We start from the raw sequence: 64,885 nt of genomic DNA on the forward strand, positions 1-64,885 counted from the left end.
ATTTTTTTACTCAGTAGTTTTATACAGATACGGACGGAAAGTTATTACTCTTCAAACCAGTTAAAAAATAAGTTGGTAGCGCTCTTTACAAGTAGGAGTCATATTGACATCAAAATCAAATTTCTCATGTCAAAAAACTCCGAGACACCAATTTTCAACCAAATATTGACGTTACTTCAGAAATTATTTGGAAAAAATCGAAATAAAAATAAAACTTCTACACCATGTATCTCCGAAACTAAGCATTTTAGGACATACATTTATATGAACTTTTTTACTTATTTTTATCTGGAGAATATGCCGTCAAAGTTTCCGGAATACAATTCTGACCACCCTGTACATACAAACTTCTAATTCAACCTTAGCCAGAAACACCCTTTACACATAATAGATAGATATGTATACTTGTAATTAGCAAAACGACTTAGCCCTAACCTCATCCCTCGTTCTCGTGCACAACCCCCAAACATTCCTAATTATAATCTCCAACTCTATTTAAGCGCCAGATTTAAACTATCCATACAGCCGCCGGGCCCGAGCAGCCATAATGAGTTTATTCAACCTCATTTAACCCGGAAATATGGTTACCCAGAACATTCCGGCTAGATAAAGCGAATAATACAGCCGTAAGCGACCCACCCGGATCGGGTAACAAAGGATGAGCAGCGGGGGTGTGTCCTGACTATCGTCCCACCCCCGCTGCGGTCGGAGCGCGGCCGGGGGCAGGGTAAAACGATGCCACCACCGCTAAATGATGATGGTACAAAACAAGAGCGTTTTCTGTCGGTAATGTTATTAGACGAGATAAGGGAGTCTTTTTAAAAAGTTCTATGGCTCTATTTGTGCTAATTCAGTGCGAAGAGATTGGTTCCGGTGGGCGGTAGCGTGTCCAGATCACGATTAGTTTGGATCGGTAGATTCTCTCGGTGACATTGGTTGTAGGTGAATGGTGAACTTGTTTTGTTTTGTGCGATTTGGTGAAATTGTTGTAGGTAAGTTTTAATTTTTATACGGACTTAATGCAGGTTGATAATAATTTATTGAACAAAGTATTTTTTTATGAATATAGATCCGTTTTATTAGCTGAACCAAAGTATATTATAGAGTTTTGATACTCTTTGGTTAAAGTAAATAATTATTGTCCCTGCTATCTGTGATATCCATGACTACTACAATAGAAATATAAAAAGTCCAGAAGTGCATTAAAACGTACAAAATACAGGGTGAGTCTTAAAAAAGATTGCTTGAAATATACTACCCTTAAAAATATTTGCACATATTTAAAGCTCAACCTCTATAACAAAATTTGACAAATCATAATTCGAATAAAATTTTAAGGGCAAAAGTTACTGTAAGTGCGACATTGTGCCTATGGGTTATCACTTGAATATTTAAAAAAAACATGTGCGCCACTGACTTTTTCTCTTGTTAGCATAGTTGTTAGCCATTTAATGCCGATTAAAAGTTATCTCTTGATATTTTGTTGATTTCAATCTCCTTGATGAGATAAACAGAATTTCATCAAAAACTATGAAAGAAAGTTCTTATAGGTAAACATGGGTGTGGAAATGTTTAGTTTTAAAGATAGAGGGATGGTTAAAACTTAAAAAAATACGTTTTTTGTAATTATCTTAAATACCATTATTTTTTCTTGAATTTGCTGTGGGCAGCATTGAAGATCAGTGTTATAAATTTTAATAAAATTTTACTATAAAATATATTAAATAAATAATTTATTAATTTTATTTCTATTTTATTAATTGTGGTTTATTAAAATTGCATTTATATCATCAAGTAGATCAAAATTGACAAAATATCCAGATACAACGTTTAATCGGCACTAAACGACCTATATAATTTTGCTTCAATCAGGAGAAAAAAGAGTCAGTGGCGTACATGTTTTTTTTAGATAAAATATTTTAGTGATTTATGCACGACCCTGGTAACTCTGTCGACACTTTTTACTACCAAAAAATGTAACACTTATAGTAACTTTTATCCTCAAAATTTCATTCGAGTCGCTAAAGGCACTTGGAAGAAAATTATAATAAATAGAAAAAAAATAAGACTTTAACCCCCTGTAGATACCAAACAAAGCAGAATCGGACCTATGCTGATATAAAAATAAATCTTATTTTTACTCAAGAAATCTCTCCACGAGTATTTTAATACAAGTAAATAATTTTGTAGGTCAATGCTATATCTAAACATAATACACGAAAAACCCTTTTTACTTTTCACAAAGGAATAACCTCCTAGAAGAATGTAGAATGAGTGGGAGGGTGGTTAATCACTGCGACCTTACAGATCTATTCTGTTCAAAATCAGTTGTACCTAAGTTTATGGCACGAATAGTTGTCGTCTCGGCGCATTCAGTGATAAGGTGTTCTGGTGTTTCCCCATTTTCTCCACACAATCTGCATTCGCCGTTTTTTCTTACCGTCAATCTACTGAGGTGTTCATTGAGGAGACAGTGTTCTGTTAAAAATCCCGTGACAATCCGAAGATTGTTTTTACTTCAATCGAGGTAAGTCTTTGATTTTTCTTGGTCTTAAGTCACTTTGTCGTCCGTTGGAGGATTTCCATTCCAGGTTACGGATGTCTTTAAGTTGGTCTCCGCTTCGAAAGCAGAACGGTTCCGATCCAGTTAATGGAGTGTTCACTCCTTTTCTAGCTAGATCACTTGCTTTCTCATTACCTTCTATACCTTGGTGAGCTGGCACCCAGAGTAGGAGGATTTGGTGTTCTTTGTCTAATTTGTTCAGCTTCTCTATGCATTCTTTGACCAACTTCGAATGGATTGATACTGAGTTGATGACTATCAGATCAGATGGCTATCAGACAATGATGACTATCAGATCAGATGACTATTGCTTGTTTCTGATAGTTCCTATCTAAGATAAGTTGTACGCATCTTTCGATAGCGTAGTTCTGGGCCCAAATACTCCGATTCCTGTCCTTGCCTGTAGGATGCTACGGTAGGCATTTATACATTCCGTACATGTATACGGCACCTAGCAATCTCATTGGTCAGATTTGAATTTTAAACCAATTAAACTCCGAGTGCCATATGCGAGTATGGAATGTAAAACAGTGCCATTATGCACTTACGGAATGTACCTTAGACATTACTGTTAACGCTTTCTTATAGAGCATTCCAACCAAAACCAAACCAACACCACCAAATAGCAAACCTAACCAACGCAATCAACCCCACCAAATAACCATCTTAACCAACGCAACTAACTCCACCAAATAATCAATCTAACCCCACCAAAAAGGGTGAAACCAACGCAATCCGTATTTTAATCGCTATTAAATATTTACAGCTTTTTTTAAAAAATAAAAACAGTTGTAAAAAAAATAAAAAAGGTATGGTCCGGCGTGAGATTTGAACCACGGACCTCTCGTTCACGAAACGATGGCCTCAGTCACAGAGCCACAGCTACTTTTGCAAGATTAGCTATAGCCAGGCGTTATTTTCTGCTGCAAGCATAATTACCAGGTACATTCCGTAAGTGCTCATCAACATTCCATACTCGCGTATGGCACTCGGAGTTTAATTGGTTTAAAATTCAAATCTGATTAATGGGATTGTGCTAGGTGCCGAATACATGTACGGAATGTATAAATGCCTACGGTAGGTGCCCATTGGTTTGGAGTATTTAGTTCTCGACCCAAATACTCCGATTCCTGTCCTTGCAGTAACCTCCTAATTTTTTGCACTTATTTATTTATAATCTGTATGTTATCTAAGAGCTAACTTAAAATTCTTATTTTGATATTTTCTGCGGATTTTTAATTTTTACTTATTTTCAGGGTATTAAAACTGTAAGTTCTAATTTCTAATTCCAGGTTATAATGTAAGACAAACGAGCTTTAATCATTCGTCTTGCCCAATACGAAGTAAATGTATGATATGCTCCACCATTATAACTATTCCAACACGCTGAACAGATTCTTGTCCGGTTACCATCACCAGCTCGACGATCCCAATGGAAATGACCATGAAAATCCTCTTTCGGGACTTTGCGACGATTCGACAGCAGAAGAAGAACCGAGATGTACCAGCAACTCTTCAGCTACAAGCAAGTCCTTCACGATAGCAGCGATTTTGGGACTGAACAACAATGAAAATAGTAATTTGTGTAAGTATTTTATACAGCTAAAACGGATTTTCTAGCAGTTAAACCTAAAATCTGGCGTCGAAATATTAACGATTCCTTCATAATCTTGTATGAAGAACAGATAGAGAGTTGGATTCCTTTCTCAGTTATCACTCAAAATTACTCTAGCATATTTACTATTGAGAAAGGGAAATACTAACATCTTCACGTCAGCAAATAAAATGCTGTCAAGTTCATTATTCGTTCTGTAATACTGAATCAGCCACACCGTTTCGGTCAGACTGACAGGTGAGAACCCGCCTTACAAAAAACCATAGATAGAAAAACACGAAAATTTAAAGAGGCCGCTTTTATTTGAAACAATATAATTATATTCTAATAGCTAGCTAGCATAAAAGCGTTGGTTAAAAGAATTGAGAAGATACGAAAAATCTTGGGAAGATACGCATAATGTGTGAATTCGTGACAAGGCTCATTTGATTTCCCCTAACGTCTTAAGTGTTGTAGGGTAGAGCCACCACTCATTCTGCGGCCAACGCATAAAACACTAATTTCCTCTAATTCGGCCAGCGAAGGCATATTAAAGACAGTGTTGAACTAAAAGCGACAATGTTGCCATATTAAAATGTGTAATATCTTTAGATGAAAAATCAGCGTTTATGTATTGAAAATTTATTCGTGTTAAACATAGAATAAACATTAAAAATATATTTTTTATAGGTACTGAATATATGATCGAAAACAGTCGTTTAGTTGGCTTGGAAATCAGAATTATTGACATTTACCATATTTTACATATGAAATAACAGCGATCTTCATTTCCAAACCAACTTTGTCGCCGTTCTTTGTTTTATCATATAATATTGTTTTAAATTATATATAAATTCCGTATCATTAACGTACTGTACCCAAAATCCTTAAATCTACGGATTAATTGGTAGTTCTTGCTACACTGTATCCAGCAACCATCCACTCTATCGAGTGAACGCAGAACCGCGGTACAGTATTTTTTATCCGCTGCGCTGTAAACAACCGGCGCGCAACGGCGCAGACCTAAACTAAATCTCGTACACCCTGACGGTGGGCCAGCTACATCTCGGACACCTTTTGTGCCACGAAATCGCCCATAAGGTTGCGCATCTTCTTATTTCTTCAATCAACGATAAAAATACCAAGAGCTTGGAATTTTTTTCTAAAATATAAACAATGTAATACTATATTAGAAGAACGATTGGTAATTTTATTTGAATTTCTTTTGAAACGTAATTAAATACACCTGTATTAAAAAGTAGAATATAGTTGAATTATTCTCATTTTATTGCAGGTAGCTCCTCAACAGATCTCAACGTTGTAAATTTAAGTGTACATCAAGGCAATCCTGATCGCCCGTTTGTGTCAAATAGACTTCAATTATCAGTGAATCAGCATAACTCCTTCGTCCCGTCAAGCCACTATCCAGTGTCTGGACATGGAATACCTTCATCAAAAGCTAGCAGTAAGTTTTTAGTAATCTTAATGACGAATAACATTAATTTTAAGTCCCCCTAAAAATCGATAGATTTTCTTTTTATTTTTATTTCTTGTATGCAAATATTTTTACTGGAAAGTTTTTAAGATAAGATTAAAATTGTGCTTTTGAACTGAGATGGTCTTGGTTTTCAAGATAGTGATAAAAGTGTTAATGTTTTTGAAAATGCTATTATAGTATTTTAAAATTCAATATTTGATGAGAATATCCGACTGAAAACCCTATGCTAAAATTGAGCAAATTCAAAAGGCCAAGAAGCACTATGGAGAATCTTTGTCTTCATATCTCCGAGAGGTACTTAGGTACCCAATATGCATTTGTTCTGCGCTGCCACGTTGTAAGATGAAATATAGTTACCGGGTCCCGCAGACCGCGCATTAACGGTTAGCACATTTACAGTGCCTTCTATGTGACACCGATTGCTCGTTTCTACCAGTTAGGAATTGCACTGCAGCAAAATGCACTCCAATCCCTATCGGGCAAGGCGATCACGTGTGCCTTAAAGCTGAGTACATATACGTACAGTGCAAAAAGAGTATATGAAAATACGTTTCTGTTTTTCAATCTAGAAGTTTTTCTAAACGTAGACACGTAAAAAAACTTTTTGCGGAAGTGTACCATTTTCATTTATTGATAACATATTGTAAAATATAGCAAGACTAGCGTGTAGCCGTATCCGCGACTTTGTTCGCGTCGAATTAATCATTTGTAATGGTGATGATAAAGCAAAGCAAGAATTTCCATTAACATACAAACTGGATAAAATTTTCTCACATTTATGTCAGCATGAGAAAAAACAACATGGCGATATTATTATATAACTTGGTAATATTTGAGGGGTAGTTTCATCTCGTTGGAATTTGACCTCGAATTTGACTGTCGAAAAATCCGCTTTTTACGTCAAGCAGTTTAAGCAGAATCGTGGTTAATCAATTACCCAACTTTTTGGAACTCCCTGTATAATTTTTTAAAACAATTCAAAATATGTAAAAAAACAAAATAAATTATGCGTGTCCAAGCGTTTTTGGTTTGGTTTGGGGCGTTTTTCACCCTCTTGGAATTTGAGATTCGAGAAACCCCTCCTTATCGAACCTCTACACCCCACAGTTAATCCTTTTGCCAAAAATCAGCTTTAAGCGTCAAGCAGTTTAAGCAGAATCGTGATTACTCAATGGTCATATTTTATGAAACACCCTGTATAAATTTTTAAAAAATCTTAAAATATGTATAACAACGAAATAAAATATACTTGTTTAAGAGTTTTTCCGAAAAACTCACCGGTTTTTAAATAAAAAATATTCTAATATTTAAAGGGTGGTTTCACCCCCTTATAATTCGAGTATCGAAAAATCTCTTCTTATCGAAAATCTACACCCTAAAGGCAATCCGTTTTCCAAAAATCAGCTTTTTACGTCAAGCGCTTTAAGCAGGATCGTGATTAATCAATGACAAGATTTTTCGAAACACCCTGTATACATATTTAAAAAATTTTATAATATGTAAAAAAACAAAATAAAATATACTTGTTTAAGCGTATTTTCGGAAACTTGACCGTTTCAATAAAAATTATTGTAATATTGAGGGGTGGTTTCAACCTCTTGAAACTGGAATTTCGAAAAATAGGATTTTATACAGGGTGGTCCGAACTGTATTCCGGAAACTTCGGCAACATATTTTACTGATAAAAATAAGTAAAAAAGTTCATATAAATGTAGGTATGTCCTAAAATGTTTAGTTTCGGAGATACAGGGTGTAGAAGTTTCATTTTTATTTCGATTTTTTCCAAATAATTTATGAAGTAACATCAATATTTGGATGAAAATTGGTGTTTGGGAGTTTTTTGACATGAGAAATTTGATTTTAATGTCAAAATGGCTCCTATTTGTAGGAGGCGCCACCTACATGTATTTTAACTGTTTGGAGAGTAATAATTTTTTGTCCGTACCTGTATAAAACTACTGAGTGAAAAAATAGACATTTCCGTGATTTTTTACGTAAAAAATGTCTCTTGGTAAAAATCATGTCAAAAAACTCCCAGACACCAATTTTCGTCCAAATATTGACGTTATTTCAGAAATTATTTGGAAAAAATTGAGATAAAAATAAAACTTCTACACCCTGTATCTCCGAAATTAAGCATTTTACGACGTACATTTATAAGAACTTTTTTACTTATTTTTATATGCAGAATATGTTGCCGAAGTTTCAGGAATACAGTTCGGACCACCCTGTATATTAGTATAGATTTGAAAAGTACTCGGCAATTGGAATTCGTAAACACACGCGTTTTAGCTTACCGCGTGTTTTGATTGTTTTGGTTAGGTATGTTTTAGTTTGGTTTTGTTTCGTTTTTGTTTATTTTCGTTTCTTTTTCGGTACGGTATTAACTACAGTCTAAATTACAGTATCTACTAGGTTAAGTTCATACCTACACAAGAAAAGTGTTTTTCCACGTTTAGCAAGGTTTCCTGCGGCGCACTTCGGCACCTTTTTCGTTCCGCCCGATGAGGGATTGGCGTGCACTTTGATCCAGTGTAATTCCTAACTGGTAGAGACGAGCAATCGGTGTCATATAGGAGGCATTGCAAATGTGCTAACGGTTAAAGGTTAAGCTTATTGTGGTAGATATGCGTCCTTCTGTTATAAATGAAATGGTGCTCGCAGGTTTAGGACCAGGAATTAAACAACGTTTTATTTAAAAAATTGCTGAAGTTTCGACGTGTATTTTTGTAGCTTTTATTAGCGGAAAATAGCCTTGATAAAGACGAAAATACACGTTGAAACGTTGATAATTTTTGAAATAAAAGGTTGTTTAATTCCTGATCGTAAACCAGCAAATTCCATTTCATTAAGCTTATCGTTGAATAAAAATGCATTTTAAATCTGTCTAAAACGTTTAATTTATGTTTGCATTTTGCGTATTAGACACTTTTTCTTTCGCTACAATAGATGTCCTTAAATTTAAAATCGAGCTCACATCCGAACTATCGTCGAAAAATATGCCTTCCGCATCCACGTAGCTCCTCCATTTTTTACATTGGGCCCTTCTATTTGCTCTGGTCGCTTGTGTTTCCCGGTAAAAACACGGTTCTTCTGGCAACGTATCGGAATATTTCCATTTTCTAAATCGTTTCAATATTTCAATTAATAATAATTATAAATACTTACTAGTTGAAACTCGTCTAATTTCAACGGCCGATGTATTGGAATTGGTCATAGGTATGTAAAATTGCATTAGAAAAGCAAACTACCAACTTAAGCTAAATTAAAATCTCTATACATGACTAAATGCTATACAAGGTGCTACAAATTCGGGGTACGAGCATTGGTATCTCGGTAACCATAATAAATATGAAGATGGTTATATTGGGCCAAAGTTGCGCTTTGGGATGTTCACCAAGATGATGCCATCAAAAAAGTTTCAAGGATTGCTGAGTTTTTTGGAAAAAACGGATTTTTTTGAAAATTAATTTTATTTTTATATATAACTCGGTTTTTAGAAAATCAATTGCACATTCTCATAGCCACTTTATTAGGGCTATCTGATAGTATTTTTAGATTTTCAAATTAGCTGATAATTTGTGAGATACAGAGGCCAATTTATTTTTTTTAAATACGGAATTGCATTTTTTATTTCAGATTTTGAAAGAACTCGGTCTCCTAAGTAAAACGATATGCCACACTTAATATTTTTTTGTTTCAGACATTTGAACACAATTTATTTACACTAAGTAGTCAAGTTCGGCTGTGTTTTTTTAATATTTAATCTATTCATCGTTACAATGTTGATTAGCATTCAAACTTAACAATGACGTGTGGTAAAACATTGAATACGGAAAATCAAATGCAGTAAAATAATAAAAAATAATATAATATAAAAAATCAAATCATTTCCCTGGAAGATGAATTGGAAATTGTAGAGCAGTATAATGACCAGCGAGGTTCCTGGACCTGTCGCCAAGGGGCGGGGGGCATTACTTGATGCCATTTGTAAAAGTGAAATCAATACATTTCAACATTTACAATAAAGAGTACAAAATGCATTCAGAAGTAAAAGAAGAAAATGTGTTCAAAGAGCTATAAATAAAATTGAATGAAAAATAAATTTGTGCAACAAGGAGAGTGGTAACCATTTCGAACATGTAGATCGTTAGAAACTAGTTGTAGTTGATTTTTTTTCACAGCTATTATGTCTGGTTGACAAGTGATCTCGGGAAACTAGTTTCCAAGAGGTTCACTGTGCGGGCTAACATTGTAAAACTTTACGGACTATTCGGCAAGTTCCCAATATTGCAGACTTCTGACATTCAAGTAGATAGGATGGGTTGTTAAGATGGAGAATTTTGAGATTTTTAGAAAAGCTCTTATGGAATAAACCGTTAGCTGAAATAATGAATGGAATTATATGTACTTTATTTAGGTTATAAACCAGTTTCAATTGGTAATTCAATTCACTGTACTTAGCAATCTTTTCTAAATAAGTTCTCTGCACATTTTCATCAAGTGGCACACCAATATCTATAATCCATCCATGCTTATTCTTTTTGTCAATAACCACTATATCCGGTCTATTGTGGGGCACCGCAGTGACAGTTATAATCGGAGTATCCCAGTATATGACAGTATCACCATTCTCCGCCTTCCATGCAGGTATGTATTTGTGAGTGGGTTTGAGATCTTTTACTAACTCAAAGTTTTTACACAATCCCTGATGAATCACCTTACACACCATATTATGTCTAGCCAAGTACTCTCCGGGGGCCAGCGGGGAGCACCCCCCTATAATGTGCTGTATGGACTCAACTTCTTTCCCGCACATTCTACATTTATCTGATTCAATATTAGTGCCTTGAATATTTTTAATGTATGCTCTGGTAGGGACGACTTGGTCTTGTATAGCGTGAAGAAATCCTTCCGTCTCAGGAAAGAGATAACCTGATTTTAGGTAAGTGCAGGAAGCTGGAGCGTCTTATTATAAATAGCAATTATTTATAAAAATTATGATTAATATGATGCATATGATTAGATCGTAAAATTCACAATAAAAAAAATAAAAATAATATCTTTAAATTGCCGACCTGGATATCATTTATTTGAATCTCTTAATTGGCTCGATTTTCCTTATTCATTGTTAATTAGCCCTGATTATTATTGTTGTGATAATTATAATCAGACTAAATAATTTAAAAAACCAGAGTCGGACTTGAAATTATTTTAAATAATAATTAAATAGTTTCGTTGTTAAGGTACCCAAAACAAAAAAAAAGGTATAAAGTGTGGCATATCATTGTACTCGGGAGATCGAGTTCTTACAAAATCTGAAATAAAAAATGCAGGTCCGTATTTAAAAAAATTAAATTGGCTTCTGTATCTCAAAAACTATTGCTAATTTGAAAATCTAAAAATACTATCAGGTGACTCTAATAAAGGGACAATAAGAATGTGCAATTAGTTTTTTGATTTTCTAAAAAGTAACGACAGGAAAAAATAAAATTGATTTTCAAAAAAATCCGTTTTTTTCCAAAAAACTCAGCGATCTTGGAAATTTTTAAAACTTTTTTGATGGCATCTTGGTGAACATCCCAAGACGCAACTTTGCCCCAATTTAACCATCTTCGTATCTATTACGGTTTCCGAGATACCAGTGCTTGTACCTCGAATTTGTAGCACCCTGTATATAGGGTGGTCTAAATTGTATTCGGAAAAATTCGCCAGAATTTTCTGCAGATAAAAATACATAAAAAGTTCGTCTAAATGTATGCCCTAAAAAGCTTCATTTCTGAGATACAGGCTGTAGAAGTTTCGATTTTTTCCAAATAATTTTTGAACTAACTATTTAAAAATTAAAAAAGTATATATTTTCGACATTCATATAGTGACAATCATAACAGTGACAATCATAAACACTATTTGACTGGGACCAAAAGCAAAGGCATGGTTTAATGTAAATATTACTTTTAATGTAAATATTACTAATTAAAATGTTAGTGTCTTCTTCAAAAGCCAATATCTCAAAAAAAAGCTATTGTGATGTACCAAAAAATAATCTACTGTGAAAAGATGCAACTAGATGATGAAATTATTTTCAAATTCCCTGCTTTTTTAACATATTCAACAGGGCCAACTTTCACCAAAATGACATGTTTTGTTCCCTCGTATAATTGACAGATGGGAACTATCATTTTTAATTTAGAAGGAGTTACTAAAAAGTCAAATAATTTAGCTACAAATTGCTTAAAAGATAATCAAAATAGGCTCACTAGAACAAAATATATAAAACTTTATAATAGTCATTATAGGTATGTATAAATTGACTTATTTTAATATAATATTTTCACACATATTCTCATATAGGCTAGATGCAGCAGATTTCAAAGCTGCAATATCAATCAAATTAGATATAAAAAACGAGATTTGGTATGTTAATATATAATAATAATAATAATAATAATAATAAATTGTCTTAATTGTACTATAAAAAAAATATAGTCTGTCCAACGAGAACATCCTTGACAGTGATAGATGTGTCTGTCATTTTAATTTCAAAGTAGTTTATTTTATTTTACAAAGAAATAAGTTGGTACAACTGGAACGCATAGCAGGAAATTAATATATTTAAAATTTGACTGACAAGTGATTACTTCAAAATATTGTGAAAAAAAAACTGTATAAAACTGAAAAAATGTAATAGAGTTATTTTATTCAATAAAAAACGGTATGTGTTAATACAAAACAAACAAGAACAAGACACCACATACCAAAAAAATATAAAAAAAGACTCTTACTTTCAAGCTTTATGAAAGTTCCCGCATTTATGATTATTTTTATCAATATAACTTATGTACGAAATACAAATTTGTAATATCCCACAGGAATAAATAAAACAACATAAATAAAACAAATTATTTTGTTAATAATAACACTTACCATAAATATTTTATACCTTAAAGGTTGATTAATTAACTTTAATCTTAATTTTTTTAAACCAGTACCTTTTAACATTATTTTTCGGCAGTACTAAAATCCATTATTTACCTATCGTGCGATGTCGATATTTTACAGCTACTCCAGTGTTTAGTATGTGTTTAGTATGGTTCATATTCGAGAGGCACTTATCTACTACGGCCAGATGGTATACGAACTTTATTGATGGTAACTTTATTGGTGTATAAGACTTTCCGCCTGGGAATATTAACTATAAACACAAACCATAAACTCCGTTCTGGGTCTACAATTAATTTTCACTCGATTTTTCCTCCACTTGACTTCAAAAGACACAAAACACACGTAATAACACGAATCAAAATGCATCATCTTCCAAGACGCCAAAAAAAATAAAAAGTTGACACAAAATTATAACCTATAATTTGGCAAGACTTTGACAAGCGTCAAAAATCTAAAGGCGAGTTCATACGCATCGGCGTCCGTTTGTTGTTTATCGTTCCGTCAAACCAATAAAATTGAAATACGATCTGTCATTTTTGAAATGAACCAATAAAACTGGTTAAAAACAACAAGAGACGACATATGACGGATTTATATTTAAACCCATCCATAGTTAACTTAAAAATTATTAGAAACTTTTTTTAGTAAAATAAATAGATTGGATCGTCTGTCGAAATCTTGTCGAAATCAATGACTAAAGAATACATGGACATGTAACGGTCATATACGGGCTGCAGCAAAATTTGTGACCTTTAGACGCCATTTTTTTGGACATAACGAATGAATCATCAGCTGTTCATCAGCGACAATTTTAGCGATTTTTAATAGTTGGGTATGTGTAGTGAACTTTGTATAAACTTTATTACAATGGTAATTTGTTCAGCTTTCAAGTGTAAAATGCGCAATGATAAGAAAGATCCAGGAGTTACGTTTTATAAGGAAATAAACAGTCCACTACACCATTTTAGCGTTTTTTTTTATTGAATTCGATAATTATTTTTCTGATATTATATGTACTGGATATGTCCTATACGTCGATACTAGTTTTGTACCTTTTGTTAAAATTTTAATACGTTTTTTTCGTAATTAATTAGTATGATACCACAGGACACACCAGAGGCGTAGTGAAAATATTTATCAAAAATATAAATATCGCTTCAAGCGGCTATGTTAAGAAAAATATGTGCCACGGCACTATTTGGAAGAATGGTCACAGTTTGGTCTCGGTTGCTATTTGTCCTTGTATTCTTTAGTCATTGGTCGAAATCTTACCTGAGAAAAAAAACAGAGTATAGTTACAATTTGTGGGCGAAGTTTAGCTGTAAGCTATTCTACCACTTAACCCAAACATAAATTACATTTTCTTATATTATGTTCAATATACTTACAATATACAATATTAAAAAAAAACATAAATAAATTATCCAACATGATGTTAAGAAAAAATAAAATAAAACAGATAACAATATGCATAGATTATACTATAAATTCATTATGTATCGGAGGTTAGGAAATATCGTTTTATATTGTATCTGAAGGATGTAAGTGACAGATTTTTAAAATTTTCAGGTAATGCGTTATATAGTTTTACGGCATTGTATGTAAACGAGCGACTAAAAAGCGATGTTTTATGCTTTGGTATTGTAAATTTGTTTAAAAATCTTATAGGCCTTTGTACTATGACATAAATTAGAAATGATTGACGTATTCAATTATTTTTGGTCATTTCCTGTTTCACCGGAAATAACTACAACTTTTGATTTCTAAATGACACCCTCGGTATTTTTTTACTTTATTCGATAGAAAATGATATTCTGAATAGAATGTCATATCATATGTCAACTTTTGACATTTCCGCATATGGTTTATATAAAATTGTAAGATGCGGTTCATAATGAAAATTTGACTCGAAATACCAAGTATGCGGTATCAAATTATTCGTAAAAAAATGCTTTTTCCAAATATGCCAATGAGCCAACCTCGTTCCATTTGAAAAAATTGAGATATGATTAAAAATACGATTTTGGAATTTTTTATCCGGCCAGGACAAGACACTAAAAACATTAAAAGATCAAATCTATTTTTCCAAGGCTCCTTGATTAAGAATTAGTGTTTTTAACATAGCCATGGCACTCTAGATTGAAATTTAAAAGACCATTTTTTTGAGGAAAAATATCAAAAGTTGACATATGATATGTCATTCTATTCAGAATGTCATTTTCTATCGAATAAAGTAAAAAAATACCGAGGGTTTCATTTAAAAATCAAAAGTTGTTGTCATTTCGGGTGAAATAGGAAGGGACCAAAAACAATTGAATGCGTCAATTAATCCTTATTTATGTTATATACTAACATACCAAATCTCGTTTTTTTATTTGAAAAATTAAAAAAGTTATAGGGGTGAGCGTCTTTTGAGACGCACCGGGTATAATTTTTATTTATTTTTTACTTACGGATCTATTTTTCTTGGAGGTAAATTAAATTCGCCGATTTTCATTAGACTGCTTATCTTTACCGTGGTAGAAATTTCTTTTGGTTTCAAAATCGTGTCTAGATATTTTCTGTCCACTCCCAAGACCCCTACAGCAATTCCAGATTCTACCAATAGTTCTTCTGGAGCTGCGTAAGCGATCTCTAGATACCGTATTCGTTCGTCGGCTCTGTAAATATGCAATCTATATATCTGCAAAAGCATATTTTACGGGGCGGGGGTAGGAGGACAGCAATTGGCTAAAATAAATTTGATCGTCCTGGACAATTTATGCAATATAAGAATGAATATGTTTGGTTTGGTATGGCCATGGTAGAATACTACTACTGTTGTATAATACTACTGTCTACTAATACTAACTAATTTTAGTACTAATACTACCGTACTAGAATAGTGCACAAAACATCCCCCTTTAGAACTCTAGAATCTGTCGTGTTAAGAAATTAAAGTAAATGAACTGCCACCTCGTGATTGTTCACAGGGTTAGTCTTATACGTAGTCTTATCGTACTCCGGCTGATAGCCATTAAAGAAAAAGTTCTAAAAGGGGATTTTTGTGGAATAGTGTGGGATTATATGCGTACTCTAAATACATTGGAGGAGCCTAATTGTCCAAAGTGCATCTCTGTTCACAGACTCGAAGGCTTTTGTTAGATCGATGAATGCAACATAAAGTTTAGACTGCTGCTCTTTTACTTTTTCCTGTAGTTGGCGGATGAAAAATATGGAATCGATGGTGCCGCGGTTGGTACGAAAACCCGCTTGCGATTCGGGAGGGATTTTTTCTAACAGGCGGTTTGACATAATTTTTCGGTTTGATTTTTCGGTTTGACATAAGTTTGGAGTACCCAACAAATTTCTTACAGTGTATAAAAGCCTCTATAATAACAACCAGTCAAGAGTGTCACATCATGGATCACTGAGCGATCTCTTCCTGACAAATACAGGAGTTAGGCAGGGATCTGTCTTAGCGCCTCTCCTATTCAACATATTCATGGCAGCGCTCTCCATTATAGTGGACAGCAAACTGCAGGAGAGAGGATTGGGCGTACCATACAGATATGACGGCAGTCTGTCCAACATAAAAAGACTCAGGGCAAAAACACGTACAAAATTCATCACAGAACTTCAATACGCTGATGACTGCGCTCTAATTGCAAATAGAGTTCCCAACCGTCCCGGTTTGGCCGGGATTAACCAGGAATCAGAAAGTTTGTCCCGGCGAAAGTTTTGCCTTGGCCGGGACCTGGAAACTAAAAAAGTGTGTACTGCACACATAATATCCCAAGCAGCATTTTGACGTCGGGACAACGTTGTGTCACGCGACCAAACGTCGGGGCGCAACGTCGGCACAACCTCGTGCCAACCCTAGTCTGCACTAGTTTGGAGAATAATTTTTGGGTCGAAACGACGCGCGACGTTGGATACCGACGTTGGCTAGTAGCCTAATTTAGTACAAACTGCAACGTTGTTTAAAATCCTAATTCACAGAAATATAAAACTATAATGATATGGCGTCTAAGTCGCGTTTTATCCTAAATTGGGATAATTATAGTAAAAATATTATTTTTATGATTTAGTTAGAGACATATGCCAGATGGCAGTAAAGGAAAACAAAACAAAAGTATTTAAGTGTGGATGTTTGTAGATCATAATTATTGAAACACTTTAACCGACTCTGTAACTCGTTACCCAAGGCAATAAAGTTAAACGCAAACAACTTTATTGATAAATGTATTGTTTCTACTTTGAAAAATACTAATGGGCCTTAAAATTAAAGAAGTTTAAAAAATTTCTTGATTTTTTTTTTAGTAAAATGGGAATAATTTATTCGCAGTCGAAAAAAATTGTTTCCGCGTGATGTTTAGGGTCAAATATTTCAAGTTAATGTATTAAAAAAGCAGGAATTGCTATTTTAGGAACGAAACATTTTCTTATTCAACAACATGGCAGCTTTCACTTTGTTGTTTTGGAGATTAAGATGGAGTAGTTCGAGTAGTCGCATACTGGACTAATAAAGTCGCAGTTCAGCCTTAACAGGTAGTATACTAGTCGCAAGATTGCCTAATTTAGTCATCCTAGAGTCTACCTCGTGCCGCCGTAGTTTTATCCGAGTGGATAAAGTATCGGTAATATGTCGATGTATATTTAAATTTAGTTTTATATGTACCTTTCTTATCTTTAATTAAGTTTTTTTATAAAAACAAAAATAGCACTGAACTGTCTGGCTGAACAGAACAATGAGTTGAAAATTTAAAATTTAAGGTTATGGTTCAATACAGTTGCAAAAAGGTAGTGGCTCGACGTCCTACCAAAGTAAGAATAAGGAAATCTAAACAACGTTGGAATTAGTAAAACAGACGACGTTTGCATAACGTTGGAATAGGTCCAGAAAGTGACGTCGGAAAACTCTTTATTGCCCAACATTGTAACTACGTTGTCCGAATCACCTAAAGATCACTTAAGCAAAAATGGTTACAAGACAACGTTTATTCGACGTCGCAGAAGCTTTTACATTGTTGTAATACTAGTTCAACGTCGGCACAACGTTACAACAACGTTTACATTTATTTTAATACCCAAGGTACGGAGCTAACTATTTTTTGTAACTAATCCAACGTTGTGTTTAGTAAATATGTGGTCGCAAGTCGTGAAAATGCTACTTGGGCTACTACAAAAAAAAATTGCTACTACTTTAATTTCTAATAGTTATTGTTTTGTTTCGATTATTGAAAAGCTTAAAAATAATTGTCCCGGAATCGCCGATGCTCAAGTTGGGAACCCTAATTGCAAACACGTTACAACAATTACAAGAAATGTTGAACACACATACCTGGGCATACGAGGCTTTGGGCCTTAAGCTAAACATCGACAAAACCAAAATCATGTGCACTCCCCTTGAAGATCATAACAATGCTATAAAAATTGGAGAAGAACTATTGGAATATGTAGCGGAATTTAATTACCTCGGCAGTTTGATTTCGGAAAAGTCCAATATCGAATCTGAAATTCAGCACAGGATTAGCAGCGCCTCAAGAGCACTCTGGAAATTAAAAGACAGGGTTTTCTACAATCATGACTTGAGTACAAAAACGAAACTTGCAGTGTACCAAGCAATTATAATCCCCACCATGTTATATGGGAGCGAAACCTGGGTGCCGTACCGCCGACACATGAACGCATTAAACAAGTTGCAACAGAGACACCTTAGACAACTCTTAAGAATCCGGTGGTTCAATCATGTCTCAAACGTATCGGTCCTTGAAAAAGCTAACTGCGAGAGTATTGAAGTTATGGTTACAAAATCCCGCTTAAGATGAGCTGGTCACGTATGCAGAATGCAAGAAAACCGCATACCAAAATCTCTCCTTTACGGTGAGCTTGTAGACATACCGTAGAGGAGGCCGGGTGGACAACTCAAAAGGTACAAAAACATTTTCTACGAAAACTTAAAGGGGATTAACATGCAGAATGAGTGGGTAGAAGCAGTGCACAATAGAACTCAATGGAGAAGAATTGTAAACTCAGTTAACACCGACAACCAAAAAGTAAAGGGCAACAAAGCAATGAGATTTTTGAATGTCCGGAGTGCGGTAGGTAAATAACATCGTATCGGGGTTTTCAGTCACAAAAAAGTTCATGAAAGAAAATGCCTTGCGTGACCATCTTTGAAGCGTGTCGAATATTCGTCAGCGAGTAATGGTAGTATGTATGTATGTATGTGGAGGAGCCTAGTAATTTCAGCTTAGCCTGAGTACCGGAGCAGGAGGATCATACGAGCATCGCCACATCAAAAATCTAATCTATTAGGCCAGTATTACACTATCAAATTTCTTTGTCAAAGATTTTATTTTGTCAAATAATTTAACAGTGTAATATGTGTGATTTTATAAAATATTGTATATTAACACTGTCAATTATTTCATCAAATATCTTTTATAAAAGATACTTTGACAAAAAAATTTGATAGCGTAACACTGACCTTAAAGAGGTCTTATTAACTCTTGGTTGCTTTCTTACCCCTTTATATTTTTCAAACCAATTGCCAACATTCGATAATCGTGATTATCGAAAATAATTTCCTGTATTATTGGAGATCTGTGAAGTAATCTTTTCTCATTTTTGAAAGCTTTGCCAGTAAGGAGACGCTCTTCTTCTGAAGTTGCTTGGGGCAGAGGTACCCCCGATGATTCAACAGGACTGAAACATAATGTTCTCAACAATCTATTAGTTTCTCTTTCTAAAATTAAATATTATCAACTTATTAACTTCACATTTATTGTCAATGTGTAATTTGTGTCACTAAAATTTTATAGTAATGATGAGCCAGACTGGTCTTAGTTTGTACAGGGTGTCCCATTTTGGTTGAAATCATACGGTATCTACGTTATAAGTAAAGTTTTTTGTTAAGTTTGTCCCACTTTTTTTCAAACGAAAGATGCTGTCAACAAAATTTTCATAGCCCTAGCTACAGGGTTCTAAAAATTTTGCAATTTGGGATAGTATCTCCGTTATTGTGGATGATGTCGAGAAGGTGAAAACTAATTCTTGTAGAACTTTATGCGTAGAATATAGGGGCGTAGTCTGTTTTTTTACGAAAAAATATTTTTGAAAATATGAACTAGAGTTATGTCTTTTCAAATGGAACATCCTATATATTTATAAATCATTCGATCCGTCTTGTTATGAGCTTCACAAAAATATATAACACTCTATATTTATTTTTACTATTTACTGCAATATTTAAAATATATCATTTTTTTATTAGTGGGCTGTGATAAATGACAAAAAAATCAAAATGGAATTTACTAAAATAGTCATACACATATTAAAATTTTATTTGGGATTGATATATTTTACTTTTGAACTATTACCACTGAATCTCTGAATATATTTTTATAACGGAATTTATTACAACGAGATGGGTTGGCAAATATCAAAAAGCTTGCATTATTAAAGCATTTTCCAGGTATTCGACATTGTTGTAGTTGTCACGATAGATTTCATATTTCAAAAATCTCCAAAATCATAAATCGAGAACGGACAAATCCGGGAATCAGGGAATCATCATATGGGTCCATTGGTTCCAATTCATTGATTTGAGAAATAATAATTTAACAAAATTCTAATACTTTCAAAGTTGTGAGGGGGAGCCCCATCTTGCTGAAAGTATATTTTCCGTAAATTAGCTAAAGGAATATCTAAAAGTTCCGGTACGATAGCTTCCAATATTTACAAACAGCGGTAGAGAATTAAGTTTCCCTAATATACAGGGGGTCCGGAAATTAATGCAACAAAATTTGGTCATAGATTCTTGAAAAAAAATAGGTAACCCGTATTTTTTATTGTTGGCCAGTGGCCCCCCTTTTCGGATTTACAGCCTCCTGAATTTCGCCCCTAAAAAGAGTTTTTTTTTAATATCTCAGGGCCCTGTTGGACGAAAATCACTAAATTTGGTACACGTTGTTTTACCATAAAATGACATTCTTTGATGCTCTTAACTAACTTTTTTTATTTTCATCAGTGGCGTCCCTACAGTATTTAAACTAAATGTTATTGAAGAAAAAAATGGTACGCCACTGTTTTTTTTAATAAAAATTATTTTCAAAATCTACATTAAATTTGGAACAAATTTGATCTCTTGACTTTCTTTTGTTACGACGCACCGTTTTCGCGTAAAAAAATAAAAACCATTTTCATACATGACCAAATCGCTAAAATTTTAATGTAAATGTTCATAGCAAAATTAAAAAAACGTTTAAAAATTAAGTTTGCTGTTTTAAAAATATTGCCATTGAAATTTACGGTAAAATTTTAGCGATTTAGTCATGTATGAAAATGGTTTTTATTTTTTTACGCGAAAACGGTGCGTCGCGTCGCGTCGTAACAAAAAAAAGTCAAGAGATCAAATTTGTTCCAAATTTAATGTAGATTTTAAAAACAATTGTTTATTTAAAAAGAACAGTGGCTTACCATTTTTTTCTTCACAAATATTTAGTTTAAATACCGTAGGGACGCCACTGATGAAAATAAAAAAAGTTAATAGCATCAAAAAATTTCATTTTATGGTAAAACAACGTGTACCAAATTTAGTGATTTTCGTCCAACAGGGCCCTGAGATATTAAAAAAAACTCTTTTAGGGGCGAAATTCAGGGGGCTGTAAATCTGAAAAGGGGGACCACACGCCACATGCCAAAAATAAAAAATACTGGTCACCTATTTTTTTTTCAAGAATCTATGATCAAATTTTATTGCATTAATTTCCGAACAGCCTGTATAAAAAATTTATTAGTGGCCCCCAAAATAAAACAAGAGACAGGTAGCAGTATACTTATAATAATTCTTTAGTTTCTTTTATTATCAATCATTGCCTACTAATAAATATGATTTTTTAATAAAGACTTTTAAATATTGCAGTAAATAGTGAAAATAAATATAGAGTGATATATATTTTTGAGAAGCTTATGGCAAGCCAGATCATATAATTTATAAGTATACAAAGTGTTCCAATTAAGAAATCATAACTTTAGTTCATATCTTTAAAAATTATTTTCCTAGAAGAACAAACGCCACTGTATTCTACGTAAAAAGTTCTACAATAAACAGTTTTCACCTTTTCGATACCTTTAAAAATAACAGAGATACAGGGGGTGTCCCAAATTGGAAAAGTTCCAAAAAAACTTGTAGCTCAGAAACGCGAGAGTTCAGAGGGCTATGAAAATTTTGTTTACGGCATCTTCCATTTGACAAAAAAGTGGTATAGGTTTGTGTAAACCGCACACTTCTACCTTTACTAATAACGGAGATACCGTATAAGTTTAACTAAAATGGGACAGCCCGTATAAAAAGTAAGACTGACTTGAATAAACTTCACCGGAATATATATGTATACCGTGCTGGCAACTGTTACTTTTGGGTCGGCATTTACATGTGTGGAAGTAAAGCGCATAGGGATTATTAAGTCGGAGTGAGAGAAATGCCACCGACCGGCGCGACGCGCGACGGTATGCTGTTGCGGCGTTGCCGATACGCCCTACCCTATCAAGTAAAGTAAAATCACGATCGCAAACCGTTTATTTTTAAAAGACTTTTTTTTCAAGAGATAACTAGATAAAATCATTAGACCTGTTTCTGAGCATCTGAAATGGAATTATAAGGATATCGTTAGGGTGTCATTTTTTTATAACGAGAAAACGTCAGTAATCGCGATAATTTAAAAACTCAACTTTTTAACACATAACAGGCTATCATAACTCAAGAACCACTTTAGATATTGAAACTTTTTTTTATTTTTAAGATCGGAAATTTTACAATATGTTTACATAAGAAAAAATCGATAAGGTTGTTTTTTCCATTCAAAAATTGTAAACAATCCATCCATTTACTTTTAGAGCATAGCAATTTTCAGCAATCGTGTAATTTTTTTATTGATAAAGATTTTCACATACTGTCTACAAAGAAAATACAGCAGAACTATTAACAAAGTTCTTGAAAAAACTACAATCTATTATTTCTAATAGATTTCGAGATATCGATTTTGAATTCAGAGTTCTAATAGCGCGACCACTATCGAACACCCACTCAATTCCACTTATTTTTACCAAAAATGCAAGTGTTTCTAGCTTGCACTTAAAAAATTCAAGCTATACGGAAAATTACAACGACTCGTTAATAAATAAACAAATCAAGTATCACGAGACGTAATTAAATCGTGAAGCTGAACGCATGACGTACACTTTTCCCTAGAACTTTAAGTACTGACAGAGGTATTGATTGGGTCGACCGGTTAACTGCGACAAATCTTCTATATCCCCTTCCACGTCTCTTAGCGATGTGCACAGTTTCTCGGTTTATTTCATACGTTTGGCAACGTGTTTACTGTCCTCTCTTTGTTCAGTACATTATAAACGCATTGTACTCTTCTTACATACGGAAATCTCGACCCAAGACTAACCTTTGCCAGCCCTTAGTATAATATAATATACAATTTAGTAGCATCTGAAAAATATTTTTATTAACAGTTAGTTTACCTAATAATGGAAGGTTTTTTCGAAACAGAGCTATCCATACTACTTTCACCGTCATAAAACACAATATTTCGAACAATTTCCTATCTTTGTCCGAGAGGGAGTCGTTGTTTTTGTTGCTCATGTGATGAAACATTTTCACATCTTCTAGGCCCAACAAAATAGCGGCGTAATCTCTGGACACCATACTACGCAGATCGGCTAAATTGTCCCTTATTTCATCTTCTAGAACTATTACACGAGGGTGGCGGAGTTGTCGAGAAGTTTCTGCTCTTCTTCTTTGCATTCTGTTCCAAATCTATATACCAATGTACCGGGTAGTCCATTAGTCTGAGGAAGTCCAACATCGTTGTTGACGAAATTGAAAAATAATATAACTGGGCGCTTTTTTTCGATGATATGCTATGTATTGACCGAGAGTAGTTGTTAAAAGTAAACTTAAAATATAAAAAATTCAAATTTGTCTGGATTTTGTTGGTGTTAAAATAAAAAATTACACTAAATTACATTCAATACACATGTGATAACAAAATTTACCTGCAAATAATATTGAAAGTAAACAATCATTGATCTCAAAAATCGATCCATGACCGCTGTATGGAAGTATGATATAAATTCCAAAGACAAGTCGCTCACTTTTGAAGTAAATATGGCAACATCTTTGACGTCTTGTATAGTAGCAACAGCGACATCGCCAACTTTAACTTTCCTCTGATAATGTTTCCGAAATTTTGCCTATTGTTATAATAAATTTGAATAGACCAGAACAATTTGAAATACTTAAGTTACATACTTTAGCGTAACCGTCTAACGTATCCATAACTTGAATTTCGATATCTATATTTTTCCGACCAGAAATAGAACGTGATATATTTGAACTTCGACTGCAATTTGAAGCAACCTGTTGGATCGCATCTTTCCTAAAAAGAATAATAACAATAACAAAGAAATTGATATCACTAAAACAAAAAGCGTCTCAGAATAAATAATTATAAATGCATATTTGTACTATAGTAAGTTTACTGACATTGCCAATATGCCGATGTTAAATGAAGACAATGTCAACAACAGCCCGAGTCACTTATGCATTTATTATCAGCATGTCCAACTCATACTGTCACTAGTTTGATCTAACGACATAATTCCGTATTTCTGTGTTAGTTATCTAATTTTATCATTTGAGATAATCATTTGAAATACACTGACCGGCTTATTCTGAATGGCATGGTCTAACATTTGAAGAAATTTCTCAGTTTCAATACACCAGAATACACTTCAATATAAGAAAAATGTTCAACCATTGATTTCTCATCAATGCTTGAACATTTTTCTTCATTTTAGTAAGCACAATCTTCAGATTGTCACCCCGTGACAATCCAAGGACACTGTCTCCTCAATAAACACCTCAGTAGATTGAAGCTAAGAAACAACTGCAAATGCAGATTCTGTGGGGAAAATGGGGAAACACCAGAGCACCTCATCACTGAGTGCGCCGAGACGACCACCATTCATGCTATAAACTTTGGTATGACTGATATCGGAGTTGGAGAACTAACCTTTGTAAAACCGTTTCAGATATTAGCTTTTATCCAAGCTCTGAGACTGTATGATGAGTTTATAAATCGCAGATTTATTAATAGCAGACCTTGCAGTCGAATATTGTTCTTTTTAGAACCTTTTTTAGTGCGAAGTGTCCAAGATAGATTAATAGCCGTAAAAAACTCAAATCGCAACTTTATTAAAATATTTTGAACGGGAAAGCGGTAGTACCCTTTATGTCCCTTAAGCGCTGTAAGAAGGTGAGTTTTGTTGATGTAAATGATAACTGTTTATATATTTATAATTAACTAGCGTGCACCAGCGACTTCGTTCGCGTTGCAAAGCAAGAATTTCCATTAACATACAAACTGGATAAAATTTTCTCACATTTATGTCAGGATGAGAAAAAAACAATATGACAATATTATTATATAACTTGATAATATTTGAGGGGTAGTTTCATCTCGTTCGAATTTGACTTTCGAAAAATCCGTGTGCCAAAAATAAGCTTCGTAGTAAGAATCGTGGTTAAGAAATTATCGAACTTTTTGGAACACCCTGTATGACTTTTTAAAAAATTTCAAAATATGTAAAAAAACCAAATAAATTATGCTTGTCCAAGCGTTTTCCCGAAAGACTAACCGTTTTTTAAATAACAAATATTGTAATATTTGAGGGGCGTTTTCACCCTCTTGGAATTTGAGATTCGAGAAACCCCTCCTTATCGAACCTCTAGACTCCACAGTCAATCCGTTTGCCAAAAATCAGCTTTAAACGTCAAGCAGTTTAAGCAGAATCGTGATTACTCAATGGTCATATTTTATGAAACACCCTGTATAAATTTATAAAATATCTTAAAATATGTAAAACAACAAAATAAAATATACGTGTTTAAGAGTTTTTCCGAAAAACTCACCGGTTTTTAAATAAAAAATATTTTAATATTTGAGGGATAGTTTCACCCCCTTAGAATTCGAGTTTCGAAAAATTCCTTCTTATCGAACCTCTAAAGTCAATCTGTTTTCCAAAAATCAGCTTTTTACGTCAAGCGCTTTAAGCAGGATCGTGATTAATCAATGACCAGATTTTTCGAAACACCCTGTATACATTTTTAAAAAATCTTAAAATATGTAAAAAAACAAAATAAAATATACGTGTTTAAGCGTTTTTTCGTAAACTTGACCATCTTTTAAATAAAAAATATTGTAATATTTGAGGGGCGGTTTCACCCTCTTAGAACTGGAATTTCGAAAAATCCCTTCTTATCGAACCTCTACACCCTAGAATCAACCTGTATGCCAAAATTGAGTTTCTTACGTTGAGTGGTTTGAGCAGGATCGTGATTAATCAGTATGTCAGTCACTTAAATATTTTATATATTAGTATAGATTTAATTTTATTTCCTAAAATATTTTGATTAAAAGAAAATATGTAAAAGTGGGCAACGCTGTGCCGGTCAAGTTTAATCACGTGACTAAAAGTTTATTTGATATGAACTATATAGTCTGTCCAACGAGAAGATCCTTGACAGTGATAGATGAGTCTGTCATTTAAATTTCAAAGTAGTTTATTTTATTTTACACAGAAATAAGTTGGTACAACTGGAACGCATAGCAGGAAATTAATATATGTATTTAAAATTTGACTGACAAGTAACTTCAAAAAATGTGAAAAAAACTGTATAAAACTGAAAAAGTGTAATCGAGTTATTTTATTTAATAAAAAACGGTATGTATATATAAAATATATACATTATATAATAATATATAATGTATATAAAAAACAAACAAAAACAAGACACCACATACCAAAAAATATAAAAAAGAACTATTTCTTACTGTCAAGCTTTATGAAACTTCCCGCATTTATGATTATATTTATCAATATAACTTATGTTCAAATACAATTTTGTAATATTCCGCAGGAATAAATAAAACATAAATAAAACAAACTATTTTATTAATAATAACACTTACCAAATTTTATACCTCACAGGTTGATTAATTAACTTTAATCTTAATTTTTTTAAACCAGTACCTTTTGACATTATTTTTCTGCAGTACTAAAATCCATTATTTACCGATCGTGTGATGTCGATATTTTACAGCTACTCCAGTTTTTAGTATGTGTTTAGTATGGTCCTTCTACCATATTCGAGATGCACTTATCTACGACGAGTATACGAACTTTATTGATAGTAACTTTATTGGTGTATCTGTATAAGACTTTCTGCCTGGGCAGCGAGTATTAACCATAAACTGTGTTCTGGGTTCTACAGTTAATTTTCACTCGATTTTTCCTCCACTTGACTTCAAAAAACAAAACACACGTAATAACACGAATCAAAATGCATCATCTTCCAAAACGCAGGTTATTTGACAAAAGTTAACACAAAATTATAACCTATAATTTGGCAAGACTTTGACAAACGTCAAAAATCTAAAGGCGAGTTCATACGCACCGGCGTCCGTTTGTCGTTCATCGTTCCGTCAAACTTACGTCAAACCAATAAAATTAAAATACGATCTGTCATTTTTGAAATAAACCAATAAAACTGGTTAAAAACAACAAGTGACGACGCATGACGAATTTATATTTAAACCCATCCATAGTTAACTTAAAAATTATTAGTAACTTTTTTTAGTAAAATAAATAGATTGGTATGGGACGTCATCTGCTTTTCTTCTGTCATCGTCTGTCGAAATCTTACCTCAGAAAAAAAACAGAGTAGTATAGTCGATAAGCGCTCTGCTCCATAAGAAAACATTAGTTACAAACTTGCAACTAAATAGTCAGCCGACTAAAAATTCTCTGTCAGCGTACGGGCTAATAATTTTTGGGGATCCGGGACAACTTACGTAAATCCAGGATTTTCCCAGGAATCTCGGATGTCTGGCAACCCTAGGACTAACTGATTCAATGTTCCTCAACAAATAACGAACGTAAGAAGTGTGAGAATTTTTCCGTTCAGATTTTCTAGTTTTGAGGAAATATTGAAAGAATTGATTTCCAAAATGAATCCCTTCAATATAGTTTCACTAGTATAGCTATTTACGGCATTTTCGTTGTTTTTAATACATCAGAATATTTTGCATCTCATATGCCAGTTGTTGACATACTTCTCGAACAGCTGGTTGTAATTTTATGGACATTTTATGTTTACGAGTGCAACGGTTGTCAAAAAACTATAAAATAAATATAAAAAACAAAATAACAAGCATTCGATGAACACAAGCGTATTTTCCGTCTTTCAGTAACGACGCGACACCTGATTCAGTACGACTAAGAGATGAGAACACACCTTTAGACTATAGGCCAGTAAACGTAGCCGAGTTTTATATGTAAAGGTGGAAAAAATTAGTAACCAACCGATCTCAACGGGAATGTGTAGATAATGATCTCCTATTAAACCCCTCAAAAGTCCCATTCCGTCCCAGTGGGGGAAGTTTGAAAAAAACAGCCGCCATCTTGGATTTTTTCGTTTTTTTCAAATATCTCCGTTTGCATAACTTTTTTCGTTAAAACTAATGACATGTTTTTTGTAGAGAATTAAATTTACAATATTTTACCTTCAATCATTTTCTTTCTAAAATAAATAGTAATTGAGATAGAGCAATTTTTTACTATACGTTTTATAAATTTTCCAATTTTTTCATCAGCTATAATTTTTGCGTTAACAGTATAGTGTTAATATAGATAAACCAAGTATAAATTTAAGCATTAAAACAATTAAAAATAACGTTTAAATATTATTTATTAAGTAAAATTATTGTTAAAAAAATTATTATTAAAGTAAAGTTATTAAATAAAATCTGCTATGGCATCATTCTGAACGTCATTTTCGTCCTCAACTAAAATACAAAAGTTTGTGCAACTGATTTCGTACACTGACCACACTTTGAAGAACATTTAAGACCCAGTTTTCTACAAGAATTTTTAGAGCACTGACTCTCTTTGCTATTGCAAAAAAATAATATTTTAGTTAGGTTAGGTTACGCCACATCGTCTGTTAATTGAATAGGTGTTAGATTGCCTTTTTGATCTTTCTTCTATCCATATTGTAAAGGATCTAACTTATTACAATTCCCATTCTTAAATCTAAAAAATACAACTTATAATATTTCATATAATAGATATTACTACAGTTACCTGAAAGTATAGTCTGTCCAACTAAAAGATCCTTGACAGTGATAGATGTATCTGTCATTTTAATTTCAAAGTAGTTTATTTTATTATACAAAGAAATAAGTTGGTACAACTGGAACGCATAGCAGGAAATATTTAAAATTTGATTGACAAGATGACAAGTGATTACTTCAAAATATTGTGAAAAAAACTGTATAAAACTGAAAAAATGTAATCGAGTTATTTTATTTAATAAAACCGGTATGTGTTAATACAAAACAAACTACATACAGAAAAAAAAAGACACTACATACCAAAAAATATAAAAAAGAACTGTTTTTTTTACTTTCAAGCTTTATGAAACTACCCGCATTTATGATTATATTTATCAATATAACTTATGTACAAATACAAATTTGTAATATTCCACAGGAATAAATAAAACAACATAGGTAAATAAAACAAACTATTTTATTAATAATAACACCTACCAAATTTTATACCTTGAAGGTTGATTAATTAACTTTAATCTTAATTTTTTAAACCAGTACCTCTTGACATTATTTTTCTGCAGTACTAAAATCCATTATTTACCTATCGTGTGATGTCGATATTTTACAGCTACTCCAGTTTTTAGTATGTGTTTAGTTTGATCCTTCTACCATATACAAAGATGCACTTATCTACGACGAGATGGTATACAAACTTTAACGATGGGGTGTATAAGACTTTCTGCCTGGGCAGCGAGTATTAACCATAAACTGTGCTCTGGGTCTACAGTTAATTTTCACTCGATTTTTCCTCCACTTGACTTCAAAAGACACAAAACACACACGTAATAATACGAATCAAAATGCATCATCTTCCAAAACGCAGGGTATTTAACAAAAAGTTGACACAAAATTATAACCTATAATTTGGCAAGACTTTGACAAGCGTCAAAAATGACAAAAATGTAAAGGCGAGTTCATACGCATCGGCGTCCGTTTATCGTTCATCGTTCCGTCAAACCAATAAAAATTGAAATACGATCTGTCATTTTTAAATAAACCAATAAAACTGGTTAAAAAACAACAAGACACGACGCATGACGGATTTATATTTAAACCCATCCATAGATAACTTAAAAATTATTAGAAACTTTTTTAGTAAAATAAATAGATTGGTATGGGACGTCATCTGCTTTTCTTCTGTCATCGTCTGTCGAAATCTTACCTGAGAAAAAAAACAGAGTATACTTTATTCTTCTACCTACTACCTTCTACCCTCTTCTACCTACTAATTTGTAAAAATACCAAAGAAAAATATAATAGAAATGTGAATACTAACCCTGTGAACATAACTCCATCGTTGTATTGGTCCCATACCCAAACTCCATTCTTGTACAGTACTCTATCAGTCATTTTATATCGTCTAAAATATGGGCAGTGACAGCTCTGGTGACAGTTCTGACATAAGTAAATGGCAGATGAGTAAAAGTTTTGTCATATTTAGATTTTGGCAGAAGTGTCTGTGGAAAACAATGAGGCTTATAACATTCCGTTGCAAAACCAGGTGAACCAGACCGGTAAACTACGGTAAAGTGCGGTTCCTGAAAAGCATCGGTTAAATTAATACGAAACGGTTGGGTAAAATATTGGAAATCTCAAATGTTGACGTTTTCTAAATTTCAATACCTTAATTATTAAATTTATCTTTTACTCATTTTTAAAGTATGATGTTTTTAATGTATCTATTATCTGCTTTTACGCTTGATTCTTCTTTTCAATGGAGTTTAATATTGAAAAGTACCCTATGGTCTGTTATGTAGGTTACCCACCGTATGAAATTTGGTGGGTACGCTATGTGAGTAACGGTGTTCACGGTCCCACCCTGCAAAGTTCGATACGACATTTCGTTTAAATCTTCAACAGAGTGGGACTAAAGATTTGATATTGAAGAAAAATGAGGGTCGATTTCGGCATAATTGGCGACGGGCTACAGGATGACGCCCTCGACGGACGTTTCAAACCGATGCCTATAATGGAAGAAATCATCAGGATTTTTTTAAATTATGGGCCGATTGGAACCAAATTCTGCACGTGGATAGAGGTAACCGAATGGGGTCTATGGACAAACGGGCATTTTAATACAAATTTTGTGAAAGCAAATCAAATTATTTATTAATTTTTAGTTTATTACTTTTTCAACATTTTAAACTATCTACACTTTTTCTAACATGTCCTTAAAATCCTTTAATTTAATAGCTCTGCCGTTAGTAAGACAGAGAAACAAATATGCACACAATTTTTTTCCATAACAAGGGGCCATCCTTTGCCGGAAACACTGCGACCTGTGAGGTTTATTGTGTTTGTCCCCTTTCTATATCTGCACCCACAAAGACTTCCTTGATCCAGGTTGAGCTTGTTCAGGTAACACTTGACAGCCATGTGTCCTGTCAAGAGGCCTTTTGTAATCCGTACTTTATTCCTGCTAAGCATTAGCAGCTTTTTGCAGTTCTTTTGCGTGGACCTGTGGGCTCATAAGCGCCCCAAGTGCCGCTTGACTGTCTGAGCTTAGATTGATGAGCTTACCTAAATAAGCTAACCTATGAGCTTACCTAAATAAGCTCTTCTATTGTTTTCTCTCGCACATTGTAGAATGGCGAATATTTCTGTCTAGAATACGGTTGAGTGTTTACCCAAGGAATAGGATAAGCTTGCTCTTGGTGTTTCCCCAAATACTACAGCTTCTGTTCCTTCAGCGGTCTTTGGCCCGTCTGTATACCGGGTTAGTCCATCCTGAAGGAATGTTATATCTGTCCACATTCCTCGATCCATTTTGTTCTCATCGAATGGTTTGTATAGTGATAAAGAGGAGTCATTTTGTCCGATCTCATTTGGAGTAATGAATCTCCCATCTTTAAGTGTCCTGTTTCTGTCCCAGAGACAAGACACTTTGTCGTCGATACAGTCCCATTCTTGCCTCCGCGTTGATCACTATGTGAAGATGCGAAAGGTCCAGAAGCGCCTCCATTGATGCAGTGGGCGTTGATTTCATCGTCCCTGTTATGCTCAGACAAGCAAGTATTTGCACCTTACTAAGGTTGAGCATTGTTATTTTTTGCATTACCTTAGGCCATACCAAGGATGCATATATTACTGAAGGCCTCACTACTCCAGTGTACAGCCAGTGCACCATCTGTGGTCTGAGACCCCAGATTTTTCCATGAAGTCGTCTGACTACCGCTAGTGTAGTCACCGCTTTCCTTGTGACATTTTCCAAATGTCGGTTCCAGGTCAGTTTGGTATCCAGCATGATTCCTAGATACTTGACCTCCCCCGAGAGAGGAATTCCATCACCGCAGAGTCTTAGGGTAAAAACATAGTGGAGCGACGAGGCTAGAGGCACAGCGACGAGGTAAGAGACAAGATAAGCGACGCGACAGGAGACACGTACATAATAAGGAGACAAAAGTTGAGATTTATTGCTCGACTTTCCAAATTCAAACCAGTATGTACAATGTTCTCCGACAGTGAAGATTAGATTTTATTCGATAATAGCCACTTCTGCCCAAAGTTCGTCTAATGCATAGCAGTTTCTGTGGTCTGGATGAGATGCATTCCATAACGCACGCCTGTTACATATGTTATTATATTATTCTCAGCCATTGCAAATGATAAATGTTGTCTATATACCAGTAGTACTCCTACTTAATGATACCAGTCAACCGAAAAAAGACCACACGCATTCCAGCGTCAACGCGACAAGAAATCATATTTTTATCTCGACGCGCGTCTCCTCGCTTGTCTCGTCGCTTGACGCTTCGGCAATCTCTTTACTATGTTTGTCTCCATTACAATACACGATCAAATTCAAGTCGCGACGCTTACCTCGTCGCTGTGCCTCTAGCCTCGTCGCTCTACTATGTTTTTACCCTTAGAAGTCCTGGTCCTCCAAAATTCTTCTTTTGGTGAAGGGGATTATTACAGTCTTTGTAGGACTAATATTTAGTCCCTTTTAGGCCCTATCTTCAGGGCCCTTTGCATTCGCTCCCTTACTGTTGTGTTAAACTTACCTCTGACTATGCGAATATGCGCACATAGTGCACACACAATTTTTTTTGTAGCAAATATTAAGCCACCTATTGACAAGGCGGATGACCTATTGACACGGATCACCTATTGACACGGCAAAATGGATGTCATCGTTGACCGCATCGCAAATACAAAGTCCTTTCTCAAAATCATTTCGCGTATGATATCGCACAAGTATACTTGCACCGTCTGGGGTTATAGAAAAATACTTTGTATTTGGCCCAGTCTAATCTTGCTCAAGGATCTTACTACGTATGTTTGGTTTGGTTTGCAGCAAAAAAATCTAATACACTTTGTGAAAGGAATTGTTTATCTCTCATACAAAGCATGATTGATCTTAAAACATTTTCATCACAACTACATAAGAATATTCTGTTCTAGTTCGCAGTGGAAAACACATATCTTCTAATATTCTACAAAACAAGAAAACATGCAAAGGCAAAAGAGTAAGAACAATTTTCACTCCAGAACAACTAGAACGTTTGGAAGCGGAGTTTGAGAAGCAACAATACATGGTTGGGCCTGAGCGACTTTATTTAGCGCACACACTACAACTTACAGAAGCCCAAGTAAGTACAACTTTTCGCTTTCTGTTTTAAATGAGTTATTGAAATTGATTATTACATAGCATTATTTTTTATAAAATATATCTATGTAACAATCGTTATATTGAGCTTGAGCTCATAAAACAGTTATTCCATAGAATTATTTATTTAGATATTCGATCTCAAGTCCTTCAAAATAAAGGAATACATTTCTATTCTAGCCCATGCGAATAAATATGGAATATTTTGTTTTAATAGAACTACATGTTTTTAAAGTACAACATATACAACATATCAGAAATCTTAGTAAAAAACAAGATATTTCATATACAGACATTTTAAGCTTTTTATTCAGAACCTCGAAATTAGTGGTTTCAATTAAGCTTTATTCAGAACCTCGGAATTAGTGGAATAAATTAGTGGTTTCAATTAGCGTAGAAGTTTGTTCCTTTAATTTCAATGTAAGCATTCAGAACGTCAAAATTAGTGGTAGGAATTTTCAATTTGTGGAAAAAGTTTACAAACTTTTACCTTTTCTACTAATTATACTTCAAAATGTGCAAGGAATGTCATTTCGGATTTTGATTATCATCTATCAAGAGAAAATGTGGTTAGAAATCAAAAGTTTGTTGTTTTATAAGCTAAATTTTAGGCTTTCTCTATGGATACCACTGATTACCGCAAGCTGTTGCTAGGATATTCTATTAATTTTAATTGTGTTTTTAGACATTGCGAATGATCGTAAACTAAAAAGTATAAAGTGTAATTAAAACGACTAATTTCTTCCACTGATTGCGGGGTTCTGAATGAAGCTTTAGTTTATTATAACCTTCAAGCTTCATTCAGAACCTCGCAATTAGTGGAATAAATTAGTGGTTTCAATTAGTGTAGAATTCTGTAGTTCCTTTAAGAAGAATTATTAGTTTTTTTAGAATTATTGTAGTTCCTTTAATTGCAATTTAAGCATTCGGAACGTCAAAATTAGTGGTAAATATTTTCAGTTAGTAGAAAAAGTTATCAAACTTTTAACTTTTCCACTAATTATACTTCAAAAATTGCGAGAAATGTCATTTTGGCCTTTGATTATCTTCCGTCAAGAGAAATAGTGGCTAGAAATCAAAAATTGATTGTTTTGTAAACTAAATATTAGGCTTTTTCTATGTATATAACTAACGCAAGCTTTTGCTAGGATATTCAATTAATTTTAATTGTGTTTTTTTTTTAATATTGTGAATGATCGTAAATTAAAAAATATAAAGTGTAATTGAAACCACTAATTTATTCCACTAATTGTGGAATAAATTAGTGGATTCCAATTAGTGGATTAAATTAGTGGTTTCAATTACACTTTATACTTTTTAGTTTACGATCATTCACAACGTCCAAAAACACAATTAAAATTAATAAAATATCCTAGCAACAGTTTGCTGTAGTCTGTTGTATCCATAGAGAAAGCATAATATTTAGCTTATAAAACAATAAACTTTTGATTTCTAACCAAAATTTTTCTTGACGGGTGATAATCAAAGGCCAAAATGACATACCTCGCAAATTTTGAAGTATAATTAGTGGAAAAGTTAAAAATTTGTTAACATTTTCCAATAATTGAAAATTACTACCACTAATTATGACGTTCCGAATGCTTACATTAAAATTAGGTTAACAAACTTCTACGCCTAATTGAAACTGCTAATTTATTCCACTGATTTCGAGGCTCTGAATGAAGCTTTAAGCCGGCGTCTCATGCATCCGAAATCCGATGGTACGACATCCGAAATTTGAAGTTATCTTGTGAAATAAAAATAGCCTGTCACATACATCCGAAAGTTCGTTCCGAAATTTGACAGTTTTGACATTTAGACCTGTCATTTCCTATCAACAGTATCTACATTATTACATGTATTATTGGAGAAACACTTATAAAAATAATTTCCTCGCCAAATATCCCGAAATTGTCCCCTTCCCACTAAACTTGTTTTTAAAAACCAATGTTTTCAAAAAAGGTGAGGTTAAAAAACACACGATATCGTACAAAAGTTAAACAAAATTTAACTTTATACGACATCGGACGATTAGTTAAAAATATCGGATAAAAATTGGTGTCAAAATATTTCGACCAATAGGAGCACCGTCGGATCGTCGTGTCATCGGATTTCGGATGCATGAGACTCCGGCTTTAGTATTTGACATGACATTTATTTATTATGAAGGGTTAATCAAAAAGTTGTTTTTTAGCCTATCTTTAAAACGCCCTGTGCAATAATTTCGTGCGCAAATTTTCCTAAAACATAATTTTTCGATCAGAACCATGCTTCCTTATTATATATTACTTACATATGTCAACACATGCCTTGGTTAATTTTTAAGAGCATAATGTACAGGGTGTCCCACTAAGAATAGCTCTCGGCTGTATCTCGGAAAGTATTAGCCGTAGGGTCTGCGGAAAATTTTTTTTTATAACTAAAGAGGCTATGAGAAATTGCTGGAAATTATTTTTAAGTTTGTAGAACGACCGCTAGGGGGCGCAACTGCAACAAAAAATAAGAAAATGGAGTTTTTACACAATTTTGCCTAGATAAGGTATACTATAAGTAATAGATTCATAATCTACAGTAAATTTTGAATATTCTTTGTTAGAGCCTTTTCCCCTATCTACTAAAATACAGTGGTGGGGAAAGGTTAAATCTGTTTTTATTTAAATATTAATAACTCCGGACTGGATGATCGGAATCCAACAAGCGAGGGCCCGTTTAAAAGAGCGTTTCTTACTCTATATTTTACCATATAAACAATAATAATAAGCGTTTAAACGTAGACGCTAGGGGGCGTTGTCTTACAATTTAACAAAAATTGCGTGTTTTTTCAAAAAAAAAATTAAATGCAATAGTATACGTAATTTTAGCTGAAGTCTGATCTTTTTTCAACCCAAAGTTATTAGCAAAATTATAATAAATACGAAAATAAAAGCCCTTAATTACCTTATTACACGGTATTACTAGCCCTCTTGATTATGAACATTCTGACAAAAAATAAGATAGAAATGATTATATTATTCTAAAATCGACAATATACCAGAATACATAACATCAGATCTATTAATATCTAATAATTAAGATATCAATGACAGTTGATAAGAAACGACGCCTCAGTGAAGTCATGGTAGGCTTTGGAAAAAAATTGCTTTTGACGTAATAGTATAAACGTCAAAGTGTTATTAGATCAACATTTTAATAGTCTTAGCAGCGTTTTTTCTCTGTTGAGGAAAGGCATTTTTAGAAAAGCTAAAAAAGATAAAAAAAGGCTTCTGAGACTATCAAAATGTTGATATAATAATATTTTGATGTTTAAACTATCCGTTTAAAAGCAACTTTTTTCCAAAGCCTACCATGAATTCACTGAGGTGTCGTTTCTTGTCCACCGTCATTTGTATCTTAATTATTAGATATTAATACACCTAGTATTATGGTTTTCTGGTTCATTGTCGATATTTTGAATAAAATAATCTTTTTTTATTTTATTTTTTATTAGAGTGGTCATAATCAAGAGGGCTAGTGATATAGTGTTGAAAAATACGGTAATTAAGGGCTTATATTTTCGTATTTATTATAATTTTGCTAATAACTTTGGTTTGAAAAAAAATATCAAGATGCGGTTTTCGTTGACTTGTTAAGCTTTTATTACTCTTTACCATCAGCTAAAATTACATATACTATCGTATTTATTTTTTTTGAAAAAACAACAATGTTTGTTAAATTGTAAGACAACGCCCCCTAGCGTCTACGTATAGTATTATTGTTTATATGGAACAATATAGAGTAATAAACGCTCTTTTAAACGAGCCCTCGCTTGTTGAATTCCGATCATCCAGTCCAGAGTTATTAATATTCAAATAAAAACAGATCTAACCTTCCCCCACCACTTTATTTTGGTAGATAGGGGAAAATGGTTCTAACAAAAAAGATCGAAAATTTACTGAAGATTATGAAGCTATTATTTATAGTACATCGTATCTAGGCAAAATTTCTTAAAAATTCCATTTTGTTATTTTCCATAGCAGTTACGCCCTCTAGCGGCCGTCCTACAAACTTGAAAATAATTTCCAGCAATTTCTCATGGTCTCATTAGTTATAAATATTTTTTCCCCAAGTTCTACGACTAATACTTTCCGAGATACAGCCGAGAGCTATTCTTAGTGGGACACCTGGTACTTGCCACAAACATTTTGCAGTTTTTCCAATTATCGTTACTTTTTGATTACGAAGAATATAATGACGAGGTGGTTTTGATGACTATTGTTGTGTACAATTGAATATAGTTCAATCTTCTTAGTTTCGAAAATTGTACAAAAGTCATAGATTTTGTTGAAGATGGCCCAAATTATGAATATTCTCTTGGTCTTTGAAGAAGAATGGGAAAACATAACACAATATATTTGCAGCCTCAATGGCAGTATGAACCGACGTATACAGACAGTTATAGCCTATTTAAACTATATATATTATAAAATAAAAATTAATATTCTACGCCAAACTTTCTAAAATATAAAAAATTATTTTTCTTCGTTTCTTTAAATTGAACACCCTGTATAATATTTTTCCAATAGATGGAGAATTAAAAAATGAACACTTCTTGTGTTTGGAATATTTCAAAATGTTTAACGGTTTCGTAGATATTCCCGGTTTATTTTTTTTATTCCAGTTATTGTATCTTTAATAATTTTTTTAAGAAGGGTTGAAAAATATATATTTTTGATTTATTTTTTAATATCTCTGAAATATATTATTACTCATATCTTAGGATTATGTAAAGTGATCAGAAAGTAAGCCAAAAATGCAATAATATACAGGGTGTTCCATTAAAAAAATCATCCCGAGCCATTCACACTTTTTTGAATCACCCTATAGAAGTTAAAATATTTTCCTGAAATACATCCCGGTACATACTTTAGTTTTGGACTTAAAGAAAAAAAAAGTTTTTTGATCTAGGAGCTACAGATGCCCGACGCACTATTGTCGGACCCTGTATACAGTTTTCTAAATAATTCATGAAAATAGGGCTATACTAAAAATAAAACAAAAATCAAACCAAACCAAACCAAACTTTAAACTTAAGGACAACATTTTCCGTTGCTTAGCAAAAAATAATTTGTAGATTTTTCGTTTCTTCGAATTATTTTATTTTTCTTTAAAAAAAAACAGGTTAAAAAGTATTTTTTTAATAAATGGTGTTCAAACATTTAAACCTAAATTAAATCCGTTACTCGATGGTAAACCTCAAAGTTTCCATCTCTCCATTCATTTAATACATCTACGTTTTAATTGTGTTTCCATCTTCGCAGGTTAAAGTGTGGTTTCAGAACAGGCGCATCAAATGGCGCAAGCACCATTTGGAATTAACACATCAGCGGCTTGCGGTCCTTAAACAGCAGCAGCAGCTCTTGCTAGACGAGGCGCAGCCCGACGTGCAGGATACGAACAGCTCGGAGGCCGATACGTGAAAGACTTTGACGTTTGTGGGTAACATTCGGTTTAGAAAGGGTTTAAAGCTGCAGGTGACCTTGAAATGTTATTTCATACAGGGTACTTTAAGAAAACCATCAAGATTTTTCTATGCAAATTTATTTTTTTTGTTTTATTAAATGAATTGAATGAATAAGTTAAGGAAGAAATATATCAACAAAAAAAATTGGCAACAAAATGTAAATATAAAATAGGGTACACTCGATAATTTGCTAGTTTTGTTTTATGTTGCGTCAATAAACGTTAATAATAATTAAATTTGAATAAAAATATATTTAATAAAAAAATAGATAAGTTGATGTAATTTATTTCTTGATGAATTATTAGCTTTGCACGCAGGTCCGATTCCGAACCAGTCCAGGGCTATTCGCATGCGCAGTTTAAAAAGTCGCATTCGCGGATAAATAAATTCTGAATTTTTATTAACAGTTCTGCGTCCGCGGATCTCATCGAATCGGTTCATTATTGGTTCGGAATCGGTCCTAGCGGTTCTCGGATTTTTGTTAGGACCAAAAATTCGACTCTGCTTATCATGCGTATTACGCCGGATCGGTCGGATCAACGTCAGCTGATTGCTGTTCTTATTTGTGTTGTGTTATTTCCATTATTTGTCAATTGGCTATTTTGGTGTTTTGCTTGGATTTTGTTACCTACCTAGGTACATACTTAATTATATAAACAATTAATTTACCGTTTTCGGCGTCACTAATTTTTTGTGTTTGTACTTATTTAAGACTTACCCTGTATAAATAACTATAATTCATAACAATAATACCCTGGATATAATTTAGGGTATTATTGTTATGAATTAGTTAATTATAGTTGAAGTTAAATTGAAAAAATTGACATATCTTAATTATTTTTGATTAGTAGCAAAAATATACAACTAGTTAGTTCTGAAATAATTTCTGGTTTGATTGATTTACTTCAGTGATGATTTCTCAATAAGTAATAACACTTGTACCCGTGAACCCCTAAATTTAATGCCTTTTCTTGAGAAAAAATCTAATAAAAACAATACTGACAAAATGGTGTTTCAAAATGATCGCTTCCGTTGATCCTCCGTATTTAATGTATGAATGTAAAAATAGTATTTCACTTCTTACTTAGTTAGTTTATTCAATGATTAATGTCCAAGCAAAAATGAATTTTTTATATTTTTTTTGTATATTATTTTTCACGTAAATACTTAAAATTAATGCGTTAAAAAATTAATAACGACTTTCCTAGAGAAGAAACTTTCGTTTATTTTATAGAAAACATTACATTTTGTAAAGATATCTTTTGCATATACACAATAAACATTAAAATCTCCTATCAGGTTTTACTGTTAATAACATAAAAATTTAAAGAATCAATGACAATAGGTCAAAGCAATTAAAAAAAAGTATTTTATTTTTTTAAAGATATTGAAAATTTGGACCAAGCATGTTGGCATGATCAGCAGATGATTAAAACTATCATCATCACCATCATCGTCATTTCCAATTAGGGTGTAACCTCATTTATATATTTTCCCTGTAACTGAACTCGTTGTTGTCTATTGCGAGTCCAAGTTATCCCTGCTAATTTCCTAATATCATGGTCCGATTTTAGGTTTGTTGGCAATACGTTGTACTCAATACGGTTTTTTTTGGTCAAAATATTTCAAGGTCCAACGCCAGCAACGCAAGTTTTAATTTTACCATGTGTATATATCTGACTACAAATATACTTTTTATAAATACACTTTCATAATTATGTCATTTATTTTTAATTATAAAGAAATGTATTCAATTTCAACTCCATAAATAGACAAAAAATCGAATTTGTAAGTTAAATATTATGTCAAACTATAATTCTGGCTAAAATCCTAAAAAATATTCCAAAATGTTATGTTCTACAAAAAAAATCGAGTTTTCAAATACGAATTCATTTCCGTCTATCTACGGTGTTGCCCATTAATAATATTATTTTTTTTTCTTTAATACTTTTTTATACGACAAAATTTATAATAAGTAAGTAGTAAAAAAGATTAGTAAATAATTAAAAGACTTGATGCAATGATTTCATACAATATTAAAAAACCTAAAGCGGGATTTAAAAACTCGGCAGTTGAAGTCTAGTTGAGGTTCAGTTGAAGTTCAGTTGAGGTTCAGTTGAGGTTCACAATGTTAAACACTATGAAATGAAGACGCGCATTTGTAAAGTCAGTTGGTCGAAAAGTTGGCAGTTCGTTTTACGTTCAGAGCATAGTGATGGGCAAAACTGTTATTTTTAGATAACAGTTGAAACTGTTATAGTTATTTATAAAAAAATAGCTTAAAATAACAGCTTAAAAATAGCATGTTTCTTTATTTTATTGCTAAATATTTGAAAGAGTATGAGGCGGTCACCGCCAGGCGTATTAACGCAGTTGCAAGTTATTGTTGCAACTTGCAAGATGTTGCGACATGCTCGGTGGTAGTAATTCCAGGGTGTCAAAACATTTCTAAATATCGATTGTTATCTAAAATACCTCTCTAAAAACGGTGGTTGTTTACCAATAAGCGCTGTTTACAAATTGCGATATTAAAAAGCCAAAATTCCGCCACTCGTCTATACCTATACATTCCGATTTACCTACGCCTTGCCCCTCGATCCGCGTAGATCCTGAATTGCGTAGCAGTGTACAGGGTGCATCTCACTCGACGGGCGAGAAGCTCTTAGTTATAATTTTACCATTTGCGGTCAAAAAATAGCAAAATATAAGAAAATGTGTAGTATATTCTTCATAAGTAAACCAACTACACACTAGAGTTCGAATTGATTTTACACCCAAACTAGCGTGTACCAATAATTTGTAATGGTGATGATAAAGCAAAGCAAGAATTTCTATTAACATACAAACTGGATAAAATTTTCTCACATTTGCCAAAAATAAGCTTTAAACGTCGAGCAGTTTAAGCAGAATCGTGATTAATCAATTACTCAACTTTTTGGAACACCCTGTATGATTTTTTAAAAAATTTCAAAATATGTAAAAAAACAAAATAAATTATGCGTGTCCAAGCGTTTTCGCGAAAGACTAACCGTTTTTTAAATAACAAATATTGTAATATTTGAGAGGCGTTTTCACCCTCTTGGAATTTGAGATTCGAGAAACCCCTCCTTATCGAACCTCAACCCCATAGTCAATCCGCTTGCCAAAAATCAGCTTTAAACGTCAAGCAGTTTAAGCAGAATCGTGATTACTCAATGATCATATTTTATAAAACACCCTGTATATATTTTTAAAAAATCTTAAAATATGTAAAACAACGAAATAAAATATACGTGTTTAAGAGTTTTTCCGAAAAACTCACCGGTTTTTAAATAAAAAATATTCTAATATTTGAGGGTGGTTTCACCCCTTTAGAATTCGAGTTTCGAAAAATCCCTTTTTATCGAACCTCTACACCCTAAAGCCAATCCGTTTTCCAAAAATCAGCTTTTTACGTCAAGGGCTTTAAACAGGATCGTGATTAATCAATGACAAGATTTTTCGAAACACCCTGTATACATTTTTAAAAAATCTTAAAATATTATTCTGAAAATTTTTCAGAATAAATAAATACCTAAATATTGAAACTTAATAACGTACTGAAACATACAGCGCCATAATATCTCGACCTCCGCCCGTTATGGTCGTAACAGGTTGAAAAAAAATGTATCTAAAACAACTGATGCGTTATTCTCCAACCTGTTTCGAATCTCCATCGACAATCGACCGATGCAGCAGCGTTCCTTTCCCACTCCGATTATCTCGACTGCCGCCCTGTTATGCTCGTAACAGGTTGAAAAGCAACGTATCTAAAATGACTGCTTCTCCAACCCGTTGCGAGCCTCCATCGACAATCGACCGATGCAGCAGCGTTCTTTTCCCACTCCTGTTATCTCGACCGCCAGGCGTTATGCCCGCAACTGTTTCAAAAAACCTGCTTCTTTTATATCCTATTATTTTTAAGCTGTTGCAAGCCCAATACGACCATCGACGGTAGCGCATTCGCCACTTCGTTATCCGTTGTCTCGCCGCCTGTATCGATGGTTGACGAAATAACATGTTTTCCATCCATACTAGTTGTTTTTTGGAATTGCTTCGAGCAGCATAGAATTTCGTGGCGGTGCAGTGCGCCGACTTCGTTTTTCGTTTCACGAGCGGCCGATCTCTACGTGTTGTTATTTTATATGTTATTTTTTAGAAGTAGTAACGGTTGCGTTATGTTATTTCTAAATAACTGTTATAAAATAACAGATAGTTAAATAAGAACCCATCACTATTAGAGCAGTTCAAAGATGGTCAATGTTTATGTCGGCCGTTGGCGACCGTTCGCGACGTTCGACGACAGTCAATGAATAAGCTCCTGTCGATCACGTGAAGCACGGTAAAGAGAGGCGACGCCGATGCATTGGAAAATGACCCTTATTGTTGTTTCATTATTTCTGTTAATGTAATGTTTATATTTTGCGTAATTTTGGATTACTGTATTTGAACTTTAACAAATATCAAAAGTACTTTTAAATCGAAAGTAAAACGTTCGAAATTTTCACAATTATTCTAAACCTAACCTACAACCGAAACTGACAGTTTATAAATGCGAAAATATTGAACCTCAACTGCCGCGAACATCCAACTGAAATTAAACTCAACTAACGCCAATTCCCGAGTTTATAAATCCAATATTAATTGTTACAAACCTAATCATTTTTCTTTACAATATGGGCAACAAATAAAAGATGTGTAATAAAAGTGTATGATATTAGTTTTTCCTCTAAAATAAGTTGTAAGTCAATCTACTTTAATACTGCTTCAACATATGTGTTAAATAATAGATATTAGTATTTATTTGTTTAGATTATACAGTAATCTTTAGGAAAATAAGCATATGTAGATGTTATAAGAGCAACTGTTTAATATAAAATAAATTTAAAAATTACATGTGTGTTTTTTATAAATCCCGCCCATTTCTTTTTAGTATGTATTCTCGTTAATTCTAAATACTTATCTTATAATAGAAATAGTTATTTTATGTTTTTAAATCCAAATATATTTTTATTCTAAGTATATGTAGCCCAGTCACAAAAAATAAATTTCACGCTCAATATGGATATAGGTATAAAAAGTTACGCAACGATTTCAATATTATATTCCTAATTTTGTTACCAACATTTAATGGGAACGTCTACCACCAGGTGTAATAATTGCAAAACTGAATAAGCTTCAAAAACGGCATACTTTAATAAAATAATTTAAAACCTTTAATAAAATATAATTTTATCGACCAGTTATATCGAGAGATAAAATTTCTTAGAATATAACAAAATATAAATTATTTTTTTCTACTGTTTCTTTAGAATACACATATTCATAAAATATTATAAATAATATAAAATATAGTTTATATTATTTTTCTATTATAAAGTATTTTATCAACAATATTTTTCTTCATATTTCGTGATCTGTAGTCTGTTTTAAACAAAGCCTTCTGAAAATAAAATGTACCTATAATTAACTAGTGCATAATTTCTATGGACAGGATTTACATTTATATAAATTTAATTTTTATTAATTTACTAATTGCTAATTTTTCCTTTGGATTTTATTAAAATTCTTATTTGATGTAAACTATAATTCGATAACAATTATACTTTTAGTTACGTATCCGAGAGCGCGATTTCATTGTTGCCAACCATGGCAACATTCGTCGACGGGCTGAATAACTGGAATTTAAATATCCCGCTGGAAAATTCAGGTGGTAGATCTGCTGTAAAAAATGTCAATTTGTAGTTTGTTTGTTTCCTGACATTGTCATTTGTTTTGACACTTTAGTTTTGTATTACGAGTTTTTAAAAATGTTTACTAGCAGACGTTGCAGTCTAACATTGTTCTTCTTAGAACCTCTTTTATTGCAAAGTGCATAAGCGGTAGTAAAGGCACTTTATGTCCGTTAAGTGCTGTTAAAGAGGTGAGTTTTGTTGATGTAAATAATAACTGTTTATATATTTATAATTAATTTATTTTTGTTTCCTAAAAGCAATTAAAAGAAAATATGCAAAAGTGAGCCACGCTGTGCCGGTCAAGCTTAATCACGTGACTAAAAGTTCATTTGACATGAACTATATGTTACTGTTATTATAAGTATTTTTTCTTCTCTTAAAACTGTTTCTACAGATTACACATATTTATAAAATATTACAAATAATATAAAAATTAGTGGTAACAGTTGCATATACGGTTTTCGGCTATTTTTGTATTATAAGGAAATATATATATATATACTCGCATTCTATTGACCTTAGAGATTGCAAATATGCTGGGGGAGAAGAGAAATTGTTTCTTTAAGTATTTTTTTCAACCAAACAAACTTACGGGACCGGGGAGCGAATAGGGTGCTGCGCGGGGTAAAAGCGTACAAACTGGGTAAAACATGACATACAAATATAAAAAAATCTATTCTAATGCTGTTGAGACCAACATAAAGAACTTGAGTTGAGGAAAAATGCAATTTTGGTAAAATAAGAGAAAAGAATTTCTAACATACGTAAAAAAACAAAGAATCAAACCAAACAAGACCAACACAATCTAAACCAAAACCCACCAAAACAAAACCAAACAAAACCAACCAAAACCAAACCAACCAAACCGCTCAGTGTGTTTCCATTGCTAGAGCTATAACTAAGCAATTCTCTATACCGCTGGTGGCTATTTAGCCAATATGTTAAACTAAATAGTAAGGTAAAAAATTAAATAAGTATTTTAAAACCTATGACGTCATTTTTTCCTCTTGGTTATCCAGGACAATTTATTAGCTAATTTGGCAAGTAGGTATACATCAATTCACAATGTTTGTCAAAATTCAACCTTCACTACTGTCAGCATATCCTTCAATGTAACCTGCCAATGATTTCTGAGTAAAACAGTTCTTCATAGTTTTTTTAAAGAAATTTTACATTAAAAGCTTAATTAGAGGATTGTAATATGGTTGTATTATGAGTATATTTAATCAGAATATTGTTTTTACCCCGCCCAGCACCCCTACTCGCTCTCCGGTCCCGTAAGTTTGTTTGGTTGAAAAAATACTTAAAGAAACACAATTTCTCTTCTCCCCCAGCATATTTGCAATCTCTAAGGACAATAGAATGTGAGTATATAAAAATGTTCTTATATAATCCAAAAATAGCTGAAAACCGTATATGCAACAATTACCAAATTAGTACTTTATATTATTTTTATATTATAAAGAATTATATATACATTCTTCTATATTTTGCAATCTGTGGTCTGTTTTACACATAATAGCATATACACATTGGTAATTAACGAATGCATAATTCCTATGTATACGATTTACATTTTTACAAATTTACTCATGATTAATTTTTCCTTTTGCTTATTAAGATTCTTATTTAATGTAAACTATGTTGCTGTTGTTTATTGAATTTATTTTTTAACGTCATTTGTTTATTTTCTACTTTATCTTAGTTGTTACCAAATGATTATAAACTGCAGATCAAATAATATAAAAATGACCAGAACTGTAAATAAAAATAAGATATTTTTTTTTTTTTTTTGTTTTATAGTTTTTAATAGCAGAAATATAGATTTTCTTGGAGCAGCGTGCAGATGAGTTCTTGCTTTGTTACAACATCGATTTTTCTACTGTTTAGATTTGCACCAAGCCTATAATATAGCTGGATAAATTTAAATTGTTTCCGGGAACCATGCTTATATGGACAATTTTTTATTATACTAGTTATTAATTGGATATATTTACTGCAATACCACGTGACAAAAAGACTACAAACGATATAAAACGAGCGAGTCTAATTAAAATTAATGATTGTTATACTTTTGTGGTGGATTCAGTTCTTGAAAAGACTTCTGGAGTTTTTGCCACTAGAAGAAATTCTACAAAATGAAAAAGTTATATTTTGTAAACATCATTGCGTTGGTCCAACGGAGACAGTGGTATTTTACTAATAAAACAAATTTGCTTAACCGACAAAGAAAACGAAAGAGACAAGAAACAGATGATTGATGAAAAATGACTTACGACCAAGAAAAATCAAAGATTTTCAAGTAGTATCAAGTTTTTCAAGTAGTTCAAGTAGTTAAGTTCAAGTAGATCAATCTTCGACTGTTCAAATCTCTGGATTTTCACGGGGTTTTAACAGACACTGTCTCCTCAATGAACATCCCAGTAGATTGAAGCTTAAGAAACAAAAGCTGAGACTGTATGATGAGTTATAACCTAAGAAAGGGAAACACAATAGATCTATAAGGTCATGGTGATTAACTTTCCCTCCCATACAATCTATATCTACCACCTGAAAACCACTTACACCAAATTACCACTACACAATGGGTCTCCGTTGGATCAACGTTGTTATTTCTTTTGCTACAACAGAGCCATCTTAACTGTACTCTCTTTAACTTCCACTTTTCTATACACGAAGATAATTCTCCTTACCTCTACCATCCATTTTTATCCATCCAAGATATTATCTATATTTTGCAATCTGTGGTCTGTTTTACACATAATAGCATATACACATTGGTAATTAACGAATGCATAATTCCTATGTATACGATTTACATTTTTACAAATTTACTCATGATTAATTTTTCCTTTTGCTTATTAAGATTCTTATTTAATGTAAACTATGTTGCTGTTGTTTATTGAATTTATTTTTTAACGTCATTTGTTTATTTTCTACTTTATCTTAGTTGTTACCAAATGATTATAAACTGCAGATCAAATAATATAAAATGACCAGAACTGTAATAAAATGTAAGATAATTCATAATACCTAATAGTATCTCAATCATTTTAATAGCAGAAATATAGATTTTCTTGGAGCAGCGTGCAGATGAGTTCTTGCTTTGTTACAACATCGATTTTTCTACTGTTTAGATTTGCACCAAGCCTATAATATAGCTGCAGAAAAATTACATAAGATGAATCATTTTGACCCGCACAAATTTAACAAACAAATGTGTTATATAAACTACCACACGCTAATGTGAGAAATCTTATATTGGTTAAATAAACAGACATTTCAAATGTTCGAATTATGGAACATAAATTTTTTCTCTCACTTTTTAGACACTTCTTCTTTTAGATACTTTCTTTTTTTAGATATTTTTCAAAATTGTTTTTGTTTCGATGATAAACAGACTTATACTGCGCACGAACGCCTTTTCTTCATGCGTTGCGACAAACATACAATAGGTTTTTATCAAATTACCTTTACCTACACTTGTCCGTGAGAACACCTTGCTTTGTGCATCGTACACATTCTCCACGTTATCATCGTCCCCTCACCGCGATTACAATTCTGCCCCCGCCGAAAATCCCGTGGCGGCGGTACTTTTATGAACCGCACGATCGTGCCTTTATCTCCGCCTCCCCCGCCGCCCCTGCTGGGGGCGGCTCCGACCCCGACAATAACGACGGAGCCACCGCCGCGATGTAAAGCGCCGCCGAGGCTCGGCATCTCTTTTGATTCCCGAATTAATTGAAATACCTTGCGTGCCGGAGCCTATGCCGCCCGGCCCAACAGCCAAAGATACATATTAAAGAATAGCATCCGGCCACGCTCTATTACACGCTGTTATTTGTGTAATTGAATGTTTTTGCGAGGAGGGGGATTTGTGTCATTCGGATCGGTGATGTAAAGGCTCCCATAGATGTCCTTCCTTGTTGATTCCAGTGCCAAGACTTCAATTCAGGCCGATTTGAGTTTATATCAATTTGGAAAAAAGTCAGGTAAAATATAATTTCAGTAAATAAATTTGGCATAGGCCCAAGGGATCAGTTATCTGCATGACTTCCACCTAAATATTTTTTTTAAATGGAATTATTAATTAAACAATTAAAATATATCAATTCGGTCGACGAATTTGAGGCAGAAAATTTAGTTGGGTTGAATTAATCGCGGTCATCGTCGGGTAAGTGAAATTATATTGTAAACTGTTTGGCGACATAACCGGCGACGACCAAGACGAGAAGACAAATATAAAAGAGTATGCTGAAGTGACCGTAGAAAGTCAATGAGTTGATAGGTCAGTCAGCTAGATTGTGCAGACTTAAAGTCTAGAGTCAAGAGATGTCGTCAACACAACTACGTCTACTCTTAAGCATACTTTTTGTCATCGCCTTTCCCAAATTGTTTCAAATCAACCTTTTGTATATTTCATACTTTCAATAAATATACCTTTTTTATTATGCTCTGTGAATCTAGAAGGAGCACCTGGAACCTATAGCGACCCTAGCCAAAAAAAAAAACGCTAGGTCGGGACAATAGTTTTATGCGTCTACAGATTAGATCTTAGAATCTACATGGATAAGTAAATTCTCTCCATTCTTTTTGAAAACATATCAGCGACATTCGATTCTGATTGTCTCTGTCTTTGACGCTGCCTTAATCGATCGTCTGTCTTTTCTTTTTTGTATATATCTAATTTTGAAATAGCTGAGATAAATTTTAAATTGTTTCCGGGAACCATGCTTATATGGACAATTTTATTATACTAGTTATTAATTGGATATATTTACTGCAATACCACGCGACAAAAAGACTACAAATGGTATAGAAGGAGCGAGTCTAATTAAAATTAATGATTGTTATACTTTTGTGGTGGATTCAGTTCTTGAAAAGACTTGAGTTTTTTGCCACTAGAAGAAATTCTACAAAATGAAAAGTTATATTTTGTAAACATCATTGCGTTGGTCCAACGGAGACAGTGGGGTATTTACTAATAAAAACAAATTTGCTTAACCGACAAAGAAAACGAAAGAGACAAGAAACAGATGATTACGAAAATGACTTACTTAATCAAGAAAACCAAAAGATTTTCAAGTAGTATCAAGTTTTTCAAGTAGTTCAAGTAGTTAAGTTCAAGTAGATCAACCTTCGGATTGTCAGGGGGGTGTCTCGGATTTTCACGGGATACTGTCTCCTCAATGAACATCCCAGTAGATTGAAGCCAAGAAACAAAAGCTGAGACTGTATGATGAGTTATAACCTAAGAAAGGGAAACACAATAGATCTATAAGGTCATGGTGATTAACTTTCCCTCCCATACAATCTATCTACACCTGAAAGTACACCAAATTACCACTACACAATGGGTCTCCGTTGGATCAACGTTGTTATTTCTTTTGCTACAACAGAGCCATCTTAACTGTACTCTCTTTAACTTCCACTTTTCTATACACGAAGATAATTCTCCTCTCTACCATCCATTTTTATCCATCCAAGATATTATCTATATTTTATATCATGTCATTTAACTTCTATGTAATTTCTATATGATTTTGAGGTAAACAGAAATACATATTTATTTACCAGTCTTTTTTATTTTTACTACTACGCTAATGACACCTACTCTTGAAAAACAATTATATTAAAAGTCTATGTCTAAATGAAACTATAAATAACACACGTTTTTTTTATATTTTATTTGTATATGATCGGTCAAAAGACATCAATGCATATTGTATATAGTTAGTCTCTGCCTCATGGCCTATGTTAGATCCAACGAACTTTTGTAGTAGTGTGGTCGTCAGTTCACAAATATTTTGTACTAATTATCACATTGCGAATATCAATTATTGCTGCTTTACATTTCATATGAACCAACACATTCGCGTGGAAAATAAATATTAATTCATAGTAGTTTATATTCATTTGGTAACAACCAAAACCAAATATAAATTAAATAAACGATGTTAAATAATAAATAACTAAATAGCAATAATATATTTTACACCAAATAAAAAAATACTAATAAACTCAAAATTACAAGAGTACAAAAAATAAATTTATAAAAAATGCAAACGTACCCATACAAATTATGCACTAATCATATGTGAACAGGAATTTTCAAAAAAAAGTTTTGTGTACTATAAGCTACAACATAAAATAATGTTGATAGATTATACTTTCAAGATTTGAAAAATCAATACTTTAATTTTCTTAATTATAATAAATAATTTTGGCTTCATATTTTGGTATATTCGGAAGAAACTATAATTCTTATATTAAAATTATGTATTATATTATAAAAGGTTTTAAGAGATTTAAAAAAGAATCCTCAGTTACCTAAGAGGACTCTACCTACAGGAAATGATTTTTGAAGTACATCATTATTGCAATTCAGGTATGCAGTTATTGCAGCTGTTGACAGACATCTCATTAAATATTAATAAGATAATTTTAAAATGGAGGTTATGTATGAAGTAGGCATGGTTGCATATTTTTAAACAGAGCATTGTAAAATATCAATTTTACGTCTCTAAAATGTATTGCAAAATATTCTAGGAAATATAAAAAAATACACCAATTTCAACTTTTTCTTGAAAATAAAAATATTATAGGTGTTCCTGTTGTCGAAATACTAATATACAAATAACTATTCTTTAAACTTCTTAACTATCTGTAAACGTTTAAGAATCACCCTGTATAATGTAATACTTGCAAAAATAATCTATAGTTGTCGGCTGGTAACTCTTTTACATCTTTAAACGCATTATCCCCTTCACTCTTAAAGTAATCCTCTGACTATATAACCTTCCTGTCCTCTCTAGTTTACGATATTACTAACAATTATTCGCAACCCCTCTAAAAGAGGACGACCCCTCTATTAAAATATCTGATACACTAATGATTATTAGCATGATAATTAGAGATAAGCATTACCATTTATCTTACTTTCTGAAGTATATTTTGAGTTCGAAATAAATTTAAAACATTAATGAGTTTTAAAACATTAAATTGATTAAATTCTTTATATTACTGCTAATATGTCAAGTAACATTTGTTGTAAATATATTGTAAATATTTTTTTTTTGTGAATTTACAAAAGTCGTTGTAAATTCACTATAAAAAGTAATTGTAAATTTCCTATAATAATTGTTTATCTGTTATATACAGGGTGTGCCAAAAAGTTCGCAACAAATGGAATTTTTATTCTTCATTATTGAAAAAAGTTTTGAGGAATTCTTTTAGCATACCCAATAACAATATATATTTTGACAATGAAATGTCATTTGCATTTCATCTATAAGATAAGAACGCAAATCTACCACCATCATATTTTGACAATGTCATTCATATAACCGTCATGTGACAAATTACAAAAAGTTACAAACCAACTTTTCTTGAGATAAAGCAAAAGTGAAAAGAAAAATCAATCAAAAGTGTGAAACACACAGTGTGAAATTTACGGGTAGTAGCTGGAAAAACATTTCAGGGAATCTTTTAATGAAATATTAGTCTTTCTGTTTTTATATAAGAAATTTTATCAAGGCATGGTAGATCATGCACCAAAATACCGCAGTAGCTATACAGGGTGTCTCATAATTTTTGGTACATATAAAAACTTTTTACTATATTATTAAGTGATTCATAAATGTTATTTTTAATAAAATTTTGTTGATTAGGAGAATAGTTTTGAGGTTAGTAACGGAGTTTAATATACGGAGTGCTCCAAAATTCTACAAAATGTGACGTTGCCGAACCAAAATACATAATCTATAAGAAAGACAAATAAGAAAGTACTATATACAAGCAAAATACACTATAAAATTTTTGTGGGTCAAACCGATTTGGAAAAACTATCTAAATCGGAGAAAATCATACAATCAAAGAAAATAAAATAATCAATTATTGATTTCTCGACGAACCTTACCGCACAAAGAGACTCTATTTGAGGTTTTTCTTTCGCCTGGTACTCTTGCTAACACAGAATCGAAAATCTCTTAACCAACTGTCTATTTGCCTTTTTCTCCATTTGTTCTCGATTTTCTGACAAAACCTCCTGGCCGAAACTCTTATATTTTCTTTCACAGCTCTTGAAAGATTACTAGAATCAAAGCGTTCCAAAATGTACTTCACCACAGCGCTTTGCCGCTTCTTTGGAGTGTTAGAAGTACAAACCTCATATACATCCTGACGAGCAGCTGCAGCCATCTTAAAAATATATATGTATAGCTAAAGCGCATCTAAATGCAGCTAATTTTTTTTATGTCGTATGCTATAATAAGTGGCCTTTCAAGAAATGACAAAGTTATCGTGGTATTATGTGGTATATATGTAACAAAACATATTTAAAGTAGCTAAATTACAATTTTTCATAGGTAACTGTAGGTACTTCTTTAACATTTCTTTTCAGTCAAACTATAAGGCAGAAATATTTTTAAAATGATAGCTTACCACGTATCCGTGAAAGTAAACACTTCTCACTAAAACGTCTGCAAAATTTGACTAAACGGGCTAGATATTTTAGATGATTTTATCGTTTTGCCCAAAAGATAAAGTAATGAGCGTTTTTAAATAATAAGTTTGATTTTAAAATAAAAAAAAAAAATGTGTTTTTTTTATTGATGAATGGACATTCCTTGAATAAATTTTTACAATAACTTAGGACCTGGGATAAAGTTGGTAATTCGAATTGATTCCACCTAGAACGTCAAAATTTCACACTGCGCGTCGTTTAAAATAGAACTTCTACACAACATCATCAGGGTGATTCAGGTCTCCGAAAAAAGCTCTATATTAGGTTTTTGGTTTGTGAATTTCATTTCAAATTTTTTACATAATATGGGGGCAATGATAGCGCACATTTTTAAAATATTTTTGTCAACAACAGAGTGATTCAAACATATTTTCCATCCAAAGTTTTATATTTTAAAATGGAATACTATATACCGTATGATCGAAAGAACGGCGTCAGCGATGGCTGTGAAACGAAGATCGCTGACATTTTATATGTAAATTTATATGAGAAATGTCATCGATCGTCATTTCCTAGCCACTGGACGCCGTTTTTCGATCATACCTTTGATCATACGGTATTATAGCTGTCGGTTTGCCACTAAATTTCCGTTCCAAAAATACCATAATGTCATATACTATACCGAGTGGTTTTTAAATATAACCATTTTTAAACTAAATTTACTACTTATTTAAAGCCCTCTTAATATTATAAAAAAATAAGAACAATCTGTGGAGTGTGGCTTTAGTCTGTGGTTTTTCACAGGACACTGTCTCTTCTATAAATACCTCAATAGATTGAAGCTAAGAAATATCGGTGAATGCAGATTGTTTGGGAAAAATGGGGAACCACCTTAATACTCAGTACGCCGAGACGAAAACCATTCGTGCCATAAACTTTGGTACCACTGATATGGTATATGGAGAACTAACCTCTGTAAAATCGTTTCAGATACTGGCTTTTGTCCCTGGAGACTGTATGATGATTAACTCATAAAAGCGGGGCATAATAGAAGAAAGCGGGGCACAATAGATCTATAAGGTTGCGGGGATTCCCCCCTCCCATTCAATCTACCTTCGACAAGTAGGCTCCGTCGAGATTAGTTTTAGTCTTGACCTTTTTATTTTTGACTCTTTTGACTTTTTTTTATTTTACCTGTCTACTGTTTTATCAAGCTATTCCGTATTTTACCGATATTTTTCAGGAACTGGTCCTTATCGTAGTTTGCACCTGGTTAACATGGTTTTACAACCGAATACAACTTTAGGCAGTATTGGTTCGTAGTCGCATTACTGGCGTAACTTTTTATATTTAAAAGTAATATTCATTTATAAACGAACGATCAACAACAATAACATATACAGGGTGGCGCACTTCATTCGCCTCGGTTGATTATACAAAAACGGAAAGATGTAGAAACAAAATATTTTAGGGGTATATGTGGGGAGGCAATGTGCACAATTTAAAATTATTTTGAAATATATAGGGTGTTTCAGAACTAAGATCCATACCAAAGTTATATTTTCCCTTATGGAACACCCGGTATTTTCTTTCATTTTTGGATTCCTGGGCCCAAAAAAAGGCATTTATTATTAGGGTTAAATATGTTTAAAATCTTTAGTTTTTGAGATATTTAAAAATATTTAAATTTGCAAGCTACAATAGAATAGACTATTAACACCCTGTACATTACTTTTCAGAACGAATTCTTATGCTGAGTTTAAAGGTAGAGAAATAAACTTTACTGAAAAATGGTATTGGTTCCTTAAATTTATACAGGGCTATCAAAAGTTGCTGATCTATTTTAAGGATATATTTTATATAAAAACTTTGTTATTTCAAATATAACACCCTGTATTTTTTTAAATAAATCGAAGTAGATTCAAATGCTCTTTCAAACTATATTAGGGTTTCCTATATCTATCTAGCTCAGATTTTGAATAAAAAGCGATTTTTAAATAAAATTGTAATCAAGAAGGCTGGTGTCGCCATGGCAATTTTCTAGTGACAGTTAGTAATATACTACAGTTACTATACACTTATACTATTGTGACAAAACTTTCCAGATTTGTCCGTTAACATGGTAGTGTGGCCTTTATATAATTATAATTAAAATAATTTATTGAGCGGTAGGCAGAACTTGGATAATGAGAACACCGACTTTTCAGAGCGTAAATATAGTTTATCGTTTACATATAAAAACAAAATATAACCAGCTAAAGATCGAAATTAAGGCACCGCACTCTTATGGTAAGGGCTCTTTCTAAATTCAGTTACTATAAACTCTATTGCCACTTACCTTATTACGTCAACATCCATCAGCAATACATCAACAACAAGAACCTGTCGAAGACTTCGTTGATCCCCTTGTAGATCTACCCCTTCGATCTTGGACTCATTCTTAAGATTGAACCACTCGACCGGTTATCACAGTGTTCTTTTAAATAACTTAATATTTTAGTGATTAGGTGAAATAAAGAAATAAAATGCCGATTTTTCACAACACCTAACTATATTTAATATAAAGAAATAAATAAAATAAAAAATAAAGAAAAAGATTTAACAACAAAACATTTATAATTAATGAAAAAGAAAGAAACTGAATCAAAAATAATTAATGACAATTAGAGAATTGAAATTAAAACTCAGAGATAATAAAGTTAAATAAAAAAATACAAAATATTCTTCTTATTAGTCCAATTTAAATTATCAACAATTAGCATACACTTTCAAGTCTCTCTTAGAATTATCATTGGCAGAAAATTAATATATTAAAAAAAATATTCACTGAACAATTAAATTTAAATTAGAATTTAATAAAAAGAACAATTGCAAAATAATCACTTATGCAATGACATCTAAAATTTACTAAAGCCTTTAGAACAAACAGAAAGTCTTAAATCATTAATAAAGAAAAATATTAGAGAAAATCCAAAAACAACAATTAAAATACTTTAAGCATGAATAGTTTAGAATTTCCTAACTTGAGAATTTATTTGAGAAAATCTTTAGATAGAGAACTTACTAAAACAATTAAAAAGACCACTGGATAATATAAGATCTACACGTAGTAAATTCGACCGTCTAATTTAAAAGTCAGTACCGAACTGATCCAAAAAACTATATTCCTAAATCTCGAAATCTTTCAAATGGGCGGGTAAAACGAATAAGGAACCCCCAAAAGCCGAGCCATTCTCAAATCCTCTTCGGGTTCGCTTTTCAGGAACCGTCTGATTGGTCTGAGAAAACCTCAACTACCCTGTCGTTCCCGGTCTAGTTCGCCCTACTTGTCACAGATGTCGTTACTATGAGCATTTCTATATTATTTCCAAATTATTACTAATATCCGTGTAAATATTATAATTACCGTAAACACAATTACACATGATTAAAACTAACCCTAACTAAAGTATATTTTAAGGTCTGTCCTTAAAAAAACCAAAACAAATCATATTTATAATTTGATTTCATTAGATTCCGCTGTTTTATCTTATAAGTTTATTTATTTCACATACTTTTGGATATTTTGGATAAAAAAGGAGGACAGTCCTTAACTTTCAGAATATCATTACGTGAACTTTACTTTAATATTTAAATTAACAATTATACTTGTTTTTATCCAAAATCTGTTTGTATTGGCCCGTGGGAGGTCTATCGTGAGAAGAGTGTCGTCTTAGGAGTTTTATTGCTTTCTAGGGGTTTTGCTTATATAATCTCGAAGTTAAAATTTAGGGTTTTACAGCCTTAATGACTGATGCTAGTCGTTTCTAGCTGTTTCAAAGCAAGTATTATATTAATTTATGGACGTGGGATTTTACACCCAACAGAAAAATATTTAGTTTTTCCCAGAGAAACGGGTCCTTCATTCTAAACAGTTTTTACGATCTTCTGAAAAAAACCAATTTAAGGGCGGAAACACATGATACACTTTTAACAAGCTAGGTTTGTTGTCTGCTCTAAAATATTCCATTACACTATTTTCAAAGTTGACGTTAGTTTATGGACATTATTATTTACAATTTATAACATTTTACTTAAATTTACCTACAATAGTTTAATCTTAAACTATTGTAATGTATCAGACTTAATTATTAAAGAAGTTTCACTTCAATAATAATAAACATTGCTTTTTCCTGTTAAACTACAATGTTTAGCTTAGAGCACAAAAATACTAATGTCTTTTGGCATTTGAGGTATTTTCGGTAATATTTTTGCTCAAGCACCATTTTTTATTTTTTAGTCTGTTCTCTTCTGATGGTCTTTCTAATTGCCTTCTTTTTTGCGAGCGAGTTCTTTTGGATAAAGGTCTCTTCTGGATAAATATACTTGCTTTCTTTATTGTAGTATTTGTGAGAAATGTGTGTTTAACTGCTGCTCTGTGCCAATATGATGTGACCTTATTATTAAACCGTGTTAATACTTCTAGCATCTGATTGCATTTCTATTTCTGTGTTAAACCTAGTATTTTTTCCATATTTGTTTTTAATAAAACATGTTGAGCCCTAAATTCTTGATGCCCGAAAAATACTGGTATAGCGTTATTTACAGCACTGTTTATTGGTGAATAGCTGGCTGTTGTCTTTTGTGAAGCTGAGTCACTATTCATATCGAGAATTTTACATTTACAGGTTTTATAGTTTTTAACATAATCTCTGACGTACATTGCTTAGCCATGCTAAAGCTTGTTTACTACTCGCAATGGTCGCAAACTGGCTAATTCGACGCAAAATGCAAGAAATGACTAAGAATGCTCACGTAGCTTATATCACGTTGTAACGCTGAGAAGCCGACTCCGTGCTATACCGCTGTGGCGCCCCATTATCCTATTCCCATTCTATATCGCGTTACAGACATCTCCAATGCTGAATTAAGCTTGGGGGGTAGGGCTTAGATACCCTATGCTGTCTACATTTATGGAAATACGCATCCCGTGTGACATGTAAACTGACATTTTCATTACTAGGTAACTGGTTTCCAGCCTCAGCCCACGGCCACACAGAAAGCGTCTCAATCGCTTTTTGCGATTTTACCGTTTTAGGCGCTTTTTTCGATTTGTGTCCATTAAAAACACGCAAAAGACGCGGCAGGTCTGCAGTATTTATCAAGATGTCAATTAGTAACGTCGCAAGCTCGTGGATTCTCGGCCCGTCCAACAATCAATCCTGTGAGAAAGAGATAGGCGAGATCGACGCCGTTAGCGTTGAAGAGACGAAGATAAAAGATGCTGGGATTGAATTGTGGACGGGCCGGGGCATATATTCAGAGATACAATCTACTGCTAGTGCCAGTGGTATGCGTAAAAATAATAATAATTATTATTTGCCATTTAGTTTGCAAATTTTAGTTTATATGTGTATAGTTTTTTTATTTTTGTTACACAAAAAAAATTTTACGTGTAAAAAACTATTTGTTACACGTAAAAAACTAATTTTTACGCGTCAAAAACTGATTGTTTCTAGTTTACCCCAAAAAAAATATTTTTTACGTGTAAAAAAACTATTTGTTACGCGTAAAAAACTATTTTTTACGCGTCAAAAACTATTTGTTTCTGTTAAAAAAAATTTTTTTACGCAGAAAAAAAAACCTTTTTACGCATAAAAAACTATTTTTTACGCTTAAGAAAATATTCCTTTAATTTATTACTTTTTCAACATTTCAAACTACACTTTTTCATACATTTCTTTCAAATTTTTGAATTAATAAAATCTTCCTAAACAGTAGATGTTCTTTATAAAAATATTTTTAAATAATACACTATGATGAAAAAAAATGCATACCATTTAATTTATTTTTATTGTATTATTAAATATAACGTCCGCCTATGACGGGGTCTCATCTTAGAAAATGGTAAAGACGCTACAGAAAACAAACTGATTTGTTTTCATTTGCGTTTTTTGTGAGACACGCCGAACGCTACACGCTTTTGGCGTGGCCACTCCTATATAATCCTGTTATTTTGTTTTCGTCGCTAAAGACGCTTTGCGCTAAAAATGCAAAAAACACTTTCTGTGGAGTGGCCACACCAAAAGCGTGTAGCGTTCAGCGTGTCTTGCAAAAAACGCAAATGAAAACAAATCAATTTTTTTTGTCAAAGTCTTTGTTGTTTTCTAAGATGAGACCCGGTCATAGGCGGACCTTATAATTAATAATACAATAAAAATAAATTAAATAGTATGCATTTTTTTCATTTTAGGGTATTATCTAAAAATATTTTTATAAAGAACATCTACTGTTTAGGAAGATTCTATTAAATTCAAAAATTTGAAAAAGTGTAGTTTGAAATGTTGAAAAAGTAATAAATTAAAGGAATATTTTGTTACACGTAAAAAATAGTTTTTATGCGTAAAAAGTGTGTTTTTCTGCGTAAAAAAGGTTTTTTTTAACAGAAACAATAAGTTTCTGACGCGTAAAAAAATAGTTTTTTACGTGTAACAAATAAATTTTTACACGTAACCAATAGTTTTATAGGCGCAAAAATAGTTTTCTACCAGTAACAAATAGTTTTATACGCGTAAAAATAGTTTTTTACGTGTAACAGTTTTATTCGCGTAAAATAATAAAAACAGTTTTGTACGTGTAGTAAATGTTTTTTACACGTAATAATTTGATTCACTTTTACAAAATTTGTATTAAAATATCAATATTTTTGATAAACACGTGGACTGCTCACAAATACACGTCGCGTCACTACGTATTTCTAAGCCGTTAACACGTTTCGTTACAACGAGTTCGTGTGTCAGGGCAGTCTCACTCATGTCTCACTAGCTCGTATGTCACGGCTTCGAATTTTTACTCCCAGCGCGCGTAAAAAAGTTTTACTCTAAAATGTTTCATAAATCATGTCCTAAAATTGCATTAGCAACTAGAAATATTTACTATTCTATTATATAATTATAATTATTTATTATATTATAATTATAACAAATACTGACCACAAACACTACAACATAAAAAACTATACACATATAAACTAAAATTCGTAAAATAAATGGCAAATAATAATTATTATTTTTACACACACCACTGGCACTAGCAGTAGATTGTGTTTGTCTCCGAATATATGCCCCGGCCGCGTATTTTGAAAGGCTCTAATGCTACAGCACGCCTGCATATGATTGCATGTGTTAGAGTGAGCAACTACGAGAGAGACGTCTGCATGTACTGTACCGCTTGTGAGATTTTTAACCGCGCTCAGCGTTACAGCACATTTAATAAAATAAATGGTAATAAAACAAATATAATTCATAAGTATGATCTTTATTGCTTACTAAACTTACGCATTAGTATATTTTAGCATGCGGCAAGTTTGCTGCTATGTTTTGTTTCAAAATTCTTTGCCGCTTAACCTGAGTTTTTCTTATGCTGGTGCGGTTTGGTCGTCTCCCAGATGGTACACGTCGCGAACCCCTTGTGATGCCAGTGCGTCTGCGACTAACTGACGATGGTTGGACTTTAATCTTCCCGCCTTTGTTCACTTTTTGGACTGACGTTTTTAAGGTATAAATCTCTGGTGTAAATGAATTGTAAAGCTTCCTGTTTTGTGTCAATTTTTGACAGTTTACGATTAATTGATATGAAAGCATTGGTATGGAGCCTTTCATCATCTCCTAGTAAGTGCAAAACTCTTTCAAATTCTACTTTTGTGCTGTTTCGAGCATTGTAGAACTCAGTTAATCTCCGTTTGTATTGGTGTTTGGGTTGAATTAGTATCATGGGGGCTACTAAATTCAGAATCCAATGATTTAGAGGTTCCAATTTTCCAGTCAGCAGCAGATTGTTGTAAATCCATGAAAAAACTTTTAGGTGGACAGTTTGCCCCATATGCCAGTTTGCCAAGCTCGTATCTCGCCTCGGTTGTTATAGGAGGTGCGTTTGGAAATAATGGTTCAAAATATTTATGAATAAGAGCCGGATGTTTACAGAGTAACAGCTACACCATCCTATTAATGGATCTATGGTATAGCGTACACCTTCTGTAGTTGCACTAGGAACAGAGTAAGTCCCATCTGACTCTCTCACAACCGTTTTTAAATGTGACTCAGGGAGTCTGGCATTTAACTTTTTATATGCTACGTGAACACTGAGTTTTCTATTATGCGCATAATGCAAAATTCTCTAAAAAAAGTATTTCTACCACACTTCACATGTAAAATCAACAAGAGCTATTACATTAAAGGCCTTGGTGCGGTTCAATATTATGTCTTTCAGTATAAGAATGCAACATTCAGAAAAGTTGTTGGCATTGTGACCCCGTAAGATGGTAGTATTCCTCTAATGTAAAACCCACTCTTCTTTTTTTTTCAAAAAATGTTCCATCCTTTTGATATATTTATCGTGATTTGATATATTTACGTTCTTTGAATAGGTATAGGCGACATTATCCTAATAGAAACGTGATTTTTTACATATTTCTCGTGATGATTCATCTAAATTTAAATGAATTTTCCATGTGACAACCGTCAAATCTCGTTTTTATTAGGATAATGTCGCCTATACGTCTATTTTTTATTGGCGTTTTATTTTTAAAATATTACGATTTATTAGTAAAATTATGCTACAATTATCGAATATGGTACAAATGAAAATTCATCCTTAGTTTGGCAACAAATTATGTTACAATTCGATAATTATTACATCTCTGTCAGTGCTGAATTGCGAATTTTGTGCTGTAACGCTGAGTGCGGTTAAAAATCCCACAAGCGGTACAGCCAGGGTTCGGAAAACTACATGTTACTTTAGAAACTATATAAACTACATTACATGTAGTTAATATAGTTTATGTAGAGGGTGTAGTTTATGTAACCTAGGTATGTAACTTTCAAATAAATATCAAAGGTTTGAGGTGAGGTTATAATAAGTCGAAGCTTTACAAACACATAATGTATTTAAGAAAACAGAAGAAATATGGCTTTAAATATAATATTTACATCATATTATCTCTATTACACCTCATACAAAGAAAAATTATTCATAATATCAATACATAGTTTATTAACGTAGTTTTCGTATAGTTTAATGAACGGGAAAAGACGTAGTTTTTGAAGAAAAACTACACGTAGTTAATCAGGTAAATTACGTCTTAATTAACTACTTCCGAATCCTGGGTACAGCACATGCAGGCGTCCCTCTCGTAGTTGCTCACTCTTACACACGCAGTCATATGCAGGCGTGCTGTGGCATTAGAGCCTTTCAAAATACGCACTCCGGTCCGTCCACAATTCAATCCCAGCATCTTTTATCTTCGTCTCTTCAACGCTAACGGCGCCGATCTCGCCTATCTCTTTCTCACAGGATTGATTGTTGGACGGGCCGGGAATCCACGAGCTTGCGACGTTACTAATTGACATCTTGATAGAAACTGCAGACCTGCCGCGTCTTTTGCGTGTTTTTAATGGACACAAATCGAAAAAAGCGCTTAGAACGGTAAAATCGCAAAAAGCGCTTGAAACGCAAAAAATGCAAAACGCTAAAAACGCTTTCTATGTGGCCGTGGGCTTAGGATAAATAGCCAAACAGGTAACCAGCCTTAAAATATGATAAATTTTAGTTAAAAATTACAGTTTAACAACGCTGTTTCAATTGCGCTCCCGAAAATCTAAATTGTATATTCGACTTTAAAGTTTCTCCCGCAAAACGTAATATTCATACAAAAGCGTCGATAAAAGCCGCAGAGGCGGGCTCCGTTCCACGTCAAGTACTACCAAATAAAAAAACCGAAATCAAATAAAGCGAAACGGCGCGGCGCGCGTTTAAAAAGTAATTACACACGCACACACAGACGAACGGCAAGAGGAAAAAATGCGGTCTGGAATTCATATTGTTTTCATAACGTAACAAGCGTATCTGTGGATATACTGTCATATATCAAGAGATGAGATGAGCAGAGGGAGAGGGAGAGATATGGCGGGGATAGAGAAAGGCATAGGGCGCTTCTGGTCCGACCGCCTGGCTCCCTTTGTCGACCCCGAATGCGTACATGATTGACTATGTTAATATCAATTGTCGTATTAAGGGGAGAGTTTTTGGCTGTCATGTTGCTATTTCGGATAAACCACTTCGTCAGTGAAACGTAATAACCTGCTAACTACATTTTTTACGTTAATAATTTTTTTTATATCATTAGAAAGAGAAACAAATACTCTATAAGTAGGGAAAGCAAATAAATTTTTTGCCATTAAAAAACATTTGCTATTTTAACTCAATAATATCTGCTAACTCCCAGTGATCTGAAATAGCCACCGAAATGCTGCTATCTCCGTAATTTCCGTTACGATCACGCTAAAGCAAACACACGGATTCTTACTCGTATGTTTCTTTAGTAGAGTACGTCGATTCAAGGTTACACTAGGTCAAAGGGGCCCGGGTGGCAATGTAAGGAGGGGTCCGTGTGGATTTTTTTGAGTATTTTTTCACTTTACGTTTTGGTCAATTTTTCCCTATTATATACAGGGTGAGTCGTAAATAAGTGCAAATATTTTTAGGGGTAGTATATATCGACCCAAGAAACACGATTATGAGGTTTTTTGTGCGAATTTTTTTATTTTTTTAATTTGGAATTTTTTTAAAAAAAAATTGGAATTTTTTTTAATTGTTAATTTAAAAACATACTTTGTTTGTAATATGGCATCATAAGTAGTAAATTAAATTTACAAGAAAGAAAATCCAGTAATTCTCAAAATTTTAGCAAAAAATTGGAAATTTTAAAAGTGAAATAACTCGGTTGTTTTGGATTTATGTGAGAAAACGGTAAAGAGAAAATATTATGTTTCTTTTTTGACGAAATTTACCAGCCCTGAAAATATATGCACTTATTTAAGACTCACCCTGTATAGAAATCAGGGAACTACCCTAATGCAAGGTAAACCAATGCAATGCAAATGCCATAATGCAATGCAAAAGCAAATATTGTTAATAATAAATAATAAACTATAAAAACTATAAATACGGCCAGTTCGATCCTGCGTCGATCCGTTCTGTAAATACGGGGTATCCGTAAAGGGTAAGGGGAAAAACAAAATTCTCTATATACGAGCAATTCATTGGCGTGCTATAAATAGTTTAATTAACATTACTTACTTGTACAAGAATTTCCATAATACCTAATCAGTTTTATTTTTTTCAATGTTTTTCCACCTAAATGATACATAATCTTTATAAAAATTTAAAAAAAATGGAGAAAAGTAATAAAAATTTAATAAAATCACGCTGTTTTCATCCTATAATGACCGCACAAGTTGAAAAACAAGCTCGGTCTACTACCGCGTTCATTGTAAAAAAAATAGGATAAGCATGGAAGGATTCTACCATATCTTCTAAGAATTATTAATTTGACTCAAATTATAAAAATGAAAATGTCTAGGAAAATTTTTGTTTGAGGAGTAGGTAACCTTAATAGTATTTCGAAGAGATATGAACTCTCCATTGAATATCGAAATAATATACTGGGTGTTCCATTTAAAATAAAAGAGTAATTTGCTTTTAGAGGTGACCAATGTTCAATATTAATTTTGTCTCACTCTGTATAAATTTTTGGGTCAAGTTTTAACTTGATTTAAAGTACAATAGCTATTTTAACTACATATTAAGCTATACCGGGTAAATTCCAATTTAGGTAGCTTTCATTGTAATTTAAAAATTGTTCTTTATTTTTAGAAAATGGTAAATATGTCAAAAACCTTACATTTT

General features: G+C 32.8%; 2 protein-coding genes across 2 annotated transcripts; one reads left to right on the forward strand and one right to left on the reverse strand.

Moving 5' to 3' along the window:
- Positions 1 to 926: 926 nt before the first annotated feature.
- On the forward strand, positions 927 to 39,108 carry LOC115880110 (ventral anterior homeobox 1-like). The gene is made up of 5 exons (XM_030897236.1): positions 927 to 992; positions 3,856 to 4,148; positions 5,452 to 5,622; positions 33,240 to 33,427; positions 38,742 to 39,108. Exons 2-5 carry the CDS (start codon positions 3,911 to 3,913, stop codon positions 38,898 to 38,900), a joined length of 756 nt encoding a protein of 251 aa, XP_030753096.1. The 5' UTR covers positions 927 to 992; positions 3,856 to 3,910; the 3' UTR covers positions 38,901 to 39,108.
- LOC115880109 lies at positions 8,547 to 30,220 on the reverse strand. Its single transcript, XM_030897235.1, has 7 exons — positions 30,112 to 30,220; positions 23,912 to 24,038; positions 23,656 to 23,853; positions 23,122 to 23,416; positions 19,111 to 19,330; positions 15,054 to 15,260; positions 8,547 to 8,777 (listed from the first exon to the last, which is right to left on the reverse strand). Exons 1-7 carry the CDS (start codon positions 30,183 to 30,185, stop codon positions 8,552 to 8,554), a joined length of 1,347 nt encoding a protein of 448 aa, XP_030753095.1. The 5' UTR covers positions 30,186 to 30,220; the 3' UTR covers positions 8,547 to 8,551.
- Positions 39,109 to 64,885: the final 25,777 nt, after the last annotated feature.

The sequence above is a fragment of the Sitophilus oryzae genome, unplaced genomic scaffold, assembly GCF_002938485.1.
Source record: "Sitophilus oryzae breed Bouriz unplaced genomic scaffold, Soryzae_2.0 scaffold_1614_pilon_pilon, whole genome shotgun sequence".
Lineage (NCBI taxonomy): Eukaryota > Metazoa > Arthropoda > Insecta > Coleoptera > Curculionidae > Sitophilus > Sitophilus oryzae.

Bases quoted from the DNA above. Each gene is read 5' to 3' on its own strand.
- LOC115880110 (XM_030897236.1), top strand. From the start codon at position 3,911: ATGTATGATATGCTCCACCATTATAACTATTCCAACACGCTGAACAGA. The intron at 5,623-33,239 runs GTAAGTTTTTAG...ATTCTGTTCTAG, and splicing joins ACCTTCATCAAAAGCTAGCA to TTCGCAGTGGAAAACACATA. The intron at 33,428-38,741 runs GTAAGTACAACT...CCATCTTCGCAG, and splicing joins TACAACTTACAGAAGCCCAA to GTTAAAGTGTGGTTTCAGAA.
- LOC115880109 (XM_030897235.1), bottom strand. From the start codon at position 30,185: ATGACTGATAGAGTACTGTACAAGAATGGAGTTTGGGTATGGGACCAA. The intron at 23,417-23,655 runs GTAAATTTTGTT...ATTGGTATATAG, and splicing joins ACTTTCAATATTATTTGCAG to ATTTGGAACAGAATGCAAAG. The intron at 15,261-19,110 runs GTAAGAAAGCAA...GCATATTTACAG, and splicing joins GGTTTGAAAAATATAAAGGG to AGCCGACGAACGAATACGGT.